This window comes from Eptesicus fuscus, chromosome 10 (assembly GCF_027574615.1).
Source record: "Eptesicus fuscus isolate TK198812 chromosome 10, DD_ASM_mEF_20220401, whole genome shotgun sequence".
NCBI classification, from domain to species: Eukaryota; Metazoa; Chordata; class Mammalia; order Chiroptera; family Vespertilionidae; genus Eptesicus; species Eptesicus fuscus.
In genome coordinates this window covers 3522826-3583773 of record NC_072482.1, presented here as the reverse complement: position 1 = coordinate 3583773, position 60948 = coordinate 3522826, and the positions used below count along the sequence as shown (strand labels likewise).

General features: G+C 60.2%; 5 protein-coding genes and 1 non-coding gene across 13 annotated transcripts; 2 read left to right on the top strand and 4 right to left on the bottom strand.

The window, feature by feature from the left end:
* Positions 1-7273: 7273 nt before the first annotated feature.
* RING1 (ring finger protein 1) lies at positions 7274-11363 on the bottom strand. 2 transcript variants are annotated; one of them, XM_054722483.1, is made up of 7 exons: positions 11068-11363; positions 10836-10959; positions 9843-10003; positions 9519-9764; positions 8418-8807; positions 8005-8278; positions 7274-7672 (listed from the first exon to the last, which is right to left on the bottom strand). In XM_054722483.1, exons 2-7 carry the CDS (start codon positions 10911-10913, stop codon positions 7571-7573), a joined length of 1251 nt encoding a protein of 416 aa, XP_054578458.1. In that variant the 5' UTR covers positions 10914-10959; positions 11068-11363; the 3' UTR covers positions 7274-7570. The 2 variants fall into 2 exon arrangements, with proteins under 2 accessions (XP_054578458.1, XP_054578459.1); XM_054722484.1 differs by having other exon boundaries at positions 9519-9734; positions 11068-11357.
* Positions 11364-11756: 393 nt separating this feature from the next.
* On the bottom strand, positions 11757-11838 carry MIR219 (microRNA mir-219). Its single transcript, NR_129126.2, has one exon. It is a non-coding gene; the product is annotated as a microRNA mir-219 (primary transcript).
* Positions 11839-12818: 980 nt separating this feature from the next.
* Positions 12819-14922, bottom strand: HSD17B8 (hydroxysteroid 17-beta dehydrogenase 8). Of its 3 annotated transcripts, XM_008160074.3 has the most exons (9): positions 14841-14922; positions 14494-14711; positions 14286-14402; positions 14083-14175; positions 13910-13995; positions 13715-13799; positions 13450-13492; positions 13194-13268; positions 12904-13003 (listed from the first exon to the last, which is right to left on the bottom strand). In XM_008160074.3, exons 1-9 carry the CDS (start codon positions 14884-14886, stop codon positions 12987-12989), a joined length of 780 nt encoding a protein of 259 aa, XP_008158296.1. In that variant the 5' UTR covers positions 14887-14922; the 3' UTR covers positions 12904-12986. The 3 variants fall into 3 exon arrangements, with proteins under 3 accessions (XP_027992851.1, XP_027992854.1, XP_008158296.1); XM_028137050.2 differs by lacking the exon at positions 13450-13492 and having other exon boundaries at positions 12819-13003; XM_028137053.2 differs by lacking the exons at positions 13450-13492; positions 14083-14175 and having other exon boundaries at positions 12819-13003.
* Positions 14923-15254: 332 nt separating this feature from the next.
* Positions 15255-19579, bottom strand: SLC39A7 (solute carrier family 39 member 7). 2 transcript variants are annotated; one of them, XM_028137048.2, is made up of 8 exons: positions 19226-19579; positions 18530-18932; positions 18273-18441; positions 17772-17825; positions 17491-17643; positions 17236-17376; positions 16832-17028; positions 15255-15991 (listed from the first exon to the last, which is right to left on the bottom strand). In XM_028137048.2, the coding sequence occupies exons 2-8, from the start codon at positions 18926-18928 to the stop codon at positions 15719-15721; spliced, it is 1386 nt and encodes a 461-aa protein (XP_027992849.1). In that variant the 5' UTR covers positions 18929-18932; positions 19226-19579; the 3' UTR covers positions 15255-15718. The 2 variants fall into 2 exon arrangements, with proteins under 2 accessions (XP_027992849.1, XP_008158297.1); XM_008160075.3 differs by lacking the exon at positions 19226-19579 and having other exon boundaries at positions 18530-19219.
* Positions 19563-26304, top strand: RXRB (retinoid X receptor beta). 4 transcript variants are annotated; one of them, XM_008160077.3, is made up of 10 exons: positions 19563-19908; positions 20567-20814; positions 21296-21452; positions 21762-21941; positions 23370-23542; positions 23928-24057; positions 24249-24381; positions 24485-24588; positions 24902-25007; positions 25144-26304. In XM_008160077.3, exons 1-10 carry the CDS (start codon positions 19677-19679, stop codon positions 25289-25291), a joined length of 1611 nt encoding a protein of 536 aa, XP_008158299.1. In that variant the 5' UTR covers positions 19563-19676; the 3' UTR covers positions 25292-26304. The 4 variants fall into 4 exon arrangements, with proteins under 4 accessions (XP_008158299.1, XP_008158300.1, XP_054577741.1 ...); XM_008160078.2 differs by having other exon boundaries at positions 19621-19908; positions 24497-24588; XM_054721766.1 differs by lacking the exon at positions 24485-24588 and having other exon boundaries at positions 19621-19908; positions 25144-25208.
* Positions 26305-27580: 1276 nt separating this feature from the next.
* COL11A2 (collagen type XI alpha 2 chain) lies at positions 27581-57208 on the top strand. Its single transcript, XM_054721998.1, has 66 exons — positions 27581-27662; positions 30232-30381; positions 30519-30729; positions 31182-31344; positions 32680-32871; positions 33761-33838; positions 34450-34512; positions 35188-35367; positions 37760-37819; positions 37920-37961; positions 38132-38194; positions 38527-38601; positions 39087-39173; positions 39436-39492; positions 39658-39711; positions 39803-39856; positions 39954-40007; positions 40187-40240; positions 40387-40440; positions 40519-40563; positions 40715-40768; positions 41180-41224; positions 41405-41458; positions 41652-41696; positions 41823-41876; positions 42117-42161; positions 42357-42410; positions 42537-42581; positions 42783-42836; positions 43151-43258; positions 44157-44210; positions 44445-44498; positions 44585-44629; positions 44718-44771; positions 44852-44896; positions 45008-45061; positions 45162-45215; positions 45503-45556; positions 46337-46444; positions 46792-46881; positions 47045-47098; positions 47358-47465; positions 47543-47650; positions 48473-48526; positions 48621-48674; positions 48841-48948; positions 49104-49157; positions 49368-49421; positions 49652-49705; positions 49830-49883; positions 51923-52030; positions 52349-52402; positions 52553-52606; positions 52748-52801; positions 53241-53294; positions 53553-53660; positions 53748-53801; positions 53949-54002; positions 54187-54294; positions 54399-54452; positions 54721-54756; positions 54915-54968; positions 55064-55331; positions 56060-56172; positions 56443-56649; positions 57068-57208. The coding sequence occupies exons 1-66, from the start codon at positions 27581-27583 to the stop codon at positions 57206-57208; spliced, it is 5211 nt and encodes a 1736-aa protein (XP_054577973.1).
* Positions 57209-60948: the final 3740 nt, after the last annotated feature.

Here is a 60948-nt window from a genome sequence, read left to right as displayed (position 1 = left end):
GTGGTGGCTGCTGTTCCCTCCAGGCCCGTTCCTGTCCCGGCCTGGCTCACAGCCCGGCAGGAGCTGCCTCCGTACGGGAGGCTGCAGTGCCTCTGTGATGTCGTGGAAGCAGCAAAGGCTCATAGAGCAGCTTCAAATCGCAGCTCTGCCATTTGTTGGCTGTGTGATCTTTGGCCAGTAACCCAACCTCTCTGGACCACACCTTTCTCATGCACTAACGAGAGCAATGTTGTGAGGACTGAGAATTTATATGGTTCTGTGAAGCATCTATGATATGCCTGGCACACAGTGCGTGCTAAGAACGGTCAGAGAGGTTATCTCCCATCCTTCCATTTTGGTGCTTTAGGCCCCTGTTGGCAAAACAGACTTACCTGGGGACCCTCAATTGCATACTTTTCATCACCCATGCTGTGCACATGCTTTCCTCTCCGTTTGGAAGTTAACTACTCACCATCCACTCCTTCCTCCATAAAAAAATAATAATATTTTAAAGCCCATATATGCCTTTGCCCGGCCGGTGTGGCTCAGTTGGTTGGGCTTCGTCCCCTGCACGGAAAGGTTGCCAGTTTGATTCCTGGTCAGGGCACACGCCCCGGCTGTGGCTGGATCCCTGGTAGGGGGCGTGCAGGAGGCAGCCAATCCATGTTGTGCTCTCACATTAATATTTCTCTCTCCGTCTCTCCATCTCCCTTCCTCTCTCTGTAAAAACATCAACAAAAAACACACAGCCAATATATACCTTTAAAAAGAATTAGTTGATATTTCAAATCTTCTGGGTAGAGTAAGGCCTCTTTTTTCTAATGCTGCTTGTTTTTTATCTCTTGCTGCTCAACAAGCCACCCTCGTATCTGGTATCTTAACACAGAAGTTATTGCCCGGCCAGAGTGGCTCAGTGGTTGAGTGTCGACCTATGAACTAGGAGGTCACGGTTTGATTCCAGCCAAGGGCACATGACCGGATTGTGGGCTCCATCCCCAGCCGATCCATGATTCTCTCTTATCATTGATGTTTCTCTCTCTCTCTCTTCCTCTCCCTTCCTCTCTGAAATCAATAAAAAATATATTTAAAAAACACAAGGAAGCCCTAACCGGTTTGGCTCAGTGGATAGAGCGTCGGCCTGCGGACTGAAAGGTCCCAGGTTCGATTCCAGTCAAGGGCATGTACCTTGGTTGCGGGCACATCCCCAGTAGGGAGGTGTGCAGGAGGCAGCTGATCGGTGTTTCTCTCTCATCGATGTTTCTAACTCTCTCTCCCTCTCCCTTCCTCTCTGTAAAAAATCAATAAAATATATTAAAAAAATAAAAAAAAAAACACAAGGAAGTGATGGTTCCTTACAGTTCTGCAGGTGGACCCGCAGGTCTTCATGTACTGTTGATGGGGCTCTGTGGGCTGGGCTCTTCCCGATATCGGCTGCCGGCTGGAGCTGGGCACTGCTGTCGTCCATGGCCCAGTTCTGCGCCGTGTAGGTCTCCCCGTGGCTGCCTGAGCTTCCGCACAGCATGGCAGCTGCGGTTCAAAGAGGCATGTTCCAAGTGGCAAACGTGGAAGCTGCAGATCTCATACGCCCCAACCTCGGCAGTCACACAATCACGCATGCCCAGTTCTGTTCAAAACAGGTCAGGGCCAGCCAGAACAAGGGGAGGGCGGCAGTGTGCACCTTGGTGGGAGAGGTGGCCGAGAACTGGCTGTCATCTTCAGTCCAGCACACGCCCCTGCTCTTCTCGCCGTGTCATCGCTCTCATGATGCCCCTTGTCAAGACCTGCTCTTGCGTCTGTCTCTGGGCCAGCCCCCATCTTAGGGCTCGAAAGCTGGCACCCACTCAAGTATTTCATTTGGTTCACAATGTGCTTTCATTATTCTTTTTCATTAATTGCCACACTCACACATGGAGAGATTGATAGTGTCTGTCCCGACCAGGAGCTGCCCCTCCGGGTGGGGGCGTGCCCTGCGGGTGCCGCCTTCTGTGGAAGCCTTGGCGCAGGTCCTTGAGGGCAGTCAGGTCTCCTCCGTCACTGGGCGCCTTCCTAGGAGAGCTTACCAGTTGAGGAGGGAAAGAATGTACACGCAGCTGGAAGCCATACCTGCCACCGTAACAAGAGCGCCGTCACCCTCAACAGCAGCGGCCCAGGGGCGCCGATTTAGCTCTCGGGCGATGCTGTGAGGGGAGGCACTTATCCTCGGGTGGGGATACGTTTTCCATTGATCTTTTTAGGGAGCGCGGAGGGGAGGGTGAAGGCAGGAGAGAGGGAGAAATTTCAATGTGAGAGAGACACATCGACTGGTTGCCTCCCTGACCAGGGCTGGGGATTGGGCCTGCAACCGAGGTCCGTGCCCTTGGCCAGGAATTGAACCTGCGACCCTTTGGTCCCAGGTGCCGGTGCTCTAACCACTGAGCTACCTGGCCAGGGCCAGGCACGTTTAATGTATGCCTTTTCAGAGGAGCACAGTGGGGTGAACAGGTGCTCCCGGGACAGTGAGGTTCCACGGAGAGGCGGCAGTAGGTAGGGACGTCAGGTCTCTCGGCCCGCGAAGCGCCCTCACCGCGCTCCCCTAAGGGATTCACGGAACCTTCGCCGAGCACCTCTGTGTTTACGGCTCCTTAGTCAGCACAGCAACCCAACGGAGCAAGCCCTCACTTTTGAGTCACCTCCTTTGCTTTGTGTCTTTTCCTTTAGAAATAAAACAACGCACTGCGTAGTGGCGAAAGCCCGCCCAGCGCTCCTCCCCGCGGCAGCTGCCACTCTGAAGGGTGGGGGACCACCCTCGCGCACATTTTGTACTTTTAACAAATGTTCGTTTTCCTAAACATGTATCATTGCTTTGTGTGTTTTGAAACATGAATGATGCCTGGCCAGTGTGGCTCAGTGAGTAGAGCATTGGCCCATGCACCAAAGGGTCGTGGGTTCAATTCCCGGTCAGGACACAAACCTTGGTTGCAGGTTTGGTTTGAATCGATGTTTCTCTCTCCCCTGGCCCCCTCCCTCCACTCTCTATAAAACCAATGGACAAAATATCCTCGGGTGAGGATTAACCGCCCCCCAAAAAAACCTTACATAAATGATATCATGCAACATCCACTTTTGCAAACTCTTTTACTCACTGTATTGGTAAATGCGGCTGTCACCCATTTACTTTAACTGCCGGGCAGCACCCATCGGAAGAAGACACCATGCTTGACCCATTCCTGTATCTAAAGGCCGATGCACTGGTTTCCATTCTCCCCTGCCGGCCCCTGGTGCGCAGGCCGTGCTCCCCTGCCTCCTGCGCCCCTGGAAGTGCCCTCGGAGGAACCCTGCAGGCAGGGCTCCGGGTGGTAGGTGTGCGCCCTGCATCTTCGGGCCTCGCTGAACGACTCTCATTCGCTAGAGCTGTTCCCGTCTCCACACAGCTTGTGAGTTCCTGTTGGTGTCGTCAGAGTGATTCTTAGGTTGCTGATTCAGTTTGTGTAAGCAGTATCTCATAGTTTTTATAAGCATTTCTACATTCCCGGTGATGTTGAGAATCTTTTCAATGTTTATTGGCCATTTGGTGACTAGAAACAGTAAAAACGTGTACCCTTCTATTGACATCAGAAGCTGTTTGCTATTCCTAGCCCTTTGGTGTCTTGCCTGACATAGCTTTTGCTAATTTTCTCCTGCCTTGTCTTTTCTTTTCTTTCTTTCTTTACTTGTTTATTTATTTAATTTTTAAAAATTGATTTCAGCCCTAATCGGTTTGGCTCAGTGGATAGAGAGTCAGCCTGTGGACTCAAAGGTCCCAGGTTCGATTCTGGTCAAGGGCATGTACCTCGGTTTCGGGCACATCCCCAGTAGGGGGCGTGAAGGAGGCAGCTGATCGATGTTTCTCTCTCATCAATGTTTCTAACTCTCTCCCTCTCCCTTCCTCTCTGTAAAAAAATCAATAAAATATATTTAAAAATTTGATTTTAGAGAGGAAGGGAGAGGGAGAGAGAGATAGAAGCATCAACGATGAGATAGAATCATCGATCGGCTGCCTCCTGCATGCCCCCACTGGGGATTGAGCCTGAACCTGGGCATGTGCTCTGACCGGGAATCCAACCGTGACCTCCTGGTTCATAGGTCTACACCCAACTGCTGAGCCACAAACAGCGGGCTCATTAATGAATTTTTAAAGTAGTCCATCCTTGCATTTCTGGAATAAACCCTTCTTTGTCACACATATACATGTACACACACACATACATAGACACAGTTGCATAAACTCCACTGGATTCGGTTTGCTAATATTTTATTTAGGATTATTAGTCCTATAAGTGTGATTGGCCCTCTTCTTTCAGCGTCTGGGACAGTTTATATAAACAGTTTCTTTAAGAGTTGGCAGAACACATCTCTAAAACTATCTAGGTGCTGTGTGTGTGCACTTTTTGGCTTCTAGTTCACAGATTTACTTAGGTTTTCTATTTCTTCTTGAGTCACCTTAGACTACCTTTCATCTGATTTCCCCAGCTCATCTCCTGCCCCAGGTGGCTAACCCCCCCCCCTCCCCGTCAGAGAACCAGTCCCCTTCCAGTCCCTTCCAGTAACCAGAGCCCCTGTCAGCTCGCCCTCTGACCTTCAGTTACCTTTGTTCCTCGAGTCAGACACGTGTTTAATTGTCCTTGTAATTTACCCATATTTCTGTGTTGGTGCTTTTTCTAATTCTTCTATCCGGCTGGATTCTGAAGGTGTTCCCATTTTATAGATCAGAAAGCGAGGGTTCGCAGTGGTTTCACAGCTGCTGGAGGCCACACCACGAGTACTTTCAACCTTGTTGATCCCAGCTATCCCAGTCCTCAATCCTGTGCCGTTGCCACATCATTCCACGCTGCCTTCTAAGGCCTGAAATGCCTAGCGCCCTGCCCCAGATCCTGGTGCGTGTGCGTCCATTCAACCACTATTTCAATCACCGCTTATGGTGTGTTCAGCTCTAGGCCCAGGGAATGCAAGAGTGAGCACGTGCGGCCCGGCCCTGCCTGGGGCAGTGACCCGCGCTCACCGGGAAAGGCACGCTCACACTTGTGCCACATGCGCAGTAGGTGTGCACTGAGCTGACGGCAAAGGTACACTTTGGTGTGGGAGCTCAGAAAAGGGGAACTTGACCCCGAAAGGAAGGTTAGGGTACCTCCCGGGAGAGGGGTAAGGAGCGGAGATGTGAAGAATGAAGAGGCGCTGACGGAGAGAAGTGGGGGCGGGGTCCAGCCGGCACCGAGGCTCTGCCCGGAGCAGTGTGGGCAGGAAGTGAAGTGGCGCCTGGGGGTGAGGAGTCTGGAGAGGCTGGCGGGCCACACCTCGGGGGGCCTGAGAGGCCCCGGCAGGGACTTGGGGGGTCTTTAACCTAAGATCAATGGGACACCCTGGAATGAGCTCAATAGGCGCCTGAAACAATCAGATTTGCATTTCAAAAGGTCTCTCTCACTCAGCGGTGCGGCCATTCCCAGCCTCCCGCTACCGCAGGGGTTCGGAGAGCGGACGGTGCGGGGGAAGGGGGGGCGGGGAGATGCAGCAGGGAGTACTATTGGTTCTGGACTCAGTATCGGGGCGCTCGCTGTGGATCGAGCCCCGGAAGGCGGGGGCCACATCAGCTGTCTGTGTGATACGGGGTCCCAGAGCGGCCTGCGGCCTGCGGGGCTCGCCGGCGGCTTCTGGAAGGGCGGGGCTGCGGGGCTGGAGCTGAGCGCCTTCTCCGCTGCTCCCGGGCATTATTCTCCTGCTCGTTTCCAGTTCCTCCGCAAACCCCAGCTCCGTTGTACACTTTGTATCCCTTTGCCGACCCGCACAGCCGGCTTAGCCGGAGGCTGAGGGCCTGGGGGACTCGCCCAGGGAAGCCCGGGGAGGGAGGGCTGTGTGCGGGCCCCCCCCCGCTTCCTCGGCCAGCGCGGGGGGCGGGGGGGGGCGGTCCTGTCTTCCCGGGGGGCGGGTAAAGGAGCCCCACCAGGCCGGCCTTCGGTGTACCTCCCCGCGGTGTCACCCGCAAACGCGGGCCTGTCTTCCAAGGGCGAGGCCATGGGGCACAGGAGGGCGAGGACGCGGCGGCAGAGAGGGGCTGGAGGGGGAGCGGGAGGGCGGAGAGGAGGGGGGGGGCATCCCCTGGGACCGGGAGGAGGGAGGGGCTGTGAGAGGGAAAGACGGGGCCTCGGGCCGCAGGCTGCTCCGGAGGGAAGCGGGCGGACGGGGCGGGAGGCAGAAGACGCTCCCGAACCCCACGCGAAGCCCATTGCACTCCATCTTCCTGGGCTTCCCTCCGGACCCCTCGGCACGTCGCTCTGAAATCCCAGGAGCGCCCCACTCCCTGGAAACCTGGGTGCGGGGTCTGGGTCCCGGGAGGCGGGTGCACCCAGGGGCTCCTCAGCGGGTGGGGTGCGTGTTGTCTCCTTCTGCAGCGCAGGAGGTGGCGGGTGACCGGCCGGTCGCAGAGGCTGAAGGATTTCCCGCGTCCCCGGTATTGCGGGGACCAGCAACGAGGGGAGCAAACTGGGAACCCCGAGCGCGCACTGGGTGCCGGGGCCGGTCACCCAGGCTGGCTCCTCCGCCTGCGGGGCAGGGGGCCCAGCGCGCAGCGGGAATTCGGGGCGGATCGGGGTGGGGGCGCCAAGGGCGCGACGGAAGCAGGAAGTGAGGGGCCGAAGCGGTGAAGCCTGGGGAGGGCTCCGTCAGCCCCTCGCGGACCGGCGGTTCCTGCTCCCACCCGCCCGCCCACCCACCGGCAGGACGGGACCCCGCCGCCCGCGCCCTCCGCGGCCCCGCCCACGGGAGCCCGGCCGCGAGGAGGAGGCCCCACTCGCCCGCCCCCCCCCCCCCCGCCGCCCGCAGGCACCGAAGGACCTCCGGGGCGGCCGGAGGCTGGGGAGGTGGAGCGGATGGGTTCTCGCAGCCCCCTCCCCCCTCCCCCCAGCTATAGAACCAGCCCGTTTCCCCTCGCAAACCCGCAGGGCCCTGTCCCCTCTACAAACCAGCCTTACTGGAGCCACTCCCCTGCCTTCCGTGTGGAATTGGAGCTGAGCTCAGCCTGGGCGGCTCAGGGTTTAGGGGGCAAATTTAGGACCTGACTTCACACAGCCCTGCGCTCCTCATCCTGTCTCCAGCGTCACCGGTCGTCCCTCCCCGCTTTTGTGCTTATTTGCTATTTGCAGGTTCAGAATAAGGGAAGGACACGCCTTTAATAACCTTTGACATTTTCCCGTCGCCAAGGCTGATTCTACATGATGTCTCGGCTTCCTTTCTCAATCCCCGCCCCCCTTCTGTGCACCCCTGACAGACACACAGGACTGCGGGCTTCAAAGAGGAAAAAGCACGTTTGTTGCTGCTGGTAGGAGGGCATGAGGGAGGGTCTTCACCTTCCCCAACGCCTCCTGTGGATGGGAAGTCTGGGGCAATAGAAAAGGCAGTAGATGTGGTGCATCTGTACAATATAGAAGAATCTGATATACTTTGTATAAAAGCCACGTGTCCTCAGTTGTGTCCTCTTGCTGGCTGGCTGGCTGGCTGGGGGGCACCGGGGGACGAGAGCTGGGTGGTGGGCCAGGACACAGGGATGCCCTGTGGCCCCATCGCTGGCTGTCCCCTTGTGGGGTCACTTTGGATCCTTGGTGGGGGCATAGCAGAGCTCCAGTGGTCGGGACACCTTCCAGAATTTCTCATTCACCAGCTCCAGGGTCAGAGAGCCATTTAGTGTCTGCAGAGGGGGTGGGAGGAAGAGGCAGGGAAGAGAAAATGAAGTTGGAGGAGGCAGTAAAGGGAATGAATGAGGTGACCACGGAGGAGGCAAGGAAAGGAGTAATAAAGAGATGGGGCAAAGCAGGGGCACGTGAAGGAGGCGGGAGAAGGGAAAGGGAGGGGGAGAAGGGAGAGAAGGGGAGGGGAGGAGAGGAGGGAGGGAGAAGGGAGGGGGAGAGGGGGAGGGAGGGGAGGGGGAGAGGTGGTCAGTCAGAAATCAGGATCGTGGTTGTGGGGGCCCCAGGCCGCGCTCCCTGCTTCCCCCACACCAGGGCCCTCAAAGGCTCTCACCGTGAACGCTCCGCCCCCGGGGGCGATGTAGATGGTGTACTGCTTTTCGCTGACACCCTCCAGGCTGGGCAAGGCAGGCTCTTCAGGGCTGTCACCTCCGCCAGCGCCCCCTCCCTCCCCACTCCCGCCATCAGGTCCCCCGGCATCAGAGGCACCCCCTCCAGGTCCTCCTGGCTCCCCCGCCTCTTGCTGCTGCCTCCGCTCCAGGGCTATGCGCAGGGCCAAGTACTTGGAGAGGTGGTCCACGGTGGCGTTCCCGGTGGTCTTCACGTACCTGGGGTGGGAGACGCGCTCAGGGCGCAGGCTTTCCAAAGGGCTCTGGGTCGGGTTCTCTCTGGGGGGGCCAGCCCCCTCCCGAGGGCAGGGTATAGGATCTTTGGTTTCTCAGTGGCCGGGGAAGACAGGGCTCTCACCTAGTCTGGCAGTATTCTCCCTTCTCCACGAGCAGCGGGTGGGGCCGGAACACGAGCTCAATTTCTCCACCTGGCTCCGGGGGACTAGGGGCCCCAGGAGGGCTTGGGGGGCCCAGGGTACCCCCTCCCAGAGTCCCTCCCCGGTCACCAGAGTCTTCAGAACCAGCGCCCCCACCCACCCCACCAGTGCCTCCTACCCCTGTCCCTATACTGCTCCCCCCTGCCCCCCCTCCACGGGGTCGCTTGGGGGCAGGGCCTGGGGCAGAGTCAGGAGCAGAGTCTGAGCTCACATCCTCCCCATCGCCCTCTCCCTCCCCCGGTTCTCCTTCCCCTCCACTCATCGTGGTGGTCTGATCCGACCCCGGCATCGGCCGCCTCACACGCTGGGCCCTGCAGAAGCAAGCGGTTGAGGTTAGAGAGCATCCAGGATAAGAAGAGTTAGACTTTAACTTCAGAGGCTGAAAAGATCAGGGAAATCTTAAAGGTGACGCCTAATATTTATTAAATACTAACTACCTGTCAAGCACACTGCTAAATATTTTGCATTGATCGTCTCCCATAGTACAAGTCTTACGAGGCAGGTAATTACATGATCTCTATTTTATGGCTGAGGAAACCGAGGCTTAGAGAGGTTAAATAACTTGTTTGAAATCATCTAGTCCCTTGCCTTTCAAAGTGTGCTCCAGGAACCTGTAGCATAGGCCTGTAGAAATGCAGAATTTCAGGCCAACTCCAGACCTACTGAATCCCATTTTGCGTTTCTAACAAGACTCTTCGGTAACCTGGACACACATTAAAGACCGAGCAGTGCGGCCTAGGGGGTGTTTTAATTCCCAGCAACGTGAGTCCAGAGCTTCCACTTCAGATCACTCTACTATTCTGACTACAGAAAGTTAGAAGGTGAGCTAGTTTCCTTTTAAGAACAGTAGCGCCTCTTGCTAAGAAGCTGCAGTTTATATCCATGGCTTCCAGGCCTGGCAATCCGGCCACAGTTAGCCCTTAGGGGGCGAGGTTTAGAGGGGCAGGCGGCACGTCAGCACCCGGAGTCTGGCCGCGGATCGGTCCCACCAGCCCTGCCACGCTTCTGTCCTGGCCCCGAACCTGTGCATGGCCTGCATGCGCAGCCCCTCCTCGATGCTGGAGCTCAGCGCCTGCTGGTTGTGCAGGCGGCTGAGACGGATGAGCACCCGGTCTTGGTGGGCCTCATATTCCTCCCGGCTGGGATAGATCTTCGAGATCAGGGCATCAAAATTGGGGTCTGGTCGCAAAGACCGCTTGGATACCAGCTTCTTGCGGCAGGTAGGGCACTCCTTGTTCCTGGGGGGATGGGGGGAGAGAGAGGAGGCCCTGAGCAGCCAGTCGCCTGGGCATTGAGGCCTCAACTCTGCACCTTTAACCCCATCTCCGCCGTGTCCCTCCCATTACCCGCTCCGCAGGGCCGTGACGATGCAGTCGGAGCAGAAGCGGTGGAGGCACTCCTTGGTGGTCATTGTGTTCTTCAGCATGTCCAGGCAGATGGGGCACATGAGCTCTGAGTGCAGCGACCGAGGGGAAACTGCAATCTCTGTACCGTCCATGATGGCTTCCTGGAGGCATCAGTGAGTGGAAAGGTGGGGGTGGGTTGGGGGTAAAGAGTTTTAGAAATAATTGGTCTGCCCTGGCCAGGTAGCTCAGTTGGTTAGAGCATTGTCCTGATATGCCAAGGTTGCAGGTTCAATCCCCGGTCAGGGTGCAGACAAGAATTAACCAATGGCTGTATAAATAAGTGGGACAAATTGGTATTTCCCTCTCTCTAAAACAAACAAACAAATAAATAAATAGACGGACAAGTGGTCCATGAAATGGGAGTTTTGAGAAATACATTGAGATGGCAGAATCTGGATACCCCGGGTTGGCCACTTGAGAAAGATGGGAATTCTGAGAGAGAAGGAGCTACTGACTTGGAGGGAATGGAGAACAGAATTAATGTCCCTTAATCAAGAGTAGGAGCTTTGAGGAGGATCTGAGGTTGGAGAGACACCTGAGGGTGAGGGTGGCACAGATCTGTGGTTTGGGGAAGACTTATTCAACAGAGTTTCTTAAAGTGTGGCCATGGTGCTACCCATATCAGGTCTGGGGCTCCATCCCCCTGCCGTGTCCGAAGCTCCATTTTCAATAAACTCCCCAGGAGAGGCTCACGCACCGCTCTCCACACTGAACTGTTTGCCACCTTTCAAAGAGGCAGGAATATGTGCTCTACCTCTCTGGCTGTTTTGAGAATTAAAGAAAATAAATGGAAAGTGGTTTGAAAGGTTAAGGTGATTCAAAGGTAGGACCAAGGGTCAGCAGAAGGGGCGAAACATGGAGAAGAGGCTGTGCGAGGGGGTCCGTGGATTGCGGGGCTTGGGGACCGGGAGTAGCTGTGAGGGACCCTGTCACCTGCGGGGTCCGGTGGAGCTCATACAGGCTCAGTTCCCACGTTTTGCTGGCATTCTGGGCATTCGCGGGCGTCGTCATGGTGACCGAGCGCAGACCCCCGCCGCGGAGGAGGAGGAGAGGTGGGCTGGGAGAGGGGGAGGGGAAGGGAAGGGACAGGGTTAGGGGGGCCCCTCGCGCAGACCCCGCCCCTCCGGAGCCTCGCCTCTCCGTCCCCCGCCGGCCGGCCCCTCACCCGGCTCCGCCGTCCGCGCAGCCGCCGCCGCGCCGCGCCCGGGTCCCGGCTCCCGGGCCGAGTTTGCTCGGTCCGCAGCCGCTGCTCCGACAGCAGCTCCCGCCGCCGCCGCCGCCGCCGCCAAGGCCCGGGCACTGGGGCCCGACGTCACTTCCGCCGGCCCCTCCGCTCCACTCCCCCCGCCGGCGGAGACGTCACCGCCACTCGCGGCACGGGTGGGACGCGACGTGGGCGCCCTGGGCCCCCGCCCTCGGGATGCGCCCGCGCCCCGCCGGGAGCCGGCGCCCCGGAGTCGCCCACCACGTGGGCGCGGCCCCCGCCCCCGGCCCGCACCCCGCGCGGCCGCCTCGGCGACCGGTCCCGCCCGCGCCCCCACCGGGCCTCCCGCCGAGGGCGGGGCCTGGACTCGCTGAGCTCCCGGGAGGGGACGGGGTGGGGGTTGCGAAAGGGCCGCCTCCCCCACTCGGCGTCCCCCAGCGGCTCTGGGGAACGGGTCCCCACCCCACACACAACTTCGTAGCCCCAGCCCGGATCCCGGGGACAAAGCTGCGAGGACCCCTCCGCTCCGTCCTCCCGTCCCGAGAGTGCAACGAGGTCCCCAAGTGCCCGGGACCCCTCACCGGGGCCTCGCTCCGCCCTCCGCTGGGGCTCTCCCTACCCTCCGACCTGCTCTCCCCTCGAGGTTTGGGGGCGGCGGCTCGGGACGTCCAGACTCAACTCTCGGCCGAGCCGGAGACTCGAGAATTGCGTTTGGACAATCAGGAGCCGCGGCCCGTGCGGGGGAGGAGGCGCCCGGGAGGCACGGGGACGGAGGCACCACGCGGAAGCAGGGACACACAAGATGGGGCCCCTGTCGGGGAGGGGGTGTGCGCGTGTGCGGGGGGCCCGAGGGCCCGAATGTCTGGAGTGGGAAGCGGGCAGAGGCCTCCGCCAGGACTTCGCGGTGAAGGAAGGGGGCCGGGAGGAAAGAGAAGAGGAAGGGGCAGAGCGGTCCCCATTGAGGGCAGGGGGTGAGCGGGACACCGGGGGAAAGAGGCCGTGATGGGCGCCCCCGTCTCCTCCAGCCTCAGCTCCCGGACTTGGGCTGCAGCTGCCAGGGGGTGGCCCGTTTCTGGGACAAGGCAGCAGTGGGTCCCCTCGCCCCTTCCCCCAGTTACCCCCTACTTCCCTGTCCTCTCTCCTTCAGTCCGTGGCCAGTCCTTATGTGGGCTCCAGAGTCGATTAGCGCAGACCCCCTCCCTTTCCTCCTCCTCCTCCCAGCCCCCTCCCGTCTACTCTCCTCCAGCTCCTTTCATCGCTGGTCCATTCCCCTAATCCTGGCCCCCTCCTGTAATCCCCCCCATCCGACCCCAGGCCGGCTGCAGCTATTGTAAGGTGGAGAGAAAGGAGAGGGGGGACTCAGAGAAAGGAGCGGGGTGGGGGAGGGCCACCTGTTCCGAGACCCCCTCCTAAGGCCAGACTGGACACTGGGATGGGGCCATGAACAAATCACCGTTGGGGACCACAAGGACCAGGGTATGGGGGGAGGAAACTGGGGCTGCAGGACTAGTGGTAGGGGGTGGGGCAGAGACCCCCTCCCTCCAAAAAGACCCAGATTGTCACGAATACACAGTGACACACACTCTCTCCTCACACCCGGCGGCAGGGGTTGCCCTGGGAGACCAGGCAGTGAAAGGGAACAATCCTTTGGGGAAAGGGGGAGGTGGGGAAGGGTCTGAGGGCTTGGACACAAGAAGAACCGGAGGTGGCAGGGAAGAGGATTTGGAATTTATTAAGGTCACAAGCACCCCTGCCTCCCATATTCAGCATTCCTGAGCCATACACTGCCACCTCTTTTGTAGCCTGGGAACTCGGAGTCCTCATCAGCAGGAGGCCGCAGAGTGGCGGGGGGCGAGCAGAGTCCAGGGTCCCTGAGGCAGTTACATGAAAAGTCCTCCTGGGAGGGGCAGAGACATTTGGACAGATGCACAGGTGGAGACAAATGGGTTGGGGGCGCCCACCCTCCTCTGTCCCTGGCCCTGGGGAACGTCTGCCCTTCCTTCAGTGCCTCCGGACTCCCCTCACTGCTCTCACAGACCAGCTGGGTTCACCTCTCAGCCCTCTCCCGCCCCAGGACGGCCTCATACCAGTGACTTCCACTGAGGCCCCGGTGATGTATCCACTGTCATCAGATGCCAGGAATGCGACCACATCTGCCACATCTATGGGAGTAGTGGGGAGAGGGCAGGCTCCTACTTACTCCCATAGACCCAAAGGGCCATCATCTCTCACCAGAAACCCTCCCCCAAACAGCGCCAATTACCAACCCTCTCTGACACCACAGGCTTTGGGGCCTGTTCACTCAGGGCCCTCCCCACAGCCTCCCCTTCACTCAGCGCTCACCCTCAGGGTTCCCCAAATGTCCCATCGGGATCATTCCAGTCACCTGTAAGGAAACACTCATGTGTGGCTGAAAGTTTCTTTTATGGGTGTTTTTTTTTTTTTTTTGGTAGATTGAGTCTGCGACCCTTTTTTCTTCTGTCTTCATTCCTGTGCACTGACTACCTGCTTCTAGCGAGGCACGTGTCCGGCATTCTCTCGCTCTCTCAAACCCAGAGAGGCTGGGTCTCTGCACGGTTCTGCTCTCTGCCCTCCACCCATGGCCTACCTTGTCCAGCACTTTCTGTGGCACTTTCTGTGTCATGGGTGTTGTAATGAACCCTGGAAGGACAGAGTTACAGCGGATCCCATGTCTGTGGAAGGGAGAACAGCTGCTGACTGTGGAGGAGACGGAACAGTGACCCTCCCTCGGAGCTCCCACATGCCTCAGCAAAGCCCTCTGTCCCCCAGGGGTCTGACCAACCTTCCCAGTTCCCGGGCTACAGTTTGGGTCAGCCCCACCACTCCAGCCTTGGATGCCGAGTAGTTTGTCTGTCCCACGTTCCCCACCTGCAGGTGAGTCAGAGATCTGGGATGAATCAGGAGTCCCAAGAACTCCCCTCTCTGTGCCCTGACCTCATCCCAACTCCACCGGACCTTCCCTACGATGCTACTGATGTTGATGATGGAGCCATGACAACCACTGGACACCAGGGCTTGGGCTGCAGCCTGAGTGACGAGGAAGGTGCCCTAGTTGGGGGAGGGGAGGAGAGTAACAAGGTAGAAGGACCAGCTGGAGAGTCACCCTCCAGCTCCCTTCCCAAGCTAAAGGGGCCAGGAAGGACAGGTTCAGAAACCACCTTGAGGTTGACAGCTATGACTTTGTCCCAGTCATCCTCAGACATGTGGAGCAGAAACTCATCCCTAGTAATGCCCGCACAGGACACGACGACAGATGGCGGGCGAGAGAAGCAGGCCTGCGGAAGAGGGAGGTTACACCAAAAACCGTGAAGAGCCGGGGCGGTGGAGGCAGCGAGCGCTTTGAGGGGCGAGGTCGCCCGCGTTCACCTGCACTTGCTCCAGCAGGCGCCTGGCGGCCCCGGCCTCAGACACGTCCGTCTGGAAGGCAGCGTGGGCCCCACGGGGCGCCCCCTTCTCGCTCCCCGGCCCGCCCAGCAGCCGCACAGTCTCCCGTGCCGCGGCCCCGTCCAGGTCGCAAGCGGCCACGGCGGCCCCCTCTCGGGCCAGGCGCACGCTGACGGCTCGGCCAATGCCGCTTCCGGCACCTGCGGGGTGAGAACGCGCGGGCGGGACGGGCAGGGGTCAGAGGTGAACAGGGCGGTCAGTAACATTCGGGCCAGCGGCTGCAGAGGCCGAGGGCACCCCAACCCGCCCTGAAAGAGGACCCCCCCAACCTGTGACCAGGGCCAGCGCAGAGCCGAGCCGGAGCGGAGCCGCCATGGCTGGCCGTGGGCGGGGACCAGCCCGGAGCCAATCCGGGCGCAGAGGGGGCGTGGCGAGAGCAAAGCCCGGCCAATGGTAGCCGTGGCAGCTTTAGCCGCCGGCGGCCACCCGCTCGAGCCGACCTCCCACCGCGGGGGCGTGGCCAGGCACCGCTACTTGGGGCCGTGAGGAGTGGGAAGATGAGGGGCCCCCATTTCCCCCCAAAAGACAAAGAATGCATTTGGGGCGGAAGATCCGAGGACTTTATTTCCGGTCACCACCCCACCCCCTCGACCCAAACAGCGATATAAAAAATATTAGAAACAAAAATCAGGCAATGAGATTAGCAACTAAAGGCCCCCTCCCCCCCAAATCAAGACACACGATTGAAGTTTAGTAGATGTTTATCGCGACTCCTGCTGCCCGACCCCCAGGGCTCCAGCCCTCCCTGCAGCCTCCACCAACAAGTGGGAGGGAGGGAGGGAGGAGGACCCTGGAGAAAACTGTGGGGCAGCTTGGTTCTCTGTGAACGGTGGGGTAGGAGACTCCCGGTAGGCCGCCATCACTGGTCTCTTCCAGCCTTCTTTCTACATGGCCCCATTTAGTGCCCCACACCCAACAACATGGTCAGCACATGCCCAACACTGTGGTCCCTCTGGCCTCTCATGCTCATCCCTACAGCTCCTATAAGACTGCCAAATCTTGCTGCTTTCATGCCCAAATGACTACTTTCCTAGGAAACAACTCCTTCCTTTGGCAGATGAGTCTGGCCAGGGCCCCCGACCTCCACAGACCCCAGACCCAGAGGCTAAAGGTTTGGGGCTGGGGTGGGGGCAGTTTACCCCACCTCTCACTCGAGGTGGGCAATCAGCACCATCATGCCAACTCCCCCCAGCAGCCCCAGCACCTCCAGAAGGGACTGCAATGGTGAAGCCTCCCTCAACAGCTCAGGCAACACAGACACCGTTGCTACGTAGATAAAGCCACCTGCAGTGAATGGCAGAATCCAGCCAGGACCTGTACCACCGGCAACTTCACTGCCCACTGCCCCTCCTTCAGTTAGGAGGGCACAGGCTGTGCCTGCCAGTGCCCCTATTGCCGTCAGTAGTTGCAGACACATTGCCTGGTGGGCAGAAAAGAGAGAGAGGCACTCAGCATCATCTCAAGGTTATCGGTAGTTTAGACTTGGCTGCTAGGAGATAGGTATATACGGGTAGGGTGTATGTCTTTGGAAACAAAAAGAGTATGATAAAGCCCTAGCTGGTTTGGCTCAGTAGTACAGTGTTGGCCTGCAGACTGAAGGGTCCCGGGTTCGATTCTGTTCAAGGGCATGTGCCCAGTAGGAGGAGTGCAGGAAGCAGCCAATCAATGATTCTCTCTCATCAATGATGTTTCTATCTCTTTCTCCCTTCCTCTGAAATAAAAATTAAAAAAAAAAAAGAGTATGATAAGCATTTTCTGAAAAATGTTAGATATCAAAAAGGTCCTTTTCACAGACCTTTTGATTCAGTAATCCAGGGTGGGGAGTGTGGTCTGAAAGACCCCAATAAACCATTCAGATGGTTTATGGACCACAGTTCAAGAAATACTAAGTGCCCTGGGCTTATGTGGCTCAGTTGGTTGGAGTGCTGTCCTGTGCACGGAAAGGTTCTGGGTTCTATTCCTGGTCAGGACACATACCTAAGTTGCAGGTTTGGTCCTGGTTGGGACACGTGCAAGAGGCAACCAATCAATGTTTCTCTCTTTCCCTTCCTCTCTCTCAAAATAAAGAACATGTGCTCAGGTAAGGATTAAAAAAAAGAAAAAAAAAGAAATACTAAGCTATAGAAATAAAGAAACCGAACTTCCCCTCATTTCTAGACTTATTGTCAATAACAGTGTGATTGTTTGAATCTAAGGAGAGGCAGACTTGGGTTTGGGGTGGATGAACGGGAGTAGAAGGAGGAGGCACATCATCACCCACCTGCTTTTTGCTGCAGCCAGACTGGACCAAGATGGCAAAGTCCCCAACTTCGTGGGGTACTTCATGTAGCAGGACAGTCATTGTGGTCAGGATCCCCAATCCCAAACCCCCTCGATATGAAGCACCAATGGCCAGACCATCTGTGAAGTTGTGTGCCAGGTCAGCAGCCAGATTGAGGTACCCTGATACTCGGAGATCTTACACAGGAGGAAAGGAAGACAAAACAGTTAGATGCTCCATCACCCCATCCCAGCCCTGGTCAGTCATTATCACATCTTCCCCCAGAGACCACTGCACACCCAGCCCGTCAGTGTTCCAGACATCTGCCATTACCCACTGCACACATTCCCTGTGATTCATGATGATGCCCCGTGCCCGGGCTTATTACCAACTCTGGACCTCACCTGAACCTGTTTTTTCCTCTTCAGAATTCTGAGGTCTCACTGGCCCATCTTTGGGCCCTGTGCCCCCTCCTCTCCGCTTCCTCAACCCCTCTGCTTCCTTTTCTTCTTCCTCTGAGTTCTGTTTCTCCTTTGCAGAACGCTCTGAGAAGGAAGGAGCTGATTAGAGTGGGGAACGCCCCTCGCACCTAAGGGCCATAAGATGAAGGGGTTCTGAGGCAAGCGAGGTGGCTTTCAGTGAGCTGCTCCTGGGCTTACCCTGTCTTCCATGTCCATGACTTCCGTGTGTGTGACCATGTCCATGACTGTGTCCGTGTCCTCCTTTCACATGTCTCACAAATTTCTCCACCACAAGAAAGGCGACAATTCCACTGAGGACCCACAGTCCCACAGACAAAATAGGGCCCTGGCCTGGGAATGGATGCATTGAGACATTACGGGAGATGTGGGTTCCAGACTCTCTTCCTCAAGTGTAGAAAAATTGGGAGGGACAGACCTTCCCCAGCTCCCCAATCCGTCTCCATCTTCCCCTTCCTCACCACTGTGGGAGTGTCCATGTCCCGGCTGCTCCTGAAGGTGGTGAGAATGAGGTTCTGAAAGGGGGAGAAAAGGGCAGATGAGAAAATACCTGCCCCAGGGGGATATATTTGCAGAAATATTGGAAGGTCAGAGATCACAAAGGGGGAAGAACCCTTTGCCCAAAGAACAAAATATATTAAAACTAGAGGCCCGGTGCACAAAATTCACGCAGGGGGGGGCGGGCGTGGGGGGGGGGGAAGGAAGGTCCCTCAGCCTGGCTTGCACCCTCTCACAGTGCACTCCCACCACCACTGCTGCGCTCGCCAGCCATGAGCCTGGCTTCTGACTGAGCTGTGCTCCCCTTGGGAGTGCACTGACCACCAGGGGGCAGCTCCTGTGTTGAGTGTCTGCCCCCTGGAGGTCAGTGCATGTCATAGTGACCCGTTGTTCTGCTGTTTGGTTGATTTGCACATTAGCCTTCTATTATATAGGATTTGAGGTAGTGGTTTGAGGTTACTTACCCAGGGCATGAGGAATGAGGTGCAGGAAGGCATCTCCCAGGAGCCCACCAGAAGCAAAACTGAGCAAGATCTGGAGCAGAGAGCGGTGCCGGGGGGAGTTTGACTCCACAGGGATAAGGAAGAGGACGAAAAATGGAGCTGCAGAGATCAGCACTGTGGCCCCCAGTGCCTGGTGAGGGAGAGTCAGGGGTCAAGTGTGCAGGGTTTCCCAACAATCCAGAACCAGTCCCTCTTTCCCCCATCCCCTAGGGACTCACATAGGCCCAGAGAGTGACAGTATCCAGGTCCCGCTTGATGCCTGGAATCTCCCCATAGCCTCCATGGCTGTGCTCATGGTCATGTCCATGTCCTCTGTGGTAGAGGCTCTCATGGGAGTGGCCATTGCTATGGTCATGATGCAAATCCTCATGCAAATGTTCGTGGCTGTGACCATGGGTATGCCCATGCCAGATGCTCTCGTGCGTGTGGCCATGGCCGTGGGCGTGGCTGTGTCCATGATGGAAATCCTCATGTGAGTGGCTGTGGCCATGGAAGTCTTCGTGCAGGTCCTCGTGCAGGTCGCCATGACCCTCGTGTCCGGCCACTAGCAGCCCCAGGGCCGCCCAGGTCAGCAGTCCCACGGCCACCCAGTGGGGGGCCCCCAGGCTTCTGGCCATCACGCTGACCAGAGGGACAGAAACAGGGACTCCACTTGATCAACTCTATACCTGTGCGGGGTCCGCTTACTCCGCTCACGCCCTCCGTCCACGTCTACGAGCCGCTCCCCCATTCCATGTTGCCCCCACCCGCGTGGTTCCCAACTCGTTCTTTTTATTCCGAACCTCCTCCCGATGTAGGGCCCGGGACACCGCTCTAAGCTTTGATCCTCCACTTTACAGACTCTCTGGGCCCTCGTCTCTATGATGAGGTGGGGAAAGCCTGGAAAGGACCTGGGGAAAGCGGGGAATGCTCACCAGCTCCGGGATCCTCTCCTCGCCTTGTCTACTCGGACGTGGCAGTCCCGCCTCTAGCTCCCGCGGGAACAGGAAGTCTCGTCTCTCGGTTCCAGTACTTTACCAATATGGCGGCGCTCCGGCGGCGGCGGGCCCTGCCCCGGCGCGCATGCGCGGGTGAGGAGGTTATTTGAGGGGAGGGTGGGCGAGGCCGGCTCACAGGCCGGAGACCGCCTCCTCCGTTTTCAACGAGACGAGGGGGCGGGAACTAGCACGGCGACTTCCCTTCTGTACCAAGATGGCTGCCACATCGGCGCTGTCATTTTGGTGCAGAGCAGAGCGAAGCGCTTAATTCGACTCGGTTCAGGCCACAGTCTTTTTCTCTAGGGCTGCATCGTGCTCAGCTGGCCCCTCAATCAACCCTGGGGGATCTCTGGTACCACTTCGGTATCCCGCCACTCAGTCTGGAATCATGTCTTGGGCTGCTCGCCCGCCCTTCCTCCCCCAGCGGCATGCCGCAGGGCAGTGTGGGCCGGTGGGGGTGCGAAAAGAAATGCATTGTGGGGTCGCGTCCCGGTGGCGGCGGCGACGGCCCTGGCTGGATCCTGCAGCGGCGGCGGCGGCGGCGGCAGCCGGAGAACAACAAACCCCGGAGCCGGAGCCGGGGGAGACTGGACTGGACGCGATGGGCGACAGCGGGCGGGGTGAGTGCCAGCGAGCGGACCTGCGAACCAGGGACCGCGCTCTCTGCACCCCTCCCCCTCTCTGGGTGCTCTTCCCCCTGCGCTCCCGCCCCCTTGTTTGTAAACACGCGTCCCCTCCCTCCCCAGGGCCTCAGCGCCCTCCCTCCGGGGCGGGGCGGGGAGGGGGAAGCTTCCGCCCTCCGGCCCCTGCGGTCCGAGGCCCTGCGCACCGCCCTCCCCGGCAGGCAGGGGCCGGGAGTCCTCGAGTTTGAGGACTCCTGGCTCTGGAAGGCAGGTCCTGCGTCCTGGGAGCGGTCTCTCCCTCCCGCCTTGTTTCCCTGCACGCTCTGGCCACGAGCTGGGAGTGGAGGGCTTATCCCACGTGTTGCCCCACCCACAGGAGACTGGCTTGGGCGTCTGGCTTGGGGTGACCAAATACATTGCTTGGAGTTTTCCTCGCCTGAATTATCCTTCTCTCCTTTGTGAATCCCTCCTGTCGCCACAATTAGAAGTTGTGTGATGACCGGGTGTCTCTGGGCTTGGGGACGGGGTAGGTGTGTGGGGGGCAGGGAGCAGTGGAGGATTTGAAAAAGTCTTCAGTTGAATGATCGAAGACTCATTTTCTCTTTTTGTCTCTCCTGTCTGTGTGTCTTTGTGCCTCTGTGTCCCCCTCCCCCAGACTCCCGAAGCCCAGACAGTTCCTCCCCAAATCCCCTTTCCCAGGGTGCTCCGCCCCATTCTCCTCCTGGGCCACCTCTACCCCCTTCAGCAGCCCCTTCCCTTGGAGGCTCTGGGGCCCCACCCCCACCCCCGATGCCACCCCCTCCCCTGGGCTCCCCCTTCCCTGTCATCAGCTCTTCCATGGGCTCCCCTGGCCTGCCCCCTCCAGCTCCCCCAGGATTCTCCGGGCCTGTCAGCAGCCCCCAGGTGAGAGGTTGTGATCCACATTCTGCCTCTCCACTTTCATTTCCTTGTGACCCTAGATCCTCCTGTGAACTTCCCCATGACCCACTGGCCTCCAGACCTCTAATTCTGGCAGGCCTGTTGTCCTTGTGAGACCCCCTGAGGTGACTGATCTTGCAGTGCATGTGTCCACCCCAATCCCCAAAGGAACCCCAATATTCCTAATGTCCCTTTCATCTGTCAGTGATTTTCTGCCCTTTGGGTCCCATCTGCCCTTCAGAGATACGTACCTTTCAGGGCCATTGTGTTGCACTATTTCGAGGGACACTGTGCTTTTGGCTCCGGGCTGGGCCCCAGGCTGGCCCTCCACGCAGACTGCAGTGTAATGATGCTCTCTGCGATGTGCAATGCAGGCCCTGCCTAGGTGTTAGGGCTTCATTTCCATCTCCTCTGATTCTCTTTCCCAGTGAGTCTCCCCATGACTTCCCTATTTCCCCTATCCCAGATTAACTCAACAGTGTCGCTCCCTGGGGGTGGGTCTGGCCCCCCTGAAGATGTGAAGCCACCAGTCTTAGGGGTCCGGGGCCTGCACTGTCCACCCCCTCCAGGTGGCCCTGGGGCTGGCAAACGGCTATGTGCAATCTGCGGGGACCGAAGCTCAGGTATGGGGCTCAGAAGACCAGCAGACAGGAAGAGAGAGGGACTGTGCCTGCCATTTACCACCCCCCCCCCCGTGGGATTCCCAGGGCCTCATGGGGTTTCTTTGGAGCAAGTGAGCTGCAGGAGGCCCAGTGAGAGCTAAAGAACCTGAAGCTCAGGTGGGGTGGGGGTGGTTAGAGGGAAGAGGGGACTGGACCACCTCACGTCCTGGTTTCCCAGCTCTGTGTGTGGCCAACACAGTAGACTTGGCAGGAGACTTAACGGTGAGCGATTGACATGCAGCCTTGCTGTTGCCATCCCCTCCCCCGCAGGCAAGCACTACGGCGTTTACAGCTGCGAGGGCTGCAAAGGGTTCTTCAAGCGCACCATTCGTAAGGACCTGACCTATTCGTGCCGGGACAACAAGGACTGCACGGTGGACAAGCGCCAGCGGAACCGCTGTCAGTACTGCCGCTACCAGAAGTGCTTGGCCACGGGCATGAAGAGGGAAGGTGAGGGCCTGCCCACCCAGGCTTCCCAGCCTGCCCTCTGGGAGAGGAGGGAGGAGGGCGGGGAAGAGGGAAGGTGAGGGCCTGCCCACCCAGGCTTCCCAGCCTGCCCTCTGGGAGAGGAGGGAGGAGGGCGGGGAAGAGGGAAGGTGAGGAAACCTCTAACCTCTCAGGAAGACTGGACTGTTTTCTCTCTCCTCCAGAGGGCGATATTTGACTTCTCTCCCCTCATCAGCTCTTCGCCCTCAAACCCTCATCTGATCCCTTAGTTTCCTTCTTAACGGTTCTGCCTCTGGCCTGTACCTGTGACCCTGCCTAGTCTGGTGTGAGGGTAGGATAACCCTCCTTACCCGTGATGGGCTTCTCTGTGTCCCCTCTCCAACCTGAATAGCCCTTCCTCTCTTTGACCCAGTGCTCCCTCTCTGGTCTCTCCTCCAAACTCTGGGATTCCACTCTCTTAAGCTACAGACTTTACTGAAGACCTCAGGGCTACCTTCCCTTTTTAAAATCTTTTCTTCTTCAGTCTGACTCTGGAATTCTGGGAGGCACCCTATAGAGAGTATCTTGATCAAATCTCCTTTTAGAGATGAGCCTGAGGCCTAGCTCTTCCAGGGCCATGCAATAAATGAGTGGTAGAGCTGGGGTCAGAACTCACATCTCTGAAGACCCAGGCCAGGGCTCCTTACACTGCCTCTGTGTTGAGTCAGAGGAGCACAGAATTTGCAGTCAGGCACTCTTGGATTCAGATGTATGACTTACCATGTATTGTGTGAACTTGGGCATGCTATCGAACTTTTCTAGGCCTGAAATTCTTCATCTTTAAAAATGGAGACAAGAGCCTGGCCGGTGTTCCTCGGTGGTTAGAACATTGGCCTGCGCTCCGAAGGGTCCACTGTTCCATTCCCGGTCAAGGGCACGTACCTGTGTTGCAGGTTGGATCCCCACCCTAGATGGGGCGGGGCACGTGTGATCAGGAGTTAGGGAAGCAACCAATCAGTGTTTCTCTCTCCTCCTTCTTCTCCCCCTCCCTTCCTCCCTTCCACTCTCTAAAAATCAATGGAAAAAATATCCTTGAGTGAGGATTAACAAAAAAAAAAAAAAAAAAAAGGGAAAAAAAGAAAAAAATGGAGACAAGAACTCACAGGGTTGTTATAATAGAGTGAATGTTAAGATGTGCTTGGCCCTCATTTAAACGTTAACTTTCTCCCTAATTCCTCTATCCTCTCCTTCCCTCTCCTTCTTGGCTTATGTGCCCTTTTACAACCCCTGCTTCTGGACTGTCCCTAGTCTACTATTATTTGTAGTGACTTCCCCAGTTTCTGTAAATATCTCCTAAGGCCATCAGATGCTGATAAGGGCCTAAGGACATTTCAGAACCTCCTCCTGGCAGGCTGCTGACTTTCCACTTTTTGTCCCCCCTCCCCCCACCAGCGGTACAGGAGGAACGGCAACGGGGGAAGGACAAGGACGGGGATGGGGAGGGGGCTGGGGGAGCCCCCGAGGAGATGCCTGTGGACAGGATCCTGGAGGCAGAGCTTGCTGTGGAGCAGAAGAGTGACCAGGGCGTTGAGGGTCCTGGGGGAACCGGGGGTAGCGGCAGCAGCGTGAGTGATGGGGTCGATCCACTCTCCTTCCTGATGGGGGTTGGGGGAGTGGGAACCTAGGTCTGTCCTGCCCGCCCCCCCCTTCCCCTCACAACCTTCCTAACACTGTCTGGGACTGGAAGTGCTGCCAAACCAGGCTCTTAAATATCTGAGGGGGTGATAGTGTCCTCTGTCCCCCCCAGACAACCCCCTGGTTGGCAGAACCACAGGCAAGTCCCAAATAAATGTTTCACTGCCCGAAGAAAAGCCGGACTTACAGGGGTCGGTTCACATGGGGCTTGAGGAGATATACCACGTTGTGGGAGGGGGTATCAAAGTCTCTTACAAGGGGGGCTCCCAGCGTACTTCCGAACCTCCCATAACTCTCACCCCCCATCTCCCGCAGCCAAATGACCCTGTGACTAACATCTGTCAGGCAGCTGACAAACAGCTCTTCACGCTTGTTGAGTGGGCGAAGAGGATCCCACACTTTTCCTCCCTGCCTCTGGATGACCAGGTCATATTGCTACGGGCAGGTCAGTGACCTTGGATCCCTTTGACCTCGACATTTGACCCTTTTTGACATGACCTTCAGTGACCCCAGTGCACACTTGCATACTCAGGGAGCCAAGCTCATTGACCTCGCCACCTTTTCTTCTCTTCCCCTGGTGCGCTTTGAATCCCATGGCCTGATCTCTGGCTCCTGGCCCTTGTTGCTCCCGCCCAGGCTGGAATGAGCTCCTCATTGCCTCCTTCTCCCATCGATCCATTGATGTCCGAGATGGCATCCTCCTCGCCACAGGTCTTCACGTGCACCGCAACTCAGCCCATTCTGCAGGCGTGGGAGCCATCTTTGATCGGTCAGTGGCCCTCCGCTGGGCTGGCCTATAGGTAGAGGGGGTGGGGCTATAGGCTGGTCCGTGTCCAAGGCTGGCTGAGCTGTGACCTTTGAGTGACCTGCAGGTCCCTCTCCAGGGTGCTGACAGAGCTAGTGTCCAAAATGCGTGACATGAGGATGGACAAGACAGAGCTTGGCTGCCTGAGGGCAATCATTCTGTTCAATCCAGGTAAGAGGAGGTCACCCATCTCTCAAGACCAAAGCAACCTTGGAGCCTCCTCTTCTCCGGAGACTCCTAAGTTACCCAGCTATCCCCTCAGTAAGACCCTCTGCCGGCAATCTCCCACATAACCAAAAACATCCCATATCCACTAATGCGTTCCCCTCTGACCCCCTCCCACAAACCCAGTTCCCTGACCAGGCATCTGGAGAAGGGCAAGTAGATGGGGCCCGGAAGGAAACAGCTATTCATGTGGCCACATCTCCCCGTTTGTGCTGATGTGATTGGCTGCCTCCTTCCTCCTCTCTTCCCTGCTGTTCAGACGCCAAGGGCCTCTCCAACCCCAGCGAGGTGGAGGTCCTGCGGGAGAAAGTGTACGCGTCCCTGGAGACCTATTGCAAACAGAAGTACCCTGAGCAGCAGGGACGGTGAGAAGGAGTTGGGGTGAGGGATTGTGGGGACTGAGGAGCCCATGGGGTGGAGGTTGGGGGGCCACAGGGGTGGAGGTGTGTTCAGGGCCTATGCAATTCCAGCTCTCACTCCCTTTCTCTCGCCCCACCTCAGGTTTGCTAAGCTGCTGCTACGTCTTCCTGCTCTCAGATCCATTGGCCTTAAGTGTCTAGAGCATCTGTTTTTCTTCAAGCTCATTGGTGACACCCCCATCGACACCTTTCTCATGGAGATGCTCGAGGCGCCCCACCAGCTGGCCTGAGCCCCGACACAGACATGGTGCTTCCCACACTTGAGGAGTGCACATCGAGGGGGACTCCAAGCCTTGGGGCAGGGTGGGGAGGGGCCGTGTGCCTGGAGCGTTGGTGGGGTGAGGACTAGGGAGCAGGACTGAGACCTCTAGGGGATCCATCAACCCTCCAAGGGGTTCGCTTGATATCCCAAGTCAGAGGGGACCCCAGACTCTTGTGAGAGCTGGACCTCTTCCTTCAGTGGCCGCGAGTCTCTGAGTTTGTCGGGGTCTGCCGTGACGGGTGAGTTCTCACCTGCCCGGAGTGCTCTTCCCCAGCACACAGCACTGGCCTTGCTCCGGGGCCTTGCTCCCTTCTCCTCTTGCCTCACTTAGCTCCCTGTCTGGAGAGTGGATATGGGAACTCTCCCAGAGATGGATATCGGGGGGCAGGCCCCCCAGAGTGATGGACATGGGAGTAGGGCTCCGACAGGCCTCCCTCTAGCCAAGTCTGGCAGATGGGGGCTCCTCTGTCACCGCCCCCTGTCCGGATCACCTCTCGCACGTCACCTGCAGTCAGACTGGAAAATAAGGTGGTGGTGGTGAAGGGGTGGGTGGAGATGTAGAAACCCATCTGCTATTTTTAATTTCCTCTGAGGATAGAGATTTACAGTTAGACTCAAAGAAGTACTGTACTGTCCCAGGTCGACTAAGATGCCAGTGGTGGAGGTGGAATTTGGGAAAGGCAGGGCCTCAAGACGGTGGCCCTCGGGCTCTTGAAGCACTGGCCTCACCCCTCGCCCATCTCGTCCTGTCTAACGGGGGAAGGGGCCTGGGCCGCGGTGGCGGGGGCTTCCCCAGCCCTGGGCGCACCCTGTAGGCTGGGGACACAGCCCGGCCTGCTCGTTGAGGGGAGGTGGCGGGCCTGTAGAGATGGGGTGCCGGGGCTGCATGATTTTTGCCCTGCAGCTCTTCTCTCTGGGGTTTCTTTCCCTCTTTCACTCACGTATAAAATCGCTTTCAAATTAAAAACGCTGTTTTCTGGACTGAGGTGACTTGGCGTGGACAGTGCTGCATCTCGCTGGGTGTGGGGTATCCGGTCGGTTGGGACCTCTAGACACGCTCCCTTGACACTAACGGTGCCTGAGGTTCCCTGGGGCCCGAGAGGCGGCGCAAGGTGGGGGACACAAGGCGCTCTTTGTCGGGGAGGGGGGAAGAGGGTGTGCCGGGCGGGGGGCGGGGCGGGCCGAGGAGGAAGGGGGGCGGCGGGTTCTCAAAGGCGCCTTGTTCGCCCGCGCCCTCCTAGCGCCAGCGGGCGGCGGCGCCTCGCCTCGCTCCCGTCTCCGCTGCCGCGGGCTCCGGGCAGACCCGGCGCCGTGCCCGTCCGAGGGGCTCGCTGGGCGCCGCGGCCTCGGGGCCCGCCTGGAGGCGGCCTCCTGTCCCTGCGTGACCCGGTTTCCCCATCTTCCAACTCGGCCGACTGTCCCCTCGGCTCTCCACTGGGTTCCGCCCCCCCCCCCCCCCCATTTTCATCTCCTGGGACCTGGTTAGCCCGTTTGTCTGTGCGATCTCTGCCCCGGCCCCCGGCCCCCGGCCCCCTCCCCCGCCCCCGCGGCGCGGACGGAGGTGCAGGTCCCGCCGCTATCCATAGCCGCGTCTATAAATACTGCCCGGCCGGCCGGCCGCTCTGTAATTACGCGGGGCGGGCCGGCCGGGGAAGTAATTACGGGGACCTGATGGGGGGGTAGCGACCCCCAGGCCCGCCTCTCCTCCCGCTGTACCCTGAACCCCACCCAGGACGCTGCTGAAGGAGGGCCCTGGGCCCCCAAGGGAGAGGGAACCGGAGGGGCCTGTGACTGGACGTCTGGGTCCTAAAAAGGAGGGGCTGTGGAGAAGATATTGGGGTTCCCGAAAAGAATCGTAGGGTAGAGGCCACTAGTCCTTGCGAGGAGCGGGGTCAGCGAGGAAGCGCTCCGTCCCGCCCCTGCCCAGGTGGAGGCCGAGGGTGGGGTTTCTGCGGGTGGTTGTGGGCGGGGGCGGGGGCTGGGCCGGGGGCGGGGGCGACGTGGGGGCTCTGGGCCGCCGGGGTGGCCGGGGACACACAGGAGCGGCGGCCGCCGAGGAGGGAGCAGCGCCGAGCCCCGACGGCGCCTCGCTGCATGGAGCCGGGCCGCTGAGCGCTGTCGCCAACCCACAGCCTCTGACCTCCCCGGACCCCGCGCCCGGGCTCAGCCCGGCTCTCAGCCGGCTCGCTCCCCTGTCAGCCTCGGGGCGGCCAGTGCCTCCGGCGCCCCGGCCCCTGCAGCCCGGCGCCGTCCCGCCATGGAGCGGTGCGGCCGCTGCCGCCGCCTCCTGCTGCTCGTACCTCTGGTGCTGGGGCTGAGCTGGGCCCCGGCCCGGGCAGGTAGGAGTCCCGCGCCCGGTCCGGGGCGGCCGGCTGGAGCTCTGAGGACCCGCCGGACAGCGAATGCCTGGGGCGAGCTTCTGAGTCCCGCGGGGCTTTGGGGACCCAAGGTCCAGGGTGCAGGGCAGGACCCCTGGGTCCCTTGTGCCAGCGTAGGGCGCCTTTTCACTGAGGTGACGGGGGAGGGCGGCTGAGGCTGACGGTGGGGTTTCAGCTCAGAGGGCCATGAGGGGGGCTGGCGCTGGGGTCCTGGGGAGAGCAAAGCGGCCAGGCCCGTGGGGTCCAGCCTGTGGGGTGAGGGGAGATGCCAGTGGATGGGTGAGGGATGCGTGCATGTCTTCTGGACTTTCTATCTGTATCTTGGGGCTGAGGGGAGCATCTGTGTGGGTCAGAGCAGAGCTAGTCAGCAGAGGGAAGGGGTGCCTGGGCTATTTTTTCCATTGGCTTCTCGGACAGGACCCCCTTCCCCCTCCCTGTGCCCTCGATGCTGCCACGCGGCTGGCTCTGGGGAGCACTGGGGCTGGCTGCCAACAGGACGGCCGCTGGACGGAGGGGGATCAGGTGTCTGAGGTGGGAGCCAACTCTTTGCATTCCTGCCCCGCCCCTCCCCCTCTGGCCAGCCGGGCTCTCCTGGGACCCTGGTGTCCACAGCTCCAATCTTTTCCTCCTTTTTCCCAGGATCCAGAACTCCTGGCTCCTAGGAAAGGGGATTTGATGGGGCGGCGGGGGTGGGGGGGTGGGAGGTGGGGGGTAAGAAGGACTGAGAGCACCTGGGTGCTAGGCAGGCTGAGCAAGCCGCCCCCCACTCCTGAAAACACTGGAGACTGATTTGCATATAACTTGACTATTCATTTCTTCTCTGCTTTGGAAAGAAAGAGGCCAGAATAACAGCATAAAGGATTTAGATTAGATTACAGCAGGAAGGACTTCCCAGGTGTGAGCAGCGTGAGCTCAGGGACAGGGAGCAAGTGTGCGGTGTCGACTCCAGGAGTCTTTCCGGGGGAAAGGGACCCTCGCGAGGGAGGTGGGGAGATGCCGAGATGACTTTATTTGGGAGCTGAGTAGGGAGAGATGGGACTCCACAAGGCGGAACTCAAAGAGTAAGGAAGGGGGCGCTTGGGGGCCCAGAGGTCGAGTGGTGCGGGTGATGGGGCTGCCAGGGGGAGCCTGTGGGGCAGGGTGAGGCCTGAGACCACGGGGCACCTCTGTGCCCGAGGCGAGAAGACAGGTGGGCAGCCGTGGGCGTCATCTATAGGCTGGAGCTGCACTTTGCTGGGGGTTGGTGGACGCGGGGCCTGTGAGGTCTCCTTGGCCTGGGGTCTCTGTGAGTCTCTGTGTCTCTGTCTCACTCCCCCGCTGTCTCTCAAAGCAGCCCTTGTGTGTTGGTGTTTGCGGAGCTGCCGCACGCAGGGGCCAGGCTAGGGTGGGGGTGAGGTGGGGGGGCAAGGCCGTGGTTTCCCGGCTCCTGGACTCAAAGGGCCTTTTCTCTGCCTGCCTGCACCACCTCACCCACCCCACCCAGCTCTGCTCTCCAGGCCGCTCTGCCTGCCCTGCCCAGGCTTCTGTGAAAGTTTTGCAGGAACTTTCTTTGGGACTTTTCCAATCTGGAGCTGATGGCGTGAGGAGTGTGACTAGCGGGCGCGAGAAATGGAGAGGTGCCCTTTGTCTCCCCGAGTTTGAGCCCGAGGAAGCCCAGTTCCAGGGGACAGGGCTGGTGGCCCGGGTCCTGGGTGCTGAGTGGTGGGGGTGGGGGTGGGGCAGGGTCGAAGTTCCAGGTGTGGGGAGCTCGCCTGGGTTTTGGGCAAGGGCTCTGATGGGATCCACAGATGTGTGGCTCAGGGCCCTGGGCTTGCTCTGGCTCCCCGTGGCAGCTGCAAGCTCCCCTCTAACCCCCCTCCCCAGCCCCTCTCTCAAGCTAGGGACACAGGCCCTGGGTGGCTCTTTCTGGCGTCCCCGGCCTCTGCGGGGGCAGAGTGACCCCACCTCCCCATCACGGTGGCTGCAGCAGTTTGCAGCCCCTCCCCGTGGAGCGCCTCTCTGCTCCCTCCCTGCGCCCTGCGCCTGCCTGCCGTGCCCAGGATGATCGATTGCCCAGATGTTGTTTGTGCTGGAGACATGGGCCAGAGGCCAGAGACCCAGAGACCCAGAGATACAGAAAGGGAGTGAGAGAGGGAGAAAGACCAGGAAAGAAAGAGGTGGACAGAGTGTGAGGGCTGTGGAGGAAGACAGAAAAGACAGGGAGACAGAAGACCAACAGATACAAAGAGAGGAAGAGACACAGTGAGAGAAAGAAGGGGAGGTGGGTGGAGAGTTGAGAGAGATATTAAGAGAGAATAGAGAGAGATTCTTAGGCAGAGACAGGGAGAGAGTGAGCCTGACAGGGTGCTGGGAGGGAGGGCGCAGGGGTGAGCGTGAATACAGGTCACCGCTGTGCTCCTGTGGCCCGTTCCACCCATCAGGAGCCGGTGAGGGAGTGTGAGCCCAGGAGTTGAGTTCTGAACCACAGACCCCCCTCCCTAGGCCCTCCTGAGGGTGTGTCCCTTCCCCTGACCCGCATGGACTCTCCCAGGTGCACCCCCTGTGGATGTGCTCCGGGCCCTGAGGTTCCCCTCCCTCCCTGATGGTGTCCGGAGGGCAAGAGGCATGTGTCCAGCTGATGTGGCCTACCGAGTGTCGCGCCCTGCTCAGCTCAGCGCACCCACCCGCCAGCTCTTCCCAGGTACAGGGCGGGTGGCAGGGGGAGCAGGGGGAGCGGGGCTAGGGCGTGGGTGGGGTCTGAGATCAGACACCTGAGGGAAGGGGTTTATGGCTCTGTTCCCCATTCACTCCACTGTGTGTGTCTCTCTTGGGTCCTAGGAGGTTTTCCCAAAGATTTCTCTCTGCTGACTGTGGTCCGGACCCGCCCTGGCCTCCAAGCTCCCCTCCTGACTCTCTATAGTGCCCAGGGCATCCGACAGCTGGGCCTGGAGCTTGGCCGGCCTGTCCGCTTCCTGTATGAGGACCAGACTGGCCGGCCTCGACTTCCAGCTCAGCCAGTCTTCAGAGGCCTCAACCTAGCAGACGGCAAGTAAGTTAGTTTGTTCCTCGGCTCTGCCTGGCCTGCGCTGTCAGGAACTCCCCTGTGGCCACTGCCCCAGAGCCCCTGCTCCCTAAACTAGAAAATCCTGCCTGGCCTTTGGCCACAACCACCTACCCGCTGCCCAAACTTCAGTCACTTGTAGCTCAGAGTCTGGGCTTGAGAGTTCAAATCCTGTGTGTAGTGCTAGCCTGCACCTTGGACAAGTTCCTTACCTTTCTGAGCCTCCGTTCTGTGTTTGTAAAAGAGGGATAATACAACCAAGAGAATCAAATGAGAAATGTATTTCCTGGTGCCGGGTGCATTGTAAGCACTCAATGAATAATGGCTACTGTGATTACTACTTTTGTTATTATTGGCCTTAACCCTTCCATCAACTGCTCCCCAGCTCTGTTGACTTTCCCTCTTCAGTCAGTCACGTAACCCTCTCCCACCATGACCAGGTGGCACCGTGTGGGTGTGGCTGTGAAGGGCCAGTCTGTCACCCTCATTGTTGACTGCAAGAAGCGAGTCACCCGGCCCCTCCCCCGAAGTGCTCGTCCAGTGTTGGACACCCATGGAGTGGTCATCTTTGGTGCCCGTATCCTGGATGAAGAAGTCTTTGAGGTAACCAGGGCAACCAGAGGACAGAGTGATTTCTGGTCCCATATCTTGTGTCCATTATCCTTCTGGCCCCAGCATGCCATCTTCCTGTGCCCTAGCTCTTCATTTTCCCTCTCTTGAATTTGTATTCCCATTTCCTATCTCAGGGCTGATTTTCTCTTAGGAGAACTAGGTGTCCACTTACATTGCAGGACTATCCACAGCCACTTACTTTGTCACTCAGTCTTCATCTCTCTGCCCATCCATCCATTCAACCAACCTCTCTACCCACTCATCCATTCACCCACTCACCTATCTGTCCAGTTACGCAGTCACCCACCTACTCATGCATCCAGGTTTGTATCCATCCATCTGCCCATCCTTCCCCTGCTCAGCCACTCGCTCCTTCAAACCACTTATCTATCAATCTGTCCTTTCATCCATCTATCCTCTTTAACCCATCCGTCCATCTATTCACTCATTCATCCACCCACCTACCCCATCTACTCATGCATATAAGAATGCATGCAACCATTGATCCACCATTTACACAACATCTCCTCACCTACCCACCCTCCATCCAACCATTCATTTATCCATATATTCACTTCTATCCATCTACCCACCAATCTGATTCCATCTATTCACCAACTTCATTCATTATTCATTCCACCATCCATCAGCCTTCCCATTCAGTCATGCGTTTGAACCCCCATTCACTCACCTACCCACCCACCCAGCTAGTCCGTTAACATTTTCTGAATACCTGCTTACCCAATGCCAAGGGGAAAACAGAAGAATACTGTCTCTGGAGATGAGACAGTATCTCCAAACAAGGCAGGTTGTGTTAAGCACCACATATGAGCACAAATAAAAGCCATTGGAACCCCCCCCCCCTCTAATTTCTAGAGGTCCTGAGACTTCTCATCATTACTGCCAGTGGAAGGTCAAAGCAACTAGGGCTGGGCCACTGTCTCCAGAAGCCCCTGCGAAAAGGCTCAGGCAAAACCCCCAGGGCAGGGGGATAGGCAGAGTACTGGATGTAGAGTTGGACGGAATTCTAGTTCTGACTCTACCACTGTGAGTGACCTTGGGCCAGCCATTGCCCCTGAGCTTTTCTGAATGGAATGTATCTGAAAAGTGGGCATAAAGATCCGGTGTCACTGACTTTCCCAGTGGTTGTGATGGTCCAATGGGAACTGGAAAGGGCTGTGCCCATGGAGGGCTGATAATGACCTTCCATTATACAGTTTTACCTGGGATTGGCCTCCTGCCTTTTGTCCCGGGCTATACCCTTTGTCTCTCTCTGAAGCCCTTTCAGTCTCCTTCCATTGGCATTCCTTCCTCGTATCTCTACAGGGTGATGTCCAAGAGCTTGTCATTGTTCCGGGGGTACAAGCTGCCTACGGATCCTGTGAACAGAAGGAGCTGGAGTGTGAGCGGGACTGGAGGGAGAGACCTCAGAAACAACAGTCTCACAGAGCACAGAGATCTCCAAAGCAGCAATCAGCAAGACTTCATAGGCCCCAAAACCAGGAGCCCCAGAGACAGGTGAGGGAGTTGGGTGGACCCCAAACTACAGCACCGCCCGCCCCCCTCCCCCCCCAGGGAGGGAAGATTCCCAGATATCTCCCCAGGGGAATTCCCCCAGTGTCCAGAGCTCCCCATTCTTTTTGGGCTCCTTTTATCCCTCCCTCATGCCCATCCCCAGTCATACCTCCCTATCCCCATCACTCACCCCCGGTCCTCATTCATCAACTTTTTATTTTCACTTAAAAATAAAAAGAGTCGTTATGAAGAATTCGTGGCTGGGAGCTGTGTCCCCTCCTTGTGTCTCCTCTGCCAGTCTTCCTGGACTATGTCCTTGGGTTTCTCATCCCTTCCTTGAATTAAGAGATTGGGAGAGAGGGTGAGGGTGAGACTTGGGGACAGAGGATGAGGATGGGAGAGCAGATTAGGGGAGAGACAGAAACAGGGAGAAAGAAGTTGTAACGGTAAGACCTAGGAGGAGAAATGGGGAGGAATAGAAGATAGAGGGAATCCCAACAGGGTGGTGAGTCTGTGGAAGGTGGGGTGGGCCATCTCTGGCCCCTGCACATGGAGGTGTAGGATAAGGGGCTGTGTGGGAGAAGGACAAGAAGACTCTGGGTTGGGTGGAGCTCTGAAGGTTAGGGGGACAGATAGGATCTGGGGTCAGTAGTCTAAAGTTGAAGCATCAATCTCTTAATTATGTCTGCTTCTGTCTCACATGCGGGACCCATCCCCCCTTCCTGCCTCTCCCCATCTCTCTCCTGTCCCCCAACCTCTCTTTTCATCCCCAACTCTGTTTTCCAATTCCTCCCCTACCTCATTTCCCAATCCCACACCATCTCACCTCCCTCGTCCCCCCCTCCCCCTCCACCCCTTCCTACCTCTCCCACTGCCCCTTCCCTAACCCCAGCCCACTGAGTCTCTCCACTATGACTACGAGCCCCTCTATTACGATGAGATGACTGCGGGGACAACCCCTGACTACCAGGTAAACTTGAGGGACCCCTTCCTTTCTCCTGTTCCTCCCACCACATTTATGACACCCAGTTCAAGGAGAGAAAATATTTAGATTATGGGAGTTCCTCACTGTCGCCTCCCATGTCTCTCTGCTGCAGCGGCCTCGGAGCCCCAACCACAGGGCTCCCTCTTCCCCCAGGGGGCGTCGCACCCCACCCCGAAAGCCTACCCCACCTGCCAAGAGGTCAGCAGCCCGGCAGGCATCCCCCTCATCAGGCCGGAGACCCTCTCGAATTGGAGGTTCTGGGCCAGCGTGGGGCCAGCCTTCCCCCTCCCGGCGCCCAGCTCGTCGGGCAGCTCCCCCCACTGCCCGGGCCCCCCCCAGGACCAGAGGCAGCAGTTACCGGCAGGTAGAGCCGGGGTATCCAGATCTCTGCCCCCAAATCTTTATGACCTGGGAGAGTCATTCTCCCTCAACTATCTTAAGGGGCCGCAAGATCTGCGATTTCCCCCACCCCCCACACAGAGAGACACTGCCCGCAGCGAGGGACACAGCGCTGCTTCGCCTTCCTTCTTGCTAACCTCTCTTCTTCCTTCCACCCCATCCCCACGACACTCTTCTCCCCTTCCCCTTGGGATTAGTACCCCACCCCAGGAGAAGAGGAAGGAATCCTGGAGTCCAGCCCCTTGCCACCCCCTGAGGAGGTAACTCCACCCCCCACCCAGCGGGGGGCAGTGGGTGGCTGTGACCCACCCCTCAGGCCCCCTGTCATCTGGACGAGTCAGCCCCCCTCTGGCCGGAGGGCTCTTTGTCATATCCACTTACGGCCTTCTGTCTCCTGGTCCTCCCAGACCAGTGGGTCTGCTTGTCTCTTTCTCTCTCAGTACAGCCATTTCCTTTAGTGTCCTTGTCTCCTTTCATTATTCCTTGATTCTGGAGTAGCCTCTTCTCCATGTTGGTGTCAAATGGTTTTACTTCCTGTGTCATGTTCTGTTCCTAGGAGCCACTTTCTGTCCAGTGCTATCATTTCTTCTCTTCTACCCTTCTTTCCATCCATGTCTTTGGTCATTCCCTGGACTCTATTGTCTGTCATTATGTCCATGGACTGTGCGCTCTGTGTCCAGCCCTCCGGCCACCCCTCTTGTTGTGCACCACTTCTTCTACCAAGCCCATTTGCTGGACGTCCTTCCCAATTTTGGGTCTTTGATGGCCATCACCTTTCTACACAACTTGCTCTTCTTGGGAGAGAAACTCCAGTCCCAATGACCCTCCGAATCCTTTGGGCTAGGAGTTGTCACACCTGGGGTCCAGGGAAAAACTCCTCTCAGCCCTAATGCCCCCGTCTACCCCTCTCCCTCCCCATCCCCATCCCCGGGAAGGAGCAGACAGATCTCCAGGTCCCCTCCACAGCTGACAGGTTCCTGACAGAGGAATATGGGGAGGGTGGCACAGACCCCCCAGCAGGGCCCTACGATTACACCTATGGCTATGGGGACGATTATCGTGAGGAGACGGACCTTGGCCCTGCCCTCTCTGCGGAGACAGCCCACCCAGGAGCCGTAAGTGAAAGGAGCTCCTCTTCTCTCCGTGGCCTCCAGTGGGAGCTGCAAGAATTGCTTCTTGGTGTTTCTGATTGTTGTCTGTTGGCTCTGAGCTACTTCCCGCTGGTGGTTTGCCATTTCTGTCCACATAGATGTATATGTTGCTTGAACATATTCCTTCCTTCCTTCCATTCCTTGTGCAATATCTTACCTTGTGACTCCTTATGAATCCTTCTGCCCAGGGCAATGGGATTTAAAAATATATATATTATGGCCACTTCCTGTCTTTTTGGTCACTTCCTGTCTCAATCAAGCTGGATTTCATAAAGCTTTTGGTCAATAAGCCCCTACCTTATGTCCATTTTCAGTCTGTCTCCATCATTTCTTCTTGATCAAAACAATTTTTTTATCCATGTTGCTGCCAAATGATCTAATTTCCTATGTCTCACTTTCTAACCTGTCTGTCCCTTCCTGTCTTCTCTAGCCATGCCATCTGTCTTGGTGACTGTGCCATATTGGACAGAAAGGGGCTTACTATTTGTATTTCGACTCTAGTTTTTCATGCTGTCCGTGACAATTTCCTTGGATAATGAGCTACTTCCAGTGTGTCTCAGGTCATCAAATCATAAAGTGTCCGTTGTGGGCCTAGATATTTATCATGATCACTTCCTGTGGATACTCACTTTGATGCTTGTGTTTTCTGGAAGAATTGCCTTGCGGTGTCATCAGCTCCTATCCAGGATTCACTTTCTGTCTGTTTTGTGAATGTCTTCCATTGGTCATGGTAGCCAGGTTGTTGTTGAAGGTCCACTTCCTGAAGTCTCTTTTCTTGGCTGCTTCCTGTCTATCCAACCACTTCCTGTTTGTTCAGTTCACTTTCTAGCCATTTTGGCCAGGCTTAATTTTTCTTGGCCCTGGCATCATTCTTGCTTCCAAGTGTTTGTCCCTTCATTCTGTCTCCTTTAATTGTTTCCCATGTCTTCAACCACTCCCTCTCAGATGGGATATTTCCTGCCTACTCCACTTCATCTTTTGCCTGTCTTGCAGTTGGAGCTGCCTTCTCTACCCTGCTGCATCGTCCCATGCCTCCTTTCTCTAACATTGCCACCCTTTGCCCTCTGCTGTCTTTCTTTTATGCTGCTTTCTGGAAATTTGAGGTTGAGCTGTAATATGGGAGAGTTTGGGAATTGATCATTGCTGTTGGGTCAGGATGGAGGTGGGGGGCATTCTGATGGTCTTTGTTGGGAGAGTGTGGATGGTGGTGAATGTCTCTGTTCTCCCTATCCTTGTCGTGGCTCTGGCCCTAGAGTTGGGGGTGGGCACCTGAATGGAAGTGTGGAGAGAGGCAACTGCTAGGCTTGGAGTACAAATGAGCACCAGAGTGAGAGTATAGTGTCCTTGCTGAGAGAGGAACTGTGGGGACTTGAGGGGATCTGCTCTGAGGCTTGAGCAACTTAGCCCAAGAGCTGTATTTTTTGGTTAATCCTCACCTGAGGATGTTTTCCCATTGATTTTTAGGGAGAGTGGAAGAGAGAGGGAAAGACAGAGAGAAACATCGATGTGAGAGAAACGCATTGATTGGTTGCCTCCTGCCTGAGTCTGACCAGACCCCAGGCCAGGGAGGAGCCGGCAACCGAGGTACATGCTCTTGACCAGAATTGAACCTGGGACCCTTTGGTCCGCAGGCCGACGCTCTATCCGCTGAGCCAGGCCAGCTAGGGCAAGAGCTGTGTTTTTAAAAAAACCTATTATGGGGTGGAAGTTTTAGATATCCGTGGGGATTGCCCTCCAAGTCTACTTAGAGTATGAATGTTTTACCTCCAAGGAGTTTTTAAGCTTACGAACTCCTTGAAATTCTAGGGAAAATTCTGTGCATAAGGGCATACGTTTTTTCTTTTCTGAAGACTAGATTACAACAGATTCTCATATGGATCCATACTCTCCTCTCAAACTCCAGTAAAAATCTATCCATAATCTTGGAGAGATTTTTATTTGGTGGATTGGAGTAAGGGTGAGGAAGTTGATGGTTTCTTAAAGTTCTAAGGATCCCTGGGGTCAGAGAAAGTAGGGGGATAGGGCGGGGTCCTCCAGAAGAGGCTTTGGGAAGGTTGGGGGCTTTGGATTCCCAGGAAACATGTCCCCACTTCTTCCCTGAAAGAAGTTCTCAGGGAAGCGAGGAGGTTGTCTTTGCTGAGGTGGGGCTGAGAATTGGGGTGTGGGGAGCCCTGAGGTCTCGTTGGCAGGCCTGGAGGTCTGGGAAGAGAGTCTTGGGGAAGGGACGGGGGTTGGAGGTAGGCTCAAGGAGGTCTCCAGAAGACCTGAGAATAAAGGTGGGAGTTGGGATGGGAGGAGTCCCAGTGTCCTGGCTGCTCACAGGCCCCACTGGGGGTTACATGTGTGTCTCCCTCAGGCTGCCCATGGACCCCGGGGGCTGAAGGGAGAGAAGGGGGAGCCTGCAGTTCTGGAACCTGTAAGTCACTCTGGTCATTGAGCTGAGGGCAGTGGGAAGCAGGGAAGAAGGCAGGTGTGCTGGTCCTGTAGCCGCTGACTTGTAACGTTTGACTCTGCAGGGTATGCTAGTGGAGGGGCCGCCTGGCCCAGAAGGCCCTGCGGTGAGTCTGTACACTCTTTCATCCGTGTCTTCCCCATGTATGCCCAGGCCTCCTTCTCAGAACTCCAGAGCATTCTTCCAATCCAAGCTCTCTCTGAGACCACCCCTCAGCTACATCCCCCTTTTCTCTCTGAATGCCCACACCTGACCCCTTACTCTTTTGCTCCTCAGGGACTGACTGGTCCCCCTGGCATCCAGGGCAACCCAGGCCCAGTTGGAGACCCTGGAGAGAGGGTAAGGGAGTGTCTTCTGTATGGGGGGGGGGGGGCACTGAAGAGGAGCCACTAGTTCCTAATGGGGCCACATGCTTAGTAATTTCTCATTAGCTGGATGATCAATGAACAGGGACTGGTGTGCTCCCCAGCACTTGCAAAGTAGGGCAGACTGGTTGGGGAGGAGGACAGCAGTCTGTGTCTTACCCTGATTTTTCTCCAGAGGGTTGGGGTGAGGCTCAGGAAAGATCTAGGGAAGTCTGCATTTGTCCTGTTGAGGAGGGTTCCCAAAGGACTCTAGGCCTAATATTCCCCTACCTGTCACCTACCCTTCTCATTTTCTCCCCACTTCAGGGTCCTCCTGGCCGAGCAGGGCTCCCTGGATCAGATGGGGCCCCTGGGCCTCCTGGCACATCCCTCATGCTCCCAGTGAGTTGTCTTCTGGGCTTTGGAATGGGCTGCTGGGGAGGGCAGGGGAATTGTGTTGTGTCACCAAGAACCAGAAGGTCAGGAAAGCTGAGGAGTCTCTAAAGACCATCAATGCAGAGAAATGGACCTCTTGGTGGAGGTGACTAGGGCCTCATTAGATGACCTAGAACCAAATATGATCTAGAGTCAAACTTGGATCATCTAGAATGGAGCAGAAAAGTCTATATTTCAGGAGTCTAGAACCAAAGGAGAGTCTTTTTGGAGGAAGAGGCTAGACATTGGGGGAGGAGGACAGAAGTTGAGTTTCTGAAAACCTCTAAGTGATTATCTGAAAACCTCCACTGGAAGATGCTGGAAGAGGGCATGGGGCGGGGGGTGTCCCTGGGCCTGGGAGCTGGAGCAGAAATGCTGGAGGACACCTCTGGCTGGGAAGGTTCCAGGGATTTCCTGGAAAAGAACCTGGTCCTTCTCTCCTTGCCCATCAGTTCCGGTTTGGCAGTGGTGGGGGTGACAAGGGCCCTGTGGTGGCTGCCCAGGAGGCTCAGGCCCAGGCGATTCTGCAGCAGGCACGGGTGAGTAGGGCTGGAGAGCATCTTGGGTGGGGGGGGGGGGTTGGAGGGGGAAAGGGAAAACTCTAGCAGGGGTTGGAAGGGCAGGCCGGAGGGATATAGGGAAGGGGAAGGTCTGGGCTGGTTTGGGGCTGAGAGGGAGGTTGGGGAGCACATAAGGCGGTGAACAAGGGTTAGGAGTGGAAGGGTGAATTCAGAGGGTGTCCTGGGGAAGGGAGTCTTCCAGCTGCGTCTTCTCACCTCTGCTGTGTCCCCTGTCCCCTAGCTGGCGCTCCGTGGACCCCCTGGACCCATGGGATACACAGGTCGCCCTGGACCTTTGGTGAGCGAATGGGGTGTGGGGTAGGAGGTTCTTTATTTGTGTGTGGGGTCTGGATAGTTCTGGAAAGGGCCCAAATCCAAAAGTCATTTTGCTTCTTTTGGGGAGGTTTTGAGGTCACTGTTGGATATGTCCTTCAATATAGCCAGCCTCTCTTCTCTCTCACAGGGACAACCTGGGAGCCCCGGTCTGAAAGGAGAATCTGGAGACCTAGGACCTCAGGTGACATCCCCCATCCATTTGATTCCCAACCCAGTGTCTCCTCCTCCTCGGTCTATGCCCCTTAACCCTGACCTCAACCTTCCCTCACCAGGGCCCCAGAGGACCTCAGGGCCTCACAGGCCCTCCCGGCAAGGCGGGGCGAAGGGTGAGTGACTGAGTGTGGGGCGGGTGTGGTGGGAGATGGGGCACAGAGGGTGGAGGACCGTCCCCTGCTTGTTCTGACATTTCCTTTGCATCTGCAGGGCCGAGCGGGTGCTGATGGAGCCCGAGGGATGCCTGGAGAACCTGGAGTGAAGGTGACAGGCTGGGCCTTTCTCTGATGCTCAGCTCCAGCCCCTCTGAGCTCATTCACTTCCAGGATGACTGAGTTCCCTGGGCTCCCTCATGAAGTGGCACCTCCCCACTCAGGACACATAGGGAGGGGTGGGGTGGGAAAGGGACTGGGACTTCACACGGCTGCCCCTCTCTCCCCTAGGGTGATCGAGGCTTTGATGGGCTCCCAGGACTTCCTGGGGAGAAGGGACACAGGGTGAGTATGTTGCGGGGAGGGATCTCAAGGCAAGGAGAGGAGGCTGAGGGTCTCTGCAGGAGCTCAATGGGTGAAATTGGTTGGTTAGTTGAAGAGGGTCAGTGTCTGTGTTGGGAGCTCTAAAGCCCCCCTTACCTATCTTCCAGGGTGATACTGGTGCCCACGGCCTTCCTGGGCCCCCTGGCGAGGATGGAGAGCGGGTGAGTGTGGCCAGGGCCGGGACTGGTATGGGGGAGGCCTGGAAGGTGAGGCCACTTCACCATGTCCTCCTTCTCCAGGGAGACGATGGGGAGATTGGGCCTCGAGGGCTGCCTGGAGAGTCGGTGAGTGTCCAGGGGGTCAGGTTGCAGGGGATTGGGGGCAGGAGGGTGGGGGCGAGGAGGGCTCTGGGAATGCCAGAGGAGGGACATAGATATGAAAGAGACACCTTTTCTCTCACTCATGCATGCCTTTTCCTCTCCTCACCGCGTGTAGGGACCTCGAGGTCTCCTTGGCCCTAAAGGCCCACCTGGTATTCCTGGACCCCCGGTAAGTGACTGCCCCTGACTTCTGACCCTGATCTCACCCCCTGACTTCTCCAAACCTCATCTTCCTAACTGCCCCACCTCCCCTCCCGTTCCCCCTTGCTGCACCCCGAGTCCCGCTCCAGCCTCTGCCCCCATGGGCCAGTGGTGTGGGGCACCAAAGGCTCTGAGAACAGCCAGAAAAAAAAAAATCCTCAAGAAAAACAAAACAAAAACCCACAAACCCACAGACCCACAGACCCACGCCCTGCGGATCTGGGCCGGCTGTTGGCTTAGGTCTGGGATGAACTGGAGGACTGACCCGCGTTCTCTGCCCTGTCCCACCCTCTCCCTCGGGAATGGCCAGGCCTCTGGGAAACCACAGGGCCTCCCGGTGTGGGCCTGCCTTCCTGCTCACACCCCTCTCATGTTTCAGGGCGTCCGCGGCATGGATGGTCCCCATGGTCCCAAAGGGAGCTTGGTGAGTGATGGGCATGGAGACTCCACCCGACCCTTGGCCTGCCAACGTCCTGTTCCCTTTGCCCCACGCTGAGCCCTGCCCCTCTGGTTCTCGCCCTCTGGATACTCCTGCTGGGACTCAGCTCTTCACCATATGTTTGGTCACCATCTCCTCTGACCCTGCCTGCTTGCCTGTTTCTAGGGACCCCAAGGGGAGCCAGGACCTCCTGGACAACAGGGAACTCCTGGGACCCAGGTGAGTGGTCTGTCCATCCCCTCCCCAACTTTAGCGACTTCCCCTGGGCTTCCACGTGGGTCAGACCTGAATGGGGACAGGAAATTAAGGGTCTCCAGTCTTCACTGCTCATGCTCTGAATGGGGGGTGCTGGCTGGAGGAGAGAGCGCCCCCCACTTCGGGGCTCCTGTGACTTCTCTCTCCCCGTGTATAGGGTCTCCCTGGGCCTCAGGGTGCCATCGGCCCTCATGGAGAGAAGGTGAGACTAAATGGTGTGGGAGCAGGGATGTGCCAGGGCGGGTGTCGGGAGGGCCTGTCTGGCTGGGACTAGAGCCATGTACAGACCTGACCCCTTGGTGAACTGAACCTCCTCATCTTCCTGCAGGGTCCTCTAGGGAAACCAGGGCTCCCCGGCATGCCTGGCTCAGATGGACTCCCGGTGAGTGGACCCACTTCTTATTCCAAATACCCCTTGACCTTCCACCCCACTGAGTGGCCTCCAGGGGCCCTCAGTGACCGTCCGTCCCGTGTGTCGCTTGCACTGGGAGGTCACCGGTGGCGCCTGCCCGTGGTCAGTTGGCTTCATCAGCTCACAGGGGAGTTTGGGGTGAAGAAGTGTAGAGAGGGGTGCAGGAAGGTGACAGGGACCAGTGGTCACGTTCTTCTTCCCTGCCCCCAGGGTCACCCCGGGAAGGAAGGTCCCCCAGGAACCAAAGGAAACCAGGTGAGGTCTTCCACACCTCCTCCCCCTTCCGAAGGGCTTTCCACCCAACCTGGGCTCACGTCCTTGGGGCTTCCTCGTCTCGTCATTAACGAGGCTCTGACTTTCCTTCGACGTCACTTCCAATTTCCCAAGCCCCGAGGCCACCAGGACGACACCCCGTGACCCCTTTATCGATCCCTCTCTTTCTTCTTCCAGGGTCCATCTGGACCTCAGGGTCCTCTAGGGTACCCCGGACCTCGCGGTGTCAAGGTAAAGACCACCAGGCCGGGAGATAAAGGACTGCTTTTGGGGGGACCAGTCAGGGTCTTGGGAGCTTGGTCCTTCCAACCCGAGCTCCGTCCCTGACCTCTGTCTCTGTGCCCTGTCTGACTCCAGGGTGTGGACGGAATTCGGGGTCTGAAAGGTCATAAGGGTGAAAAGGTGAGCAATGTGCCCCGACTTCCCAACACCCCCATTCTGCCTCCACCAGCCTCTCTGTCACCTCTTCCCCACTCCCTCCCCCCTGCTGCCCCTGCTGCCCTCCAGCTCCTGACACCCACCCTTCCACTCATGGTCTCCAGAACCCTCCATTTCAGCCTCCTGACCCTCTATCACCTGGGTGTCCTCTCCCAATTTTTTTAGGGCGACGATGGCTTTCCTGGGTTCAAAGGTGACATGGGTGTGAAAGGTGACAGGGTGAGTAGAAACCCCCACACTGCCCCCCAAGTCTCAGTCCTAATGATCCTTCCCTTGGAGCCCCCAGCCGATTCCTTTGATCCCCGGAGCCCCCGTCTCCGGTGCTCTGCACCCTTTAGGCCTGACCCCAGCAGGATGACAGCCCCACAGCCTGAGTCCCTCCAATCACAGCAGTCTCCCTGTCCCTGTGGGCCCCTGTGCTGCAATGGCTTCTGGGACCCCTGCCAGCCCTCAGCCTCACAGGGGCCTGCCTCTCCCCCGGGGCCCAGCCCCACCCCAGACCCCGACACTCACCTCTTCAACCTCTCACGCAGGGCGAGGCTGGAGTCCCTGGTTCCAGAGGAGAGGATGGTCCCGAGGGGCCGAAGGGTCGCACTGGGCCCACTGGAGACCCTGGGCCCCCGGGGCTCCTGGGCGAGAAGGTGACAGGGATGAGGGATCTGTGTCTGTTCTCCAGGGACATGGAGGGGATGCGGGCCTGGGCCCTGGGATCAGGTGGGCACGACTTGCCAACAGCTGGAGCCAGTGAGTCAATCGAAGACGACCATGCATTAATTATGCTCCTCCTGTATATGGCACCTCCTGGACACTGGTGGGCTGAGGGGTGATGGATAAGAAGTCAAGGAAAAGTCCCCGTCCTGAGGAGTTTGCAACAGATTGATGGGGACAAGGCATAGGCTGCCATAGGGTGACTGCACGTGCAGGGCAGAGTGCAAATGTGTCCAGAGAGGAGAGGCAGGAGCTGGTGGGCGGGCTCGCGGACTCGTTAGAGACAGAGACGGCCCGGGCGAAGGCTGCACAGTGTGGCCTCACAGAGGCGCCCGGAGGCTAAGATGCTCCCTAGTCACGCAGCCGGTGAGGGCAGAGCCAGGCTTGGAGCCCATGCAGCCTGGTTGCAGAATCCCTGCTCCCCAGCGCAGCCCACAGCATCGGGAGGCAGGGGTGCACGGGGCTGAGGTGGGGGGTGCATAGCAGGGGCGGAGGCAGAGGTGTCCCCAGCTGAGTGGAGGCCTGCACAGGCAGGGGCAGGGCGTGTGCTGGGGCAGGTGGAGCCGAGGTTGACAGGCAGGGACCAGGTCACAGCCCCTAAGAACCTGACTGAGCGGCAGACCCCAGTCCCCAGACACCGGGAGGCAAGATCCCCGCCCTCTGAGGAGGAGAGCTGACAGGCCAGGCAGCCCTGGGGCGGGAGACCAGGGGCCGGGCCTGATGGGCACGTTGCTGGGTGGGGCTGGCTCCCGCCCCTGAGGGTTGGGGTCTCCAGGGATGGAGGGGTGCCTGTGGCTCCTCCAGTCCTGATTGCTCCCTGTCCCTCCGCAGGGCAAGCTGGGTGTTCCTGGTCTGCCTGGCTATCCCGGACGCCAGGGTCCCAAGGTGACGTGATGCCCGTTCGTGCCCCCTCCTCCTTTCCCTCCCAGGACACCTGATGGCAGGAAACACAGGCTGGCAGGGCAGGGGGGTCCCACGGAGGAGGGAGCAGGCCCGAGAGCAGCAGGGGTTTGCCGCAGAGCCAGGCCTCCCGCCATGCCTCCTCCACCTCTCCTGACCTCTGGCCCTTCCCGGCCTCCCTTTCCTGACTTTTATATTCTTCCTCTTCTTCTTCACCAGGGGTCCCTAGGATTTCCTGGCTTTCCTGGAGCCGGTGGAGAGAAGGGAGCCCGGGTAGGCGGGGGAGAGGGGGCGGAGGGCAGGGCTGCGGGGTGGGGAGCCAGGCCCTGGGTGATGTGCTCTCTGCTTCCTTCCGCCAGGGCCTGTCCGGGAAGTCAGGGCCTCGGGGAGAGCGGGGCCCCACGGTGAGTGCAGGGGAGAGTGGGGCTGCGGTGAGTGCAGGGGAGACCTGTGGCTCAAGATCCAAAGGGCAACTCCTCTCCCCTCTTCTAGGGTCCACGGGGTCAGCGGGGGCCCCGAGGCGCCACTGGAAAGTCCGGAGCGAAGGTGAGTGGCCCTGGTGGGGCTCCATGGGTGTCTGCCCCTTAGCCCAGCCCCACAGCTCCTCTGACTCTGTCTCCCCGCAGGGAACGTCGGGTGGCGATGGCCCCCACGGGCCGCCCGGAGAAAGGGTGAGTGGCTGGCGTGTCCGGGCCCCGGACTCTGCGGGGAGCCTGAGTGAGCAGCTCCCTGAGCCCAGCGCCCCAGCCCATCCTCCGGACTCAACCCCGCTCTGTCTCTAGGGTCTCCCTGGGCCTCAGGGCCCCAACGGATTTCCTGGCCCCAAAGGACCTCCGGTAAGCTGACCTCTGACCTCTGGCCTACCTTGGTTCTCTGAATCCTTCTTCCCCATTCCCTTCCCTGCCTGGAATCCCCTGACGTCTGCACCCCTTCCAGGGCCCCCCGGGGAAGGACGGGCTGCCGGGACACCCGGGCCAGAGAGGAGAAGTGGTAAGTGATGCCTGGCCGCCTCGGGCCCTCAGACTCCAGAGCCGTGGGAAGGCCCGCCCGCCCGGGGTTCTCCTGGCAGCGGGGAGCATCCGGTGCTGGACTCCGACCCGGGCCAGGAGGCCACGGTGACCCTGCCTTCCCGGGGTGACCCTGGGGGCAGGGAAGAAGAACGTGACCACTGGTCCCTGTCACCTTCCTGCACCCCTCTCTACACTTCTTCACCCCAAACTCCCCTGTGAGCTGATGAAGCCCGCCTGTGCGCTGACTGCTCTCTCGTCTCTTCTCAGGGTTTCCAAGGGAAGACCGGCCCGCCTGGCCCCCCAGGGGTGGTGGGGCCTCAGGTAGGTCTGCCTCTGGGGAGAGGGGACCCAGGCCTGGCGCCAGCGCACTGTCCTCTCCCTTTCCCGGCCCTGGGGGTGTGGGGTGGGGGGCTGCATGTGGGGGGCGGGGCTGGAGCTCTGGTGCTGAGCCTGTGTGTTACCTGGGCCGGTTCTCATCTTCTTGGCTCAGAGAAGAGGCAAGGTGGTGCAGGCGCTCCTCACTGGGGCCTGCACAGGGCGGCGGGGACCCCGGCAGCTTGGGGCTGGGGTGAGGGTCGGGGGGGGGGGGGGCCGGGGGGGTATGTTAGGGTGGCCAGGTGGCTGCTTGGGGCCGGGGTGAGGGGCCGGGGGGGTATGTTAGGGTGGCCAGGTGGCAGCTTGGGGCCGGGGTGAGGGGCCCGGGGGGGTATGTTAGGGTGGCCAGGTGGCTGCTTGGGGCCGGGGTGCGGGTCTGGGGGGGTATGTTAGGGTGGCCAGGTGCCAGCTTGGGGCCGGGGTGAGGGGCCGGGGGGGTATGTTAGGGTGGCCAGGTGGCTGCTTGGGGCCGGGGTGAGGGTCCGGCAGGGGGGGGTATGTTAGGGTGGCCAGGTGGCAGCTTGGGGCCGGGGTGCGGGGCTGGGGGGGTATGTTAGGGTGGCCAGGTGGCAGCTTGGGGCCGGGGTGAGGGGCCGGGGGGGTATGTTAGGGTGGCCAGGTGGCTGCTTGGGGCCGGGGGGTGGGGTATGTTAGGGTGGCCAGGTGGCTGCTTTGGGTCCAGAGGAAGGCAGGGTCTGAGATTGGAGTCTCTCGGCCCCTTCCCAGGGAGCAGCAGGAGAAACCGGGCCCATGGGGGAGAGAGGTCACCCAGGCCCCCCAGGGCCCCCCGGAGAGCAGGGACTGACGGGAACAGCTGGAAAAGAAGGCACGAAGGTCAGTGGTGCTGGCTCCGGAGCACACCCGCTAAGTGGGACCCACGGAGACCAGCAGGGCCCCGCGCAGGGATGACACGCAAATCCGTGAAGTGCTCCGTGATTCTGGGCAAAGCCAGGGGAACGGGCGGAGGGAGACGCACGGGCAATGGGCACCGGGTGCCGTGTGCAGACGCTGTTTTATTGGTTTTGCGAGCCAATGTCACCCCAATAAATTCAATTAAAAAAAAGTTTAGTAGAGGCTGGGCAGAGGGGAACTTGGGGACCAGGTTGGAGATTTGAGGGGTCAGCGATCTCTCTGCATAACTTGGGAGCATGCTGTGCTCACCACCTTTCCTCTCCTCCTAGGGGGACCCTGGCCCTCCGGGGGCCCCAGGGAAGGATGGTCCCGCTGGGCTGAGGGGCTTCCCAGGAGAGCGCGGCCTCCCCGGCACCGCTGTGAGTGTGACCCGGAGACCGCCGTGACCGCTGGCGCCCAGAATCCCCCGCTCCCTTCTCTCTGAGCCCGTCCCCACCCCTCACCCTGCGTGTCTCCTGGGCCCGGCCCTGTGGAGTCCCACTGCCCGTCTCTCATCTGTCGCTCCGAATCTCTGGTTCGTAGGGTGGAGCCGGTTTGAAGGGAAATGAAGGTCCGGCCGGTCCCCCCGGTCCTGCGGTGAGTCTGGGGTCCCTGGGCAGCGGGAGGACCAGGAAGGGGTGGGCGAGGAAGAGTGAGGGGCGGCATCTGCACCTGGGCGGCTGGTCTGGCACGGACTGCAGGGCCAGCCATATGCATCCGATTTGGGGCTATTCTCCTGGGAACCGTGTGTGTGTGTGTGTGTGTGGGTGTGTGTGTGGGTGGGTGGGGGGGGGTGTCCTCTGGTGTGTAGGCTGTGGTCTCCTCCTTGGGGGTCTGACTCCATTTCCTCTCTTAGGGCTCCCCTGGGGAACGCGGTGCAGCGGGATCCGGGGGACCCATTGGCCCCCCCGGGCGCCCAGGACCCCAGGGTCCCCCCGGAGCAGCAGGAGAGAAGGGTGTCCCGGTGAGTGTGGGCCGGGGTCTGTGCCCAGCCGTGCGGCGGGGCGGCTCAGGCCGTGACTCCTGTCTCCACTTCCACAGGGTGAGAAGGGCCCCATTGGCCCCACTGGCCGCGATGGGGTGCAGGGCCCCGTGGGGCTTCCCGGGCCTGCTGGGCCCCCAGGCGTGGCGGGAGAAGACGGGGACAAGGTGAGGGAACCCACAGCCCCTGGACCCAGGCCCTTTCCAGATGGCATTGCAGATCTGGACACAGCCCCACCCCGTCTCCCACTGTCCCCCTTCCCACTGTCCCCCCTCTCCTATTCCTCCCCGCCTCCCACTGTCCCCCCTCCCCGCCTCCTACTGTCCCCCCTCCCCACCTCCTACTATCCCCCCTCCCGCCTCCCACTGTCCCCCCTCTCCTACTCCTCCCCGCCTCCTACTGTCCCCCCTCCCCGCCTCCTACTATCCCCCCTCTTTCCTCCTACTGTCCCCCCTCCCCGCCTCCTACTGTCCCCCCTCCCCGCCTCCTACTATCCCCCCTCCCGCCTCCCACTGTCCCCCCTCTCCTACTCCTCCCCGCCTCCCACTGTCCCCCCTCCTACTGTCCCCCCTCTCTGCCTCCTACTATCCCCCCTCCCGCCTCCCACTGTCCCCCCTCTCCTACTCCTCCCCGCCTCCTACTGTCCCCCCTCCCCGCCTCCTACTATCCCCCCTCCCGCCTCCCACTGTCCCCCCTCTCCTACTCCTCCCCGCCTCCCACTGTCCCCCCTCCTACTGTCCCCCCTCTCTGCCTCCTACTATCCCCCCTCCCGCCTCCCACTGTCCCCCCTCTCCTACTCCTCCCCGCCTCCCACTGTCCCCCCTCTCCTACTCCTCCCCGCCTCCCACTGTCCCCCCTCCCCGCCTCCTACTGTCCCCCCTCCCCGCCTCCTACTGTCCCCCTCCCCGCCTCCTACTGTCCCCCTCCCCGCCTCCTACTGTCCTCCCTCCTGCCTCCCACCCCTAACGTCTCGCCTGCCTCTCCTCCAGGGTGAGGTGGGGGACCCTGGACAGAAGGGCACTAAAGGGAACAAAGGCGAACATGTGAGTGTCCGTGAGCTTTGAGTCTGGCCTCTGGCCTGCGCCTCACTCCCGCCTGGCCTCCCGTCTTGGTGCCTCTGACCCTCCTCTCTCCCAGGGCCCTCCCGGACCCCCCGGACCCATCGGGCCTGTGGGGCAGCCTGGAGCCGCGGTGAGTGACGGACGCCCGCTTGCTCCCGCCAGAGCCCACGTTCCCTTCCGGCTGCCTTTGGGGTTGGGGGTGGAGGAGGGGACTCTGGGACCTGGGTGTGCGTCTGTGGACAGAGAACACCTGACCGTGGTCGTCTGTGTCCTTGTCCCTGTCTCCCCCACTTCAGGGAGCAGATGGGGAGCCCGGGGCCCGGGGCCCTCAGGGACACTTTGGAGCCAAAGGTGATGAAGGAACGAGAGGATTCAATGGGCCCCCCGGACCCATCGGCCTACAGGTGAGTTGGGGGTGGAGACAGGGGCTGAGAGTTGGGGTCAGGAGCCCCATTCTGACGAGGAAAGGGAGGTGGGGGGCAGGCCTGTGGGGTCTGAGGGAGGGAGCTGGGCCTGGGGCGGGTTGCTCACCCGGCTCTGTGCCCTGTAACCTGCTCAGGGCTTGCCAGGCCCCTCGGGGGAGAAGGGAGAAACAGGAGACGTGGGCCCTATGGTGAGTGTGACCCCAACTGGCCCTCGCCCCACCTCTGGTCACCCCCACCCATCCAGCCCACCCGGCACCCTGCTCCCTGGCCTGCTGGCCCTCCTCCTCTTCTCTGCCTGGATCTCTGCCCAACCCAACCCCCAGCTTCCTGTGAACGCCCCCGCTGTGTCCCCCCCACCCCGCTCCCCTGCTAGCTCTGGTGCATCTGTTTCTCCCCAGGGACCACCGGGCCCCCCAGGACCTCGAGGCCCCGCTGGACCCAACGGAGCCGATGTGAGTCCTCTCAGCTTCTGGTCCCTTCAGACCAATGGGGCCGGTCCTCTGCCCCCCCCCCCCCCCCCGCGGTAAACTGGTCTCATCTCAGACGCCACCTCTGGGGCCACCTCTGGGACGGCCTCCCACTGCTCCCCGCTGAGACCTCGGGTGGGGGGCCCCTCATCCTGGCCCGCCCTGGAATGGCACCTCCTCCCTGACCTATGACCCCTATTTCTGTTCCCTTCCAGGGTCCTCAAGGTCCCCCAGGAGGTGTTGGGAACCTGGGTCCCCCTGGAGAGAAGGTAACTAGGAGGGGCGAATGGCCTGGCTGGTGTCTGCCCACTTGGGTTGGGGGTCGGGAGAGAGGAGGTGGGGGACTGTCAGGGGTTTGGGGGAAGGAGGATTTTGACCCCAGTCTCCTTGCAGGGGGAGCCAGGAGAGTCAGGGTCCCCAGGGGTCCAGGGTGAGCCAGGCGCCAAGGTGAGTGATGGCTTTGAGGTATCGTTCCCCAACCCTTCACCCCCTCAACCCACCCCCTTTCCCCACCCCCTTCACCCCCTCAACCCACCCCCTTTCCCCACCCCCTTCACCCCCTCAACCCACCCCCTTTCCCACCCCCTTCACCCCCTCAACCCACCCCCTTTCCCCACCCCCTTCACCCCCTCAACCCACCCCCTTTCCCCACCCCCTTCACCCCCTCAACCCACCCCCTTTCCCCACCCCCTTCACCCCCTCAACCCACCCCCTTTCCCCAACCCTTCACCCCCTCAACCCACCCCCTTTCCCCACCCCCTTCACCCCCTCAACCCACCCCCTTTTCCCACCCCCTTCACCCCCTCAACCCACCCCCCTTTCCCCACCCCTTCACCCCCTCAACCCACCCCCTTTCCCCAACCCTTCACCCCCTCAACCCAGCCCCTTTCCCCAACCCTTCACCCCCTCAACCCACCCCCTTTCCCCACCCCCTTCGCCCCCTCAACCCACCCCCTTTCCCCAACCCTTCACCCCCTCAACCCAGCCCCTTTCCCCAACCCTTCACCCCCTCAACCCACCCCCTTTCCCCACCCCCTTCGCCCCCTCAACCCACCCCCTTTCCCCAACCCTTCACCCCCTCAACCCAGCCCCTTTCCCCAACCCTTCACCCCCTCAACCCACCCCCTTTCCCCACCCCCTTCACCCCCTCAACCCACCCCCTTCACCCCCTCAACCCACCCCCTTTCCCCACCCCCTTCACCCCCTCAACCCACCCCCTTTCCCCCTCCTTCACCCCCTCAATCCACCCCCCTTTCCCACCCCTTCAACCCCTCAATCCACCCCCCTTTCCCACCCCCTTCACCTCCTCAACCCACCCCCCTTTCCCACCCCCTTCACCCCCTCAACCCACCCCCCTTCACCCCCTAAACCCACCCCCTTTCCCCACCCCTTCACCCCCTCAACCCACCCCCTTTCCCCACCCCCTTCACCCCCTCAACCCACCCCCTTTCCCACCCCCTTCACCCCCTCAACCCACCCCCTTTCCCCACCCCTTCACCCGCTCAAACCCCCCATTTCCCACCCCCTTCACCCCCTCAACCCACCCCCCTTTCCCCACTCCCTTCACCCCCTCAACACACCGCCTTTCCCCACCCCCTTCACCCCCTCAACCCACCCCCTTTCCCCACCCCCTTCACCCCCTCAACCCACCCCCTTTCCCCACTCCTTCACCCGCTCAAACCCCCCCATTTCCCACCCCCTTCACGCCCTCAACCCACCCCCCTTTCCCCACCCCCTTCACCCCCTCAATCCACCCCCCTTTCCCACTCCTTCACCCCCTCAATCCACCCCCCTTTCCCACCCCCTTCACCCCCTCAACCCATCCCCCTTTCCCCACCCCCTTCACCCCCTCAACCCACCCCCCTTTCCCACCCCCTTCACCCCCTCAACCCACCCCCCTTTCCCCACGCCCTTCACCCCCTCAACCCACCCCCCTTTCCCCACGCCCTTCACCCCCTCAACCCACCCCCCTTTCCCCACGCCCTTCACCCCCTCAACCCACCCCCCTTCACCCCCTAAACCCACCCCCTTTCCCCACCCCCTTCACCCCCTCAACCCACCCCCCTTCACCCCCTAAACCCACCCCTTTCCCCCCCCCTTCACCCCCTCAACCCACCCCCTTTTCCCCCCCCCCTTCACCCCCTCAATCCACCCCCCTTTCCCACCCCCTTCACCCCCTCAACCCACACCCCTTTCCCCACCCCCTTCACCCCCTCAACCCACCCCCTTTCCCCATGACCGGCTCCACGGCTCCACGGCAGGAGTCGGTGCCCCAGCCTTCTCCATGGGCCTGTCCCTGGGTCTCTGCGAGCCCTGCCCCCCTTTCCTGGACGGGAAGGGCCGGGGACCACCAAGGGCTGGCCTTTCTGGTGCCTCCTTGGGTGGCGGAGGGCCTGGGGGGGCTGAAGGCGTCTTGGAAGCTGGGGCTGCATCCTTGACCTTAAAGATCCCCTTGGGACCATCTGTACCTGCCACTCATCCTCCAGGGCCCACGTGGGGAGCGTGGGGAGAAAGGAGAGTCCGGGCAGCCGGGAGAGGCGGGACCACCAGGGCCTAAAGGCCCCACCGGGGACGACGGCCCCAAAGGGAACCCTGTGAGTTGGGGAGGGGCTGAGAGGAGGTCCTGTGACTGGGAGGCTGGGATGTGTGTGAGGATTGGAGTGTGGGGCTACCTGGGAGGAAGGCTCTGGGAATAAGGTCCCCTGGGGAGGTTGTGGCGTCCAGAGCGAGACCCCACAGAGCGAGGGAACATGCGAGCCGGCCCCTGGTTAGTCCTGGGAGGCGTGGAGGCGTGGAGGCGTGGAGGCTGGGGCGGGCGTGGGTGCTGCCTGCAGGGGTGTGGCTGCGCCCGCGGGGTCTGCTGTGGCTCTGGGGGGCCAGTTGTGAGCCTGCCTTGTCCTCCCTCTGCGTAGGGCCCTGTCGGCTTTCCCGGCGACCCTGGCCCTCCCGGAGAAGGCGGCCCTCGCGTGAGTCTTGGCCAGTGCGGGCGGGACGGACAAAGGCCTCAGTGGCCGCTGGGCTTGGGGTGTGGCCGGGCGGCTGGAAGCGGGGGAGGGTCAGCAGCGGTCAGGTGATCCCGCCAGGCTGGGCCCCCTGACCCGGCTTCCTCCCTGCAGGGCCAGGATGGAGCGAAGGGTGACCGTGGAGAGGACGGCGAGCCGGGGCAGCCAGTGAGTGACCAGTACCCCCCGCCACCCCCCTGAGCCCAAGCCTTCACCCCTGCTCCTCTTCTGTGCCCCGGCCTGAGGCCCCCGCCTGAGGCCCCTGGCTGGAAACTAACCCCTTGCCCACCCTTATTCCTCCCTCCGTAGGGGTCCCCTGGTCCCACTGGGGAGAATGGACCCCCCGGGCCACTTGGAAAGCGGGTAAGTGAGGTGGACACCTGGGGGGACACCTGGGGTCTTCAGGGGCGCCCTTGGGTGGTAGGCGGGGGACGGGGCGACGGCAGGTGGCCTGGCAGGGAGAGGCTGTGTCTGGGTTGTCCTGGGTGGTTGTATGTGCTGGAGCACGTGTGTTTATAAGTGCTGTGCATATTTGGGTATGTTTGTTTCAGGGGTTTCGTATGTAAGTTCTTGCCAGGGGCGTGGTGTGAACGCACCAATCAGAATAGGCGGGGAAGGGCTGGCTTCCTGGCCCCTGCTGGGCGGGGCTCACCCTGCAGCTGCTGGGGGCGGGGGGGTGGGGTGGGCGTGGCTCCCACCAGATGTTCCGAGCCACTCGTACTTTCACACCTGCCCTCCTCCCCTCCCGACCCCGTGATGGGCCTCTGTACCCTCATCTGCACCTTCCTGCCTCCACCTGCAGGGTCCTGCCGGCACGCCTGGTCCTGAGGGACGACAAGGAGAGAAGGGAGCCAAGGTGGGCGAGGCCACCCTGGATGCTGGACCGTTCCCTCCATCTTCCCGCTCCTTTGCTCCTCAGAGTCCTCTGTCCACCTGCCCCTTCACAGCCCCCGCCCCCTCCCAGCTGAGCCCCTTGTGGGAAGGGGGTTCCCTCTACTTGCTCCTGCCCCAGGGGCTCCTGGGACTTAGACCTATTTCCTGCATCGCCCTGTCTACCTTGGACTCCCTGCCCCCCTTCCTGCCCCTTAGAACACCTTCCCTGTGTGCGTTTCAGGGGGATCCCGGTGCTGTGGGTGCCCCGGGAAAGACAGGCCCAGTGGGTCCCGCAGGCCCAGCAGGAAAACCTGGTCCCGATGGTCTGAGGGGGCTCCCGGGCTCAGTGGTGAGTCTGGAGGGAGAGGCTGGGCTGTGGGGGGGGGCATGGGAGGGGACATTCTGCCTGACCTCTGGGGTCTCCTCAAATCTGTAGGGCCAGCAAGGTCGTCCTGGGGCCACAGGTCAGGCCGGGCCCCCAGGTCCTGTGGTGAGTGACTGGCCTGGGTTGGGTGAGTGGGGGCGGGGGCGCCTGGGCAGTGGGCATGGAGCTGAAACCCTGGAGGAGCGGGAAGTGAGGGGGGGGGGGCTTGGTTTCACCTCTCCCTGGAAAGAGTGACTTTCTCTCTCCCCACAGGGACCCCCAGGGCTCCCTGGCCTCCGCGGTGATGCTGGGGCCAAGGGAGAGAAGGTGAGTGACAGACAAGTGGCCAGGTGTCTCCCTCCCCCCACACCCACCCTCACCCCGAGGTGGGACCTGAGTTCCCTGCTCTGCTCGGCCTCCAGCACCGGGCCTTCGGGCCTTAGCGAGGGCTCTTCTCAGCCCTGGCTCTGGGCTCTGAGCGTGGTCCCCGCCCCTGTCTCCTCTTCTCCAGGGCCACCCTGGTCTCATCGGGCTGATCGGGCCCCCTGGGGAGCAGGGAGAGAAGGGGGACCGGGGGCTTCCTGGTCCTCAGGGCTCCGCTGGACAGAAGGGGGAGACGGTGAGGAGAGGGCAGGTCCTGGCGGGATGAGGTGGAGATTCCCGTGGGGGGTGGGCTGGGGCATGGGGAGGAGGACCCAGGTGAACAAGGCCCCCCTTCCCTAGGGCATCCCCGGAGCCTCTGGCCCCATCGGTCCGGGAGGGCCCCCTGGCCTCACTGTGAGTACCATCTGTTCCCCCCCTCCCCGCCCCCAAACCCTACCCAACGGCTTCCATGGCAACGCCAGCCTAACAGGCTCAGGCCTGCTTCCCCCCCACTCTCCCCCGCGTGTCCTTACCTGCAGTGGCTCCTCCCCCTCCCAGGTCTCCCGCCCCAGGCTCCCTCACGCCCTCCTGTAAGCCCTGCCCGTGGACTCCTGGCCTTGCCTCTCCATCCCTGCACCCTGGCCTTCCCTGAGTGACGTCTTTCTTGTTTCTCCTTTCTCAGGGACCCGCCGGCCCCAAGGGAGCCAAAGGAGCCACAGTGAGTGACCCGGCCCCGACCTGCCCGCCCCACGCCGGACTTGGCACTGTCTCTCCAGAGCAGTGCTCCCCCCGGGAGCCCCTCACTCCCAGCCTGGATACTGAGTTGACCCCACTGTGACCTTGACCCCTCCATGACCTCGTTTACTCCTTTGGCAGGGCCCAGCAGGACCCAAGGGAGAGAAGGGCGTCCAGGGCCCTCCGGGACACCCGGTGAGTTAGGAGGCCTGGCCCGCGCCCCTGGCGTCCCTCCCTGTCCTGCACCTTCTCTGCTTCACCCCACTCTCTCCGTCTGCCCCTCCACCCAGGGCCCCCCAGGCGAGGTGATCCAGCCCCTGCCCATCCAGATGCCCAAGAAGACTCGGCGCTCAGTGGATGGAAGCCGCCTGATGCAGGAAGATGAGGCCGAGCCGACTGGGGGGGCCCCGGGCAGTCCTGGGGGGCTGGAGGAGATCTTTGGCTCGCTGGACTCCCTGCGGGAGGAGATCGAGCAGATGAGGCGGCCGACAGGGACCCAGGACAGCCCTGGCCGCACCTGCCAGGACCTGAAGCTCTGCCACCCGGAGCTGCCCGATGGTCAGTGCCAGCCCAGGGCGCACAGCGAGACCAACAGCCGCCTGGGCGTGACGAGCAGAGTGGTGCTGCCAGAGTCAGGGATGGTGTTGGGTGGGGTGAGGGGACGAGCAGTGGCCACCTGCCAGCACCAGAAACGGACATGGCCCTGCCAGTGTGCAGCCGCCGCTGCCAGCCGCCGTCTGCAGGAATAGATAGCACACGTGTGCACAGGCCTGCGTTCACACAGCCGGACACGTGTGCAAACCTACAGCCACACGTGTGCAAACCTACAGCCACACACCCATGCAAACCTACAGCCACACACCCATGCAAACCTACAGCCACACATGTGCAAACCTACAGCCACACACCCATGCAAACCTACAGCCACAACACATGTGCAAACCTACAGCCACACATGTGCAAACCTACAGCCACACACCCATGCAAACCTACAGCCACACACCCATGCAAACCTACAGCCACACATGTGCAAACCTACAGCCACACACGTGTGCAAACCTACAGCCACACGTGTGCAAACCTACAGCCTCACATCGTGATCAGGAGCCTGGGGGTGCTGCTGGGGGGCGTCAGGGATGGGGGCTGTGAGGGAAACTGAAGTGCAGGACTGCGCTTGGGGCTCTGGTGGGAGAGCAGGGGCTGGGGGCTGGGAGCGTGTAGGGAGGGTGGGGGTGGGGATGTGGTGCAAAGAGCATCTTGGGTCTGAGCTCCCTCCCGCCCCCCAGGAGAGTACTGGGTGGACCCCAACCAGGGCTGCGCCCGCGACGCTTTCCGGGTGTTCTGCAACTTCACGGCGGGCGGGGAGACCTGCGTGCTGCCGCGGGACGATGTCACACAGGTGCCCGCGCCCCCTGTGGGGGTGGCTCTGGGGTTAGGTGACAAGTTCCCGGAGTCGGCCTGCAGAAGACTGGCCCCTCTCCATTCCTGCGCCTCCCTCCCCCTCCTCACCAGCCCCGTGCTCACCACCCCGCAGCCCCAGGCAGACATTCACCTGTCCTGACCCCAGTCTCCTGGCTCCCACTCGGGCATTTCTCTCAGCGCCCCTCCTATTCCCCGCCCGTGCCGCCCAGCCACCTCCGCTGGCCCTGACCGCAGCCCTCCCCCCCAGTTCTCCTACGTGGACTCGGAGGGCTCCCCGGTAGGCGTGGTCCAGCTCACCTTCCTGCGGCTGCTCAGCGTCTCCGCCCACCAGGACGTCTCCTACCCGTGCTCTGGGCCCGCCCGCGACGGCCCCCTGAAGCTCAGGGGGGCCAATGAGGATGAGCTGAGCCCCGACACCAGCCCCTACGTCAAGGAATTCAGAGCCGGCTGTCAGGTGGGAAGGGAAGGGAAGAGCTCAGGTGGGGGTGCGGGGTGGGGAGGATGGAGATGGGGTTCACCTGTGTGCAGACAGCAGCATCGCCAAGTACACACGTTTACACAGGTGGCCCAGCAGACACACGGGTGGGCAACCCCCACAGGGTCACACAGGTACATGCACATGTCAATCACGCCAGCTAAGGCCCCCCCCGCCCCCCCAAACACACATACACACATTCCTGTGGAGCAGCACAGGCTCAATCACCACCACAGGCCGCGATCTCAAAGACCCCCCCCCCCCCCCGCAGGCACATACACCGCCCTGCCTTCCCGTCATGGGACGCGCTGGGGGAGTCCCGCTCACCGTGCTCAGAGGAGAGGCCAGCCTGGGCTGTGCCCTCCACCCAGCTCACCCCTCCCGTCTCCCCCTCCAGACACAGCAAGGCCGGACGGTGCTGGAGGTGCGGACCCCTGTGCTGGAGCAGCTGCCGGTGCTGGACGCCTCCTTCTCAGACCTGGGCGCCCCCCCGAGGCGGGGCGGGGTGCTGCTGGGACCTGTCTGCTTCATGGGCTAGGACTCCTCTGTCTGACCCCGTCCGTCCGTGGAAACCAGGCCCCTGGAGCCCCGCCGCATCAGCTCCGGGCCACCTCCCGAGGGCGCCTCACCAGCTGGGGCCCTGGGTCAGGGCACGGAGAGCCCCCATCGGGGCAGACCAGGGGAGGGGGGAGCGGTGCCAGGCCGCCCCGGGGAGGGGTGGCATCTGGGGCTCAGGGCCCCCCACCTGTGACCTGTTAGACAGCTGACACACTTATTTAAAACTTGCCTCCCAACCACCCCAAACAAGAGGAAGAGAAGAGAAAGGACACTGTGTATTTTGTATTTAAAAGTAATTATATTAATTATTTAAAGAGTGGAAAACTGAATAACAACAAAGATAGAGATGCCAACCGGATCAGCGGACCCGGGACAGGGCTCTGCAGGGATGACCCTGGTCCCGGGCCTCGGGGCTTCCCCAGTGACTCGAACCCCGCTCCTGCCCAGCCCCGCAGCACCCACTGTGAACATTGGAACACACGGCTCTTGCCTCAGGGCTCTCTCATCTCCACTCACTGGCTGTTTGGCTCCCACCCACACACTTGCTCTCCTTCACCCGGCCTGGGCCTCGCGGAAACGGCTGCTACTTGGGGGGAACGGGGCAGTGAGGGGGTGTGCAGGGCCTGGGTGCACCGACTGCTGAAGCATCAAATCTACATCAGCTGGGCAGTCACAGGCCTGAGCCCCTGAGGATCCCCTGGCCATCCTGGCCCACCCTCCCCTGGGCGCCCTCCCTTCCCTGATGCTGCAGGTGAAGGGACCTTGTGCGGCCATGGATGGAAGCGCCTCCCAGGACCTTGTCTAGCCCTACACCCAGCGTCCCTCTGACTGATGGTTAAAAATGTGATTGTTTCCTCCTAGGGTGTATGTGTGATGCTGTGTTGTTACTTCCATCCCCACAAACCCCTATCCCACCCCCATTCTTGCGGGCTCAGCTGTAGCCAGAAACGGAGGGCCTGTCCCGCTGGTGTCACAAGCGGGTCCCCGGTTCCCTCTGACACCCGTGCTGGCCTGGCTCTGGGGAAGGTGTGCCCCAAACTCCGGTCCCCCTCTAGGGACCTCAGGCCCGGAAGGAGCCGTGGGCGGCCGATGCGGAGACCGAGGCTCATCTCCTTAACAACGTTCCTGCACCTGTAGCTCTGGGCCCCCCCCCCCCCGCCCCCTCCCCCAGGCTCGCCACCTCCGTCCCGCCTGGTGCCGCAGCCCCGGTAGCGCCTCCGTCTTTCCCGGCTCCGCCCCGCCCAGCCCGGGTCAGGATGCGCAGTCCCCGCCTCCCCCGCCCCGCCTCGGGCTCTCTGCAGGCAGCTCGGCGCGGTCCGTCCGGGACCCGGTCGGTCCCCCTAGCGGGCCTCCCGCCGCCCACGGGGCTTCCCGCCGAGCGCCGCGCTTCCTGGCTCCCGCCCGCCCGTCTGGCGGATTCCCACGTTTTCCAGGGCCTCGGCCCAGTCACCCCTTCCGCGCCGGCTGGCTGGCTGCGGGGCTGCAGGGGAGGGTGTGCGCGGGCGCGCGGGTGTGTTCTGGGCTCGCGTCTGCACCCGGAGGAGCCCCCCTCGCCCCACGCACACACCCTACTTCTTCCTCCCGCGGACCTCCGACGGCACCGCCTGGATCGACCTGATCCCAAGGACAAAACCCCAAACCCTGAGTGCAGGAGCTAACTCCTCCGAGCAAAGCTCTCCCGGGGGGTGGTGGGGGGTCGGTGGGGTGTGGAGGGAGGGGTGTGTGTGTGTCTAGAAACCTGCGCAGGAAAACGGGTCGCAGGCGAAAACCCTCCGCGCCCGCCCCTCGGGCGCCGCGCGCCTCTCCGCCTCTGCTGCCCCCTGGTGCCCGCGCCCACACCTTCGCCCGCTAAAGGGCCCGCGGCAAGGTCCCGGCCCCCAGGCCGCCCACAAACCTCTACCCTCCACCGTCACCCACTGCGCCCGCCCTCCCACTCCGCCCAACCTGGGAGGGGACGGATGGGAGCGAAGCCCCGGATCTCGTCTATTTGGGGTCAGGACGGGGTTTCGGGGGACCCCCCCCCCCCCCACCACACACACACACACGCCCTCCATCCCAATCTCCAATCCTGACAACCCACCTTCCTTCCCAGGCTTCCGCTGAAGAAATGATCAGACCTAAGTAGACGCTCCCCACTCTCCTCGCCTGCACCCCCCCCCCCCCCCCCCCCCCCCCCCCCCCGCACGCCCTGCAGAGCGGAGGCTTCTCAGCTTCTCTCTGCGATTGGAGCCAAACGCACGGAGGTCGCCCCTGGAGCGCAAAGGGGCGAGTCCCCGGAGATCACCTCGGTCTGATGCTCTGAGCTCAGGGCTGTTCTCCGCGGACACAGTGCCACACGGTCGCTCAGATAACATTTATACGCGGCGTAGGCCCCCCCCCCCCCCCCCCCCCGCCTGTCCCCAGACGCCGAGTTTAGGGCGATCCTGTGCCAGGAGCCGCGGAGGAGGCCGGAACCGCAGGCCTCTCTCTGCAGCGGGGCTTCTCCGCGGGGCGAGCTGGGCGCCCAGGGAAGGTGAGAGGGGCGTGAGGGCCGGCTCCAGGCTGGGGTTCGGGGCGGGGCTGGGCGTGTTAGTGCAGGTTCCCCGGCACTAGGACATGTGGGACTGGCAGTGGCTCAGTGGCTTCTGGGGACATAAAGGAGAGAGAGGCCGAGACCTTGAGGACCTGGGGTTTGATTGGGTCAGAACATAAACTCCTGCAGGAGGGCCTGGGTTCTTGACTGCCTCTTCAGGGAGTTGAACTTGAACCCCACAGGAAGAGGGAGTCCTCGATGGTGTTAGAAAAGGTGAGGGAGCTGATGGAGCTGTGTGCTACCAAGGCCCACTCAGGGGGGCGGGGGCGGAGGGCGCCACAGAGCCAGCGGCCTGGGGGGTGGGTCCTCTGGCCTGTGACGCCCTGGAGCTGCTTCTCAGACTTGGGCTGGTATTTTGGCCTCTGACTTATGGTCAAAAACAACTTGTAACATGTGGCCCACTTGGATCACTGCACCTGGCAACACTGCATATCCCAACACTGCATATCCCATAACACTGCATATCCCAACACTGCATATCCCATAACACTGCTGCACCTGGCTACACTGCATATCCCAACACGGCATATCCCATAACACTGCATATTCCAACACTGCATATTCCATAACATTGCATATCCCAACACTGCATATTCCATAACACTGCATATCCCAACACGGCATATCCCATAACACTGCATATCCCATAACACTGCTGCACCTGGCTACACTGCATATCCCAACATGGCATATCCCATAACACTGCATATTCCAACACTGCATATCCCATAACACTGCATATCCCATAACACTGCATATCCCATAACACTGCATATCCCAACACTGCATATCCCAACACTGCATATCCCATAACACTGCATATCCCATAACACTGCATATCCCAACACTGCATATTCCATAACACTGCATATCCCATAACACTGCATATCCCAACACTGCATATCCCATAACACTGCATATCCCAACACGGCATATCCCATAACACTGCATATCCCAACACTGCATATTCCATAACACTGCATATCCCATAACACTGCATATCCCATAACACTGCATATCCCAACACGGCATATCCCATAACACTGCATATCCCATAACACTGCATATCCCATAACACTGCATATCCCAACACTGCATATCCCATAACACTGCATATCCCATAACACTGCATATCCCATAACACTGCA

Coding starts and splice junctions, on each gene's coding strand:
- RING1 (XM_054722483.1), bottom strand. CDS start 10,913: ATGACGACGCCCGCGAATGCCCAGAATGCCAGCAAAACGTGGGAACTG. Junction 10,004..10,835: donor AGCTCCACCGGACCCCGCAG/GTGACAGGGTCC, acceptor TGATGCCTCCAG/GAAGCCATCATGGACGGTAC. Junction 8,808..9,518: donor CGCATGCAGGCCATGCACAG/GTTCGGGGCCAG, acceptor TTGCTTCTGCAG/GGCCCAGCGTGTGAGGCGGC.
- HSD17B8 (XM_028137050.2), bottom strand. CDS start 14,886: ATGGCGGCTCCGCTCCGGCTCGGCTCTGCGCTGGCCCTGGTCACAG. Junction 14,176..14,285: donor TCATAGCTGTCAACCTCAAG/GTGGTTTCTGAA, acceptor TCCCCCAACTAG/GGCACCTTCCTCGTCACTCA. Junction 13,996..14,082: donor TCAGTAGCATCGTAGGGAAG/GTCCGGTGGAGT, acceptor ACTCACCTGCAG/GTGGGGAACGTGGGACAGAC.
- SLC39A7 (XM_028137048.2), bottom strand. CDS start 18,928: ATGGCCAGAAGCCTGGGGGCCCCCCACTGGGTGGCCGTGGGACTGCTG. Junction 18,442..18,529: donor CTGTCACTCTCTGGGCCTAT/GTGAGTCCCTAG, acceptor CTCCCTCACCAG/GCACTGGGGGCCACAGTGCT. Junction 17,826..18,272: donor CCTCATTCCTCATGCCCTGG/GTAAGTAACCTC, acceptor TCCCCCTTTCAG/AACCTCATTCTCACCACCTT.
- RXRB (XM_008160077.3), top strand. CDS start 19,677: ATGTCTTGGGCTGCTCGCCCGCCCTTCCTCCCCCAGCGGCATGCCGCA. Junction 24,589..24,901: donor AATCATTCTGTTCAATCCAG/GTAAGAGGAGGT, acceptor CCTGCTGTTCAG/ACGCCAAGGGCCTCTCCAAC. Junction 25,008..25,143: donor TACCCTGAGCAGCAGGGACG/GTGAGAAGGAGT, acceptor GCCCCACCTCAG/GTTTGCTAAGCTGCTGCTAC.
- COL11A2 (XM_054721998.1), top strand. CDS start 27,581: ATGGAGCGGTGCGGCCGCTGCCGCCGCCTCCTGCTGCTCGTACCTCTG. Junction 34,513..35,187: donor CCTTGCCACCCCCTGAGGAG/GTAACTCCACCC, acceptor ATCCCCGGGAAG/GAGCAGACAGATCTCCAGGT. Junction 40,008..40,186: donor CTGGAGAACCTGGAGTGAAG/GTGACAGGCTGG, acceptor TCTCTCCCCTAG/GGTGATCGAGGCTTTGATGG.